The following is a 59,631-nucleotide window of genomic DNA, read 5'->3' as shown; positions in this document are numbered from 1 at the left end:
TGGAAAAAGACAATGTGGTTGTTTCAAGGAGCACAATACGAATATACTTGAACAAAAATGAGCTGCATGACAGAGTTACCAGAAAGAAGCTGTTATTAAGCCAATGCCACAAAAAAGCCTGGTTACAATATGCCTACTCCTTGATACGCCTAACAGCTTCTGGCACACTGTAATATGGTGTGACAAGAGCAAAAGAGAGCATTATGAGTTATGTTTGGAGAGGGATCAACAAGGCCTATGTCGACAAAAATACCATCCCCACTGTGCAGCATGGTGGTGGCCCACTGATGTTTTGGGGAGTGTGAGCTTTAATTGCACGGAGAATCTTGTGAACATTGATGGCAAGATTATTGCAGCATGTTATCATAATATAATGGCAGACAATTTTCCTTCTTTTGCATGAAAGCTTCGCATGGGACGCTCTTGGATTTTCCAGCAGGACAATGACCCTAAGCACAATGACAATGACCCTAAGCACAAGGCCAAGTTGATCCTCCAGTGGTTACAGCAGAAAAAGATGAAGGTTCTGGAATGGCCATCACAGTCTCCTGACCTTAACATCATCAAGTCACTCTGGGGAGATCTCAAACATGCTATTCATGCAAGATGATAAGTATCTTTGCATGGCCTGGAGGCATTTTGCCAGGATGAATGGGGAGCTATACTACCTGCAAGAATTCAGGGCCTCATAGACAACTATTACAAAGCACTGCAAAGGGAATTGATTCTAAAGGGGGCAATATACAGTATTAAGAACTAAGGATATGCAGACTTTTGAACAGGGGTCATTACATTTGTTTACTTGTTGCCATGTTTTGTTTTATGATTGTTTTAGGCACGTAAAATTCCCCCAAACAAAAATGTTGAGGCTCCCCCCACCTTCACATATACGCACGATCAAAAGTAAACGCATGTGTCAAGGGCCCCTACACGTGAAAACATTGACTGCAATACACGTTACATATCGTCATGCATGCCGGAGTAAGAGCAATAATTCTAGCACTAAACTTCCTCTGTAACACTAGAGCAATGACCTATAGGGGTCTTTTGGAGAGTCGCATAGTGAAAATATAGGGTACTGAAGTTTGTCACCATTTCATGGACGCACACAAATTTAAGGATTGACATGTTGGGTATCTATTTACTCGATCTTGTCTTTATTTTGTACCAGAAATGTAGGTAATTTATTTGGTTTGATTACTCTAAAATTTACTTTGGTGTTTTTTTGTTTTTTTTTTACCAAGACCTTTGATGTAATATCCTGTGACATACAAAATTGGAACTACCATTCTGTTATGACCTACAGTTGCATATGAATCCCTTAAGAAATAAATGTGTTTTGCCCGCTCACTCATGTTTTCTTTAAAAATGGTACATACTGTATACAATTCTCCAAGGGTATGCCAACATTTCAGCACACGTGTACATTGAACTGGAGTTTCCTCTGCCTTGATCTATTTTCCTGAAATGCAAAAACATGTTCCATATTACAAACACCTTTAGGGATATCAACCCTATTGCACATTTTTGAGTCATCAGCAAAAAGACATACCCTGCCCACCATGCCTTCAATTATATTACTTACAAATAGATTACATAGAACAGGACCTAGTACAGAGCCTTGTGGTACACCACAAGTGGCTGGTCTCTGTTCCTAATGGACCCCATTTACAACTACACTCTGGTGCACTCTTCTTTAGCCAACTTCATACCAAATTAACCACCCAATGACTAAGTCCTAGCTTGTATTTTTATTAGATCATTAAGTGGAATTGTATAAAAAAAAATAATTCAAAGATCATAATGGTCCAATTATACTCCAAAGATCTTTAAGAATAATGGGATGAATACCACCAGGGCCCATTGAATTATGAAGCTTTAGGTGAGCTCTATAATCATTAATATATTGTTACATTCATTTTTTGTTAGTACCTGAATTTGACTTGGTATCAGCCTCTTATAGTCCCTGTACAGCAGGGCTGCAATGTGAGAGGAAGAGGTAGTACATGGAGACTGAGATCATGTGCCAACAAGAGGCTAGTTGGTAGGAGGGGAGGAGAGTACAGAGCAAAAGAGAGATGAGCTCATTATTGTGCAGCTTCTCCTTTTACTGTCCATTCACAAGCTTGGGTGGGTCCAGGTTTACCTGAGATTAGAATAAGTGGGTTGAATGATGCTGAACCAAGGACATCTAGGAGCAGAAAAAAATACTGCAAGGAAAATCTCTAATTGATGGTGAATTTTGCAAAAGCTGCTGGTCTTGTTATTTTATCTTTTTATTGGGCTAATCATTTTTATTTTGTTATTTTCAGCTGGGGTTCTGCTTATGGTCTGGGACAGATATTCAATAATCAGGATAAACAAAACCTTTATCTTTCTTATTGTATAATCAAAATGGAAATGAAAGACAGAGGTAATACAATTTCAGATACATCCCAGCTGTAGCCTTACTCTATTTATAATCGGAGTCCCTAAGGTCTGCATGATACTTTCAAGGACCAACAGGATTATTTTTTGCATTCATGCATCTAAATGTATTTAAATATGAACACATATGAGATGATGTATATATCTTAGTATTACTAATTTATAAATGCAGCTACTTCAAGCTTGTCCAGTATTCAATAGAAATGACTTGGCTTAAACATGCATAAGGGTACTGCTTTGCAGAGAATTCATTCAGCCATATCATAACAAAGAATATTGAAGATCAGTCTTGCAGTCACCAATCTTCTTCTATATCTATTGTAGCATAAAATTACATATTCCATGGGTGGTATGTCATTATACAGGTCAGGAGCTTTGTCTCCCATAAAGTGCATCCTTTCTCAGGGCACTAGGGCAGAGGTGTGTCCACAATTACATCTTAAATATGTAATGTCTCACATGTCTTAGATGCTTGCAGGCTTCTTGGTTTGGAATACTATTTTTAAGAAATATTTAACACAAGCAACCATGTCACATGTTTTTGCTTTTTATCAAGCAATAGCAATGCAGTATGATGTACTTACAACTTAAACAGAACACAACTCAAACCTGCACTAGGTCTACCTGGACCAAGGACCAACTACCACCAAAGTGTCCAATTCAGCTGAAAAATGTGAGCTAGAGGTCCAACATCCATTACGGTAAAGTATTAAATCTAAATGTAACACTGGAACAATAAAACGTAACCAGTATATCCTGAAACATCACTGTATTACACTTTATCCTATGTGATATGAACAGAAAAAGATATAAAGCAATCCTAATGTTTGCTTATTCTGTCAGGGTCTCTATGGGAACAGGCAGCACAGCTTGGGAGTGAGCCCGCAGGTGTGCCACCATAGAAACTGACTTTCTATAGTGGCACACTGAGAAGAGGAGTGCTGCTTTGTTTGAAACCATACTCTACAGAGCAGGTAAGTATAACATATGTATTTTTTTAAATTACCCTTTACAATCACTTTAATGCATTCTCTCCCCCCCAAAAAAACCCCCCAAAACCTCACTTGATCCAATGCGGTTCTCTCTTCTCTCCCGGCATTCACAGGACACAGAATACAAGTTTTGTGTAACAACTACAGATATATTCTTCAGCCAGTAGATGGCAGTGTTTATAAGTTTGTAGCTGCATCTATGACTGTACCCAATGTCTTCTTCCTGAATAAAGTTCCTGTTTCCTGTTAGAGAAGCAGCATATAAACACATGGACTGTGCACTGTCTATTCTGTAGGGCTATATACAGAATCTCTAATAATTGTATATTATTGGATGGTTAGTGATTGCATAAAACATACCTCATAACCTTTACAGCTCCTGAAGAAGCAGACCTTTTCCAGAGTTACTGGATCCCATCATCTAGGTGTAACAACACTTACCTTTGGCTCAATGTATACAGAAATGGTTATAGCAGGTTTTCTCAACCAGGGTTTCATGGAACCCTAAGGTTCCTCCAGAGGTTGCTAGGGGATCCTTGAGCAATGAACAATTTCTGCCTTTCAGATAAGTTCCCACTGACACCATTGATATTTTTAGCTCTCTGTAAGCTGGTATATCTTCTCCAGGACTGCTGTTAGAAACCACAGGGCCCCATATAGCCAATGTGACAGCCCCCCCCCCCCAATAAACATAGTTTACTATGTTTCTGTTACGAATGAACACAATGAGTGATGGGTACCAATCACTCATGTTCATTCAGGAAAGGAAGGGGCTGGTAAATGTAACATACATACCGGATTTTCCCCCACTCTCCATCCTGAAGGATCCTATTGTGTGCTTGCAGCTGCTTGTGGGAAGGAGAGGAAGGAAGCCGCGGCCAGCACTAGGGGGCCTGGGCAGCAGGGAGAAACAATTGGTGCACAGGACAGTTAATAGGTGCAGTGGGGGGTCAATTACTGGAACCAATCCCCTGTATGGCTCTCTCTGCAGTAGCTAAAAGCCAGCAGGAGGGAGAGGAGAAGAAGCCAGTTATCAGAGAGAGCCATACAGGGTATTGGTTCCAGTAACTGCCACCCTTCCCCTCCTTCAGCTGTGATAATCACCCTCCCTGCCCATCAAACTCATTCAGCTGCTAGGGTACAGGAGGTCTGGTGGTACCCCCTTATCCACGGCCCTGATCTGTAAGGAGCATTCTTCCTGTAGATCATCACACTAATCTATCATGAGTTTTAGATATAGTCATTTTTAGCAGGGGCTCCCTGAGACTGGAAAGTTATTTGAAGGGTTCACCTGTGTTGGAAAGGTTGAGAAAGGCAGGGCTATAGTATGATTCATCATGTCTGATATTGTGAACATATGATGGGATCAATACTGTGATGGTATACACAGGTAGTGGGTTGAAATGCCGTACAACAAATTTCATCACCTAGATTATTAATAACATTTGAAATGTATTTATTAATGAATTGTACTCATGGACTGAGTGCTATTAAATGTACCATTAGATGCACTCTAATTTCCAGGCAATGTTAAAATGTATTTCAGTTTCTAATTTGGGATGGTGGTGTAGTAGTGAGACATTAGTTCCCACAATCATGATTGTCTATATATATATCCTGTGGAGAAGTGACAGTCTAGGGACAGTTTGTAGCTGGTGATGAGAAGTAAGAACCCATTGCACGTAATCAGCACACCAGTCTGGTGTGAACCTGCGCAGCAGTGGGAAAGAGGAGCAGTGGGAAAGTGGTTAAGGTGAACTGTAGTCAGAAAATTAAGTCCAGCTCGATCAGTTCAGGCTGGCCCCTTTTTCAGGTATAGCTATGTAGAACATTAAAGAAAGTGCCTATACTTTTTAAAATCCAGCAATACACTGTCTCACCCTGCTCTGCACATGCTCAGTTGATCTCTGTTTTTATGCACTGTACTTAAAATCAGAGCCACTAGAGGCTGACCTGCTGACAGCCTAAAGATTTACTGCTGCTTAGGGACTTGAGGCTTTTGAAAATTGGCAGTCTTCAGCAAGAAGAAACAGTAGCAACGCCGGATGCAATTTAAGCACACACTCATTTTGGTAGCATAATTATATGTGGAATGTATGTTCCTTGCTAAAGAACATAATTTTTTTATCAAGTTGGGTATGGGTACATTTCTGCTTTAAGGAAGCAAGCCCCAGGCAACCTATGGAATGTCAGCACTGTATGTCTACTGCACTACTGAAGCTGCCTTCTTTGATGTGACCAAGTGCTAAAGTGCTAAAGATGATTCTGGATGATTCATTACTTGGCAAATTAAAAGAAAGTTGTGATAAAGGAAAACTTGAGTTGTCTGATCCCTCTGCACCATAGCCACACGTAAGCCCTGCCCACAAGCTGTCTAGCTTTATTCCACCATGCCTCTCTCTTTTTTACCATCATAATCTAATCCTCTGCATTTTGTAGTCTGGGAAAATCATCCACCACCATAAATCTCAACTCATTCTCAGAGTAACCTTTATCAGTACATGTATAAGGCAGACAACACTGTCCCTGCCTGATTGTATGTCAGTGCCCTGCGAGACTTCATATGCTCTGCGCCCGCCGAAGACAAAGGCCGCACTCACGAGAGTGTGGCCCGAGTCAGGGGGCGTGCCTCGTTGCCCTGGCAACGCGACACTGGGCCAGATGTAGCCAGGGCAACCGGGAAGCGTCCTGCTCCGGCTTTAAGAAGGCCGGAGCGGGACCCAGCCTGTGTGTTCATCCCCCGCTCGGGACAGGGTGCTGTGTGAGGTCTGAGCTGAGGCCAGACCCCACAGCCAAGACCCTGCCGAGTCCCTGCAAGCTGTTGGTCCCCTGCTCGAGAAGAGGAGCACTGTGTGAGGTCTGAGCTGAGGCCAGACCCCACAGCCAAGACCCCGCTGAGTCCCTGTGAGCCTGCTGTTGTCCCCGGAAAGCTGAGCCCCGTGAGGATCCCAGTCTGCTGACCGCTTTGTCCCTGGAAAGCTGTCCCTGTCTGCTGACCGCTTTGTCCCTGGAAAGCTGAGCCCAGTGAGGATCCCTGTCTGCTGCCCCTTTGTCCCTGGAAAGCTGTCCCTGTCTGCTGACCGCTTTGTCCCTGGAAAGCTGAGCCCCATGAGGATCCCTGTCTGCTGACCGCTTTGTCCCTGGAAAGCTGCCCCTGTCTGCTGTCCGCTTTGTCCCTGGAAAACTGAGCCCTGTGAGGATCTCTGTCTGCTGACCGCTTTGTCCCTGGAGAGCTGTCCCTGTCTGCTGACCGCTTTGTCCCTGGGGAGCTGCCTGCTGCTGAGTGTCTGTAAGCCGCCTATCGTGAATGTCCCTGGAAGCCGCCTGCTGCTGAGTGTCTGCAAGCCGCCTACCGTGAGTGTCCCTGGAAGTCGCCTGCGGCTGAGTGTCTGCAAGCCGCCTGTCGTGAGTGTCCCTGGAAGCCACCTGCCATGAGTGTCCCTGTTGCAGAGTGCCCCGAACTACCCCTATTGTGTGCCCAGATTACCCTTGCCTATTGTGTGCCCAGATCGTAGCTACCTGGACTGCCCCCCTGAGTGCTCGGGCCATCGCTACCCGAATCGCCCTAGCGTGGGACGGATTATAACAGTTTGGACTCCTCCCCCCTCTTTCCCCCTTTTTTGGGTAACTGGATGCTACCTTCCTAACCCCTATTAAGTGCCTTCCATAGTTCAATAAAGCTTTGTGTGTTTACCATCTTCTTTGTGTGTTCTGTCCCGCCTATGCTTCCTTCACAGGTGGTTTAAGGAGGGTCTGGAAGACAAAAGAAGGGAGCAGCTCAAACTGCAAAGGACATAAGCAAATGTTAACAGAGTGTGAACCCTCCTACACTCAGACTGAAGATTGAGCGTGCGAATTATGGCAGAACAATTGAAGATTAACAGCAAAACCATGTGAGATTCTAACAGAGGATTTGGGAAAGAGAAAGATTCCTGTAAAGATGATACCTCAGTCCTTAAAAGAAGATAAAAAAGAATGTCGTCTTTAAATGTTATCCAATCTTTTGAAGAATGCAGAGGTGTTTTATAGGGTTAATAATGGTGATGAAACATGGCATTTCCGATATGATCTGGAAACAAAATGCCAGAGCATGCATTGGAAAACAAAGAATTCACCTCACCTGAAGAAAGCACACATCTTCTCAGTTCAAAACCATGCTGGTGTGTTTTTTTTTATCACAAGGGGATAGTTCACTACAAGTTCATAGAACATGGTACAACAGTTAACAGTTATGGGAATCTGGAGGAAAAGACTGGAACAGTGAGCTGACAAGTGGATTCTCCACCACAACACTTTACATCTGGAAGAAAAGAGATTTACCCTCCAAATACAGAAAGGGTTCTCCACAGTAAGAGCAGTGAAACTGTGGAATAGACTCCCCCAGGAGTCGGTTCTGGCCAGCTCAGTAGATTGATTTAAAAAGGCCTGGATTCTTTCCTAAATTCTCATACTATAACTGGATACTAATAATTATAGGTAAAGTTTTCCCAGGTAGTAACCAACTGCCTTGTGTGGAATCAGGAAGGAATTTTTTCCTCCACTGGAGCCAATTGCATCATGCTTTTTATGGGTTTTTTTGCCTTCCTCTAGATTAACTGTGGGTATAGGATTGGGTATATGGAGATTTTCTATTTGTGTGAGTGGTTTTTTTTATCTACAGTTGCAAGAAAAAGTATGTGAACCCCTTGGGATTACGTGGAGTTTTGCATGAATTGGGCATAAAATGTGCTCTGAACGTCATCTAAGTCACAACAATAGAAGAACACAGTCTGCTGAACATAATACTACACAAACATTAGATGTTGCCATGGTTTAATTGCACATAACATGTAAACATTCACAGTGCAGGGAGGAAAAAGTATGTGAACCTTTGGACTTAATAACTGGTTGACCCTCCTTTGGCAGCAATAACCTCAACCAAACGTTTCCTGTATTTGCAGATCAGACCTGTACAACGATCTGGAGTAATTTTGGACCACTCCTCTTCACAAAACTGTTTCAGTGTAGCAATATTCTTGGGATGTCTGGTGTGAATCTCTCTCTTAAGGTCATGCCACAGCATTTCAATCGGGTTGAGGTCAGGACTCTGACTGGGCCACTCCAGAAGGCGTATTCTGTGCTGTTGCAGCCATTGTTTTGTTGAATTACTTGTATGCTTTGGGTCATTGTCCTGTTGCATCACCCATCCACTGCGGAGCTTCAGTTGGCGGACAGATGGTCGTACGTTTTCCTGCAAAATGTCTTGATAAACTCTGAAATTCATTTTCCCATCAATGACAACAATCCATCCAGGCCCTGAGGCAGCAAAGCAGCCCCAAACCATGATGCTCCCTCCGCCATGTTTTACAGTGGGGATGAGGTTTTGATGTTGGTGTGCTGTGCCTTTTTTTCTCCACACATAGTGTTGTGTGTTCTTCCCAAACAACTCAATCTTGGTTTCATCTGTCCAAAGTATATTTTGCCAGTAGTGCTGTGGAACATCCAGGTGCTCTTTTGCAAACTTCAAACGTGCTGCAATATTCTTTTTGGACAGCAATGGCTTCCTCTGTGGTGTCCTCCCATGTACTCCATTCTTGTTTAATGTTTTCCTTATTGTAGATGTGTCAACAAAAATGTTAGCATGTGCCAGAGATATCTGTAGGTCTTTAGCTGACACTCTGGGATTCTTCTTTACCCCATGCAGCATTCTGCGCTGTGCTCTTGCAGTCATTTTTACAGGACGACCACGCCTAGGGAGAGTAGCAACAGTGCTAAACTTTCTCCATTTGTAGACAGTCTGTCTTACCGTGGACACATGAACATCAAGGCCTTTGGAGATACTTTTTTAACCCTTTCCAGCTTCATGCAAGTCAACAATTCTTGATCGTAGGTCTTCTGAGAGCTCTTTTATGCGAGGCATGGTTCACATCAGACAGTGCTTCTTGAAACCAGTAAACCCAAAACAGGTGTGTGTTTTTTAAGGGCAGGACAGCTGTCAGCAACACATGCAATATCATCACACTGATTGGAGTCAAGTTTGGCTCACTCCTGGCTCCAATTAGCTCTGGGAGAAGTCATTAAGCTAGGGCCTCACATACTTTTTCCTCCCTGCACTGTGAATGTTTACATCTTATGTGCAATTAAACCATGGCAACATCTAATGTTTGTGTAGTATTATGTTCAGCAGACTGTGTTCTTCTATTGTTGTGACTTAGATGACGTTCAGAGCACATTTTATGCCCAATTCATGCAAAACTCCACGTAATCCCAAGGGGTTCACATACTTTTTCTTGCAACTGTATAGCTTGAACTGTCTTTTTTCAACCATGTAACAATGTACAGGTGAAACTCGAAAAATTAGAATATGGTGCAAAAGTTCATTTATTTCAGTAATGCAACTTAAAAGGTGAAACTAATATATGAGATAGACTCATTACATGCAAAGCAAGATAGTTCAAGACGTGATTTGTCATAATTGTGATGATTATGGCTTACAGCTCATGAAAACCCCAAATCCACAATCTCAGAAAATTAGAATATTACATGCAATCAATAAAACAAGGATTGTACATAGAACAATATCGGACCTCTGAAAAGTATAAGCATGCATATGTACTCAGTACTTGGTTTGGGCCCCTTTTGCAGCAATTACTGCCTCAATGCGGCGTGGCATGGAAGCTATCAGCCTGTGGCACTGCTGAGGTGTTATGGAAGACCAGGATGCTTCAATAGCGGCCTTCAGCTCTTCTGCATTGTTCGGTCTCATGTCTCTCATCTTTCTCTTGGCAATGCCCCATAGATTCTCTATGGGGTTCAGGTCAGGCGGGTTTGCTGGCCAATCAAGCACAGTAATCCCATGGTCATTGAACCAGGTTTTGGTGCTTTTGGCAGTGTGGGCAGCTGCCAAGTCCTGCTGGAATATGAAGTCAGCATCCCCATAAAGCTCATCTGCAGAAGGAAGCATGAAGTGCTCCAAAATCTCCTGGTAGACGGCTGCGTTGACCCTGGACTTAATGAAGCACAATTGACCAAGACCAGCAGATGACATGGCTCCCCAAATCAACACAGACTGTGGAAACTTCACACTGGACTTCAAGCATCTTGCAGCGTGTGCCTCTCCATTCTTCCTCCATACTCTGGGTCCTTGGTTTCCAAATGAGATGCAAAAGTTGCTCTCATCAGAAAAGAGGACTTTGGACCACTGAGCAACAGACCAGGTCTGTTTTTCTTTAGACCAGGTAAGACGCTTCTGACGTTGTTTTTTGATCAGGAGCGGCTTGAGAAGAGGAATACGACATTTGAAGCCCATGTCCAGGATCCGTCTGTGTGTGGTGGCTCTTGATGCACTGACTCCAGCCTCGGTCCACTCCTTGTGAAAGTCCCCAACACTTTTGAATGGCCTTTTCCTGACAATCCTCTCCAGGCTGCGGTCATCCCTGCTGCTTGTGCACCTTTTTTTCTTCCACACTTTTCCCTTCCACATAACTTTCTATTAATGTGCTTTGATACAGCACTTTGGGAACATCCAACTTCTTTTGCAATTAGCTTTTGAGGCTTTCCCTCCTTATGGAGGGTGTCAATGATGGTTTTCTGCACAACTGTCAGGTCAGCAGTCTTTCCCATGATTGTGATTCCTACTGAACCAAACTGAGAGACCATTTAAAGGCTCAGGAACCCTTTGCAGGTGTTATGAATTAATTAGCTGATTAGAGTGGGACACTTTGAGCCTAGAATATTGCACCTTTTCACAATATTCTAATTTTCTGAGATTGTGGATTTGGGGTTTTCATGAGCTGTAAGCCATAATCATCACAATTATGACAAATCACGGCTTAAACTATCTTGCTTTGCATGTAATGAGTCTATCTCATATATTAGTTTCACCTTTTAAGTTGCATTACTGAAATAAATGAACTTTTGCACTATATTCTAATTTTTTGAGTTTCACCTGTATGACACTGCTCATTCACATGATGCCTTAAGTTCCATGAGTTCCTGGCCCAGAAATCCATTTTGAAAATTGACCAACCACTCTATTTTCCTGACTGAGCAGCCTGCGACATTTAGCTCTTTCCAAAACTTAAAAATGCCTTAAATGGACACAGATTTGATGGCAGTCTGGGCATCCAGCATGCCACGACAAAGACACTATGCAGCATTCCAGAAAACTAATTCCAGGAATGTTTACAACACTGGAACACTCTAGCCACTTGCCCTCCAGAGAATTTACCCCCTTCCTGACCAGGCCAATTTTTGCGTTACGGCAATGTGTTATTTTAACTGACAATTGCGCGGTCATGCAATGCTGTACCCAAATTAAATTTACGTTATTTTTTCCCACGAATTGAGTTTTCTTTTGGTAGTATTTGATCACCTGTGCATTTTTTAATTTTTTTTGCTATAAAAATAAAAAAAACAGACCGACAATTTTGAGAAACAAACAATATTTTAGACTTTTTGCTATTAAACATGTCCAGTAAAAAATTTTTAAAAATCAAATTTCATCATAAATTTTAACCAAAATGTATTCTGCTACATGTCTTTGCTAAAATAAATCCTAATACGTGTAAATTAATTGGTTTACGTGAAAGTTATAGCATTTACAAATGGTGGTATATATACTGGAATTATTTTTTTTTGTACTAGTAACGGCGGCGATCAGCGGGATAGCGGCAGGCATTCTGACACTGGGGGGAACTGACTTGGTGTCACTGACATCCCCAGTGACACCAATACAGTGATAAGTGCTAATAAAAAGCACTGACACTGTACTGATGGCACTGGGCAGGAAGGGGTATGTCCCGAGGACATGCTGTTGCACGAAACACATTGGCCTGGAGCCTTCATTGCTGACGTCATGCCACCGCCATCAAGGAAGGGAGCAGTGGGCATTTTGCTTCTCTGGCTCCTGTGGTTGAGCTATCTTCCCCAGATTAAGGATAATCGCACCACTGGTACTTAGAGGATGCTGGATGATTAACCCCTATGCTGCTTCTCTGTTCCTGCACCCAGATGTGACAGATTGTTACCAATGCTTGTATACATTTAAGTATTTTGAGTATTATTTTGCACAGATATTGTTATGAATTGATAATGTGTATATATATATATATATATATATATATATATATATCTGTGCACTTTATATATTTATATGCTTTTATTCGGACCGTTGCCTATGCCCTATAGTGCTAGCAGCTACCTTATCCATATGCTTCTTTGTACCTGCACTCACTCATTTACTTTTTGATCTATCAATAATAGACCTCTCCCTCAAGAATAGATCCCTCCCAGCAACAATTGACCCCCACCAGCAACATAAGACCCCTTCAGTAACAATAGATCACCCACCAGCAACACTAGACCTCCCCAGCAACAATAGATCCCTCACTAGCATCAATAGACCCTCCAGCACACCCCAGAATCCTTTGCCATTAACATATATTCAGTGCTGGAGGTGCCAGAACTGTGATCCCCCACGTTCCCACTTAAAAAAGGCCCTGGTTATACCAATACAAACAAATTAAATAAACATGAGAATGCCTAAATGTTTGTAATTGCAACCATTTTCTGAGTGAATTAGTGCATTATCTGACAGAAATGCAGGGGGGCCAATATTTTGGCCATGACTGTAGATTTATATATATATATATATATATATATATATATATATACACAGGGGGCGTTCAAGTCAAACCGGGACTTTTCATTTTACAGGTATAAAAACGGGATGCTAGTGTGGCGGTACTACGTGTAGTAGTAAGTGGCAAGTGTGTCTTATTACTGATAGGTAGCCCACATGGGCCTGTCCAGAGACCAGTAATCAAGATGGCAGTGTTAGTGCATACATTGAACAGCGTGTCGTGGTGAAGTTTCTTGTGAATGAAGGTGTAAAACCCGCAGATACCTACAGAGGACTTAAAGCACATTACAGTGATGAGGCGCTCAGCCGCAATATGACATTTGAATGGTGTAAACGTTTCAAAGTTGTATGTTCCCGGCCTTGGTGGTTCCCAGCCCACAACAGTCATTCCTGTGAACATTCAGCAAATGGAACGCCTGATCCTAGATAATTGACACATAACCTGCACAAGAGACAAATCTTTCTGTGGGAATGGTGGACACAATTATTCAGGAAAATTTGCATTTTCAAAACATTAGTGCACGTTGGGTACCAAGACAGCTTTCCACTTTTGACCAGCACAGAACAGTTGAAGTCTACACTGCGTTGAAGGAGCGTTTTGACAGGGAAGGCCAGGATTTTCTGCATCGCATAATTACTAGAGATGAGCGAATCGAACCAGGCGAAGTGGAATTCATTTCGAATTTCAGGAAAAATTAGATTCGCGGCGAATCCGAATATTAGCATACTTCGGGTGCGCGAATCGGATTTTTCCCGATCAGCCGGCAAAAGTGTCCCTGCAGAGAGCTCCGCTATTTCTGACAGTTCTCTGACAGTTCCTTCACATGTACATCAGGTGAAACATTGTATCTATTTGTTTCCATTTAGGATACAGATGTTTTTATTCGGAAATAGATACAATGTTTCAACCGCTGTAAATGTGAAGGAACTGTCAGAGAACTGTCAGAAATAGCGGAGCTCTCTGCAGATACACTTTTTGCTGTACTGGAATACTTCTTCTTTTCATTCTTCTTTTCATTCTTCTCATTCTACTTTTCATTCTTCTTCTCATTCTTCTTTTCATTCTTCTTCTTCTTTTCATTCTTCTTTTCATTCTTCTCATTCTTCTTTTCTTCTTCATGAACAGAAGAATGAAAAGAAGAATGAGAAGAATGAAAAGAAGAAGAAGAATGAAAAGAAGAATGAGAAGAAGAATGAAAAGAAGAATGAGAAGAAGAATGAGAAGAATGAAAAGAAGAATGAGAAGAATGAAAAGAAGAATGAAAAGAAGAAGAAGAAGAATGAAAAGAAGAAGAAGAAGAAGAATGAAAAGAAGAATGAAAAGAAGAAGAAGAAGAATGAAAAGAAGAATGAGAAGAAGAATGAAAAGAAGAATGAAAAGAAGAATGAAAAGAAGAAGAAGAATGAAAAGAAGAATGAGAAGAAGAATGAAAAGAAGAATGAAAAGAAGAATGAGAAGAATGAAAAGAAGAATGAAAAGAAGAAGAAGAATGAAAAGAAGAATGAGAAGAAGAATGAAAAGAAGAATGAGAAGAAGAATGAGAAGAATGAAAAGAAGAATGAGAAGAATGAAAAGAAGAATGAAAAGAAGAAGAAGAAGAAGAATGAAAAGAAGAAGAAGAAGAATGAAAATTCTTCTCATTCTTCTTCTTTTCATTCTTCTTCTTCTTTTCATTCTTATTTTCATTCTTCTTCTTCTTCTTTTCATTCTTCTTCTTCTTCTTTTCATTCTTCTTTTCATTCTTCTTCTTCTTTTCATTCTTCTTCTTCTTCTTTTCATTATTCTTTTCATTCTTCTCATTCTTCTTTTCATTCTTCTTTTCATTCTTCTTTTCATTCTTCTTCTCATTCTTCTTTTCATTCTTCTTCTTCTTCTTTTCATTCTTCTTTTCATTCTTCTAATTCTTCTTTTCTTCTTCATGAAAAGAAGAATGAGAAGAAGAATGAAAAGAAGAATCTTTTCATTCTTCTCATTCTTCTTTTCATTCTTCTTCTTCTTCTTTTCATTCTTCTTCTTCTTTTCATTCTTCTTTTCATTCTTCTTCTTCTTTTCATTCTTCTTCTTCTTTTCATTCTTCTTCTTCTTCTTTTCATTCTTCTTCTTTTCATTCTTTTTCTTCTTTTCATTCTTCTTTTCATTCTTCTTCTTTTTCTTTTCATTCTTCTTCTTTTCATTCTTCTTCTTCTTTTCATTCTTCTTTTCATTCTTCTTCTTCTTCTTTTCATTCTTCTTCTTCTTCTGAGGATGAGGATGAGGATGAAGAAGAAGAAGAAGAAGAAGTAGGATGAAAATAAGAAGAATTCCAAGCCGGCAAAAAGTGTATCTGCAGAGCTCCTCTATTTCTGACAGTTCTCTGACATTCACATTTACAGCGGTTGAAACATTGTATCTATTTGTTTCCATAAATGGAAACAAATAGATACAATGTTTCAACCGCTGTATGGAGTGAATGTCAGAGAACTGTCAGAAATAGCGGAGCTCTGCAGATACACTTAGCGGAGCTCTGCAGATACACTTTTTGCCGGCTTGGAATTCTTCTTATTTTCATCCTACTTCTTCTTCTTCATCCTCATCCTCATCCTCAGAAGAAGAAGAAGAGGATGAGGATGAGAAGAAGGTGAAGAAGAAGAAGAAGTAGGATGAAAATAAGAAGAATTCCAAGCCGGCAAAAAGTGTATCTGCAGAGCTCCGCTAAGTGTATCTGCAGAGCTCCGCTATTTCTGACAGTTTCTCTGACATTCACTCCATACAGCGGTTGAAACATTGTATCTATTTGTTTCCATTTATGGAAACAAATAGATACAATGTTTCAACCGCTGTATGGAGTGAATGTCAGAGAACTGTCAGAAATAGCGGAGCTCTGCAGATACACTTAGCGGAGCTCTGAAGATAGATACAGCGGTTTAAACATTGTATCTATTTGTTTCCATTTATGGAAACAAATAGATACAATGTTTTCAACCGCTGTATGGAGTGAATGTCAGAGAACTGTCAGAAATAGCGGAGCTCTGCAGATACACTTAGCGGAGCTCTGCAGATACACTTTTTGCCGGCTTGGAATTTTTCTTATTTTCATCCTACTTCTTCTTCTTCATCCTCATCCTCAGAAGAAGAAGAAGAGGATGAGGATGAAGAAGAAGAAGAAGAAGAAGAAGTAGGATGAAAATAAGAAGAATTCCAAGCCGGCAAAAAGTGTATCTGCAGAGCTCCGCTAAGTGTATCTGCAGAGCTCCGCTAAGAAATAGCGGAGCTCTGCAGATACACTTTTTGCCGGCTTGGAATTCTCCTTCTTCTCATCCTTCTTCTTCTTCTCATCCTTCTTCTTCTTCTCATCCTTCTCCTTCTTCTCATCCTTCTTCTTCTTCTCATCCTTCTTCTTCTTCTCATCCTTCTCCTTCTTCTCATCCTTCTTCTTCTTCTCATCCTTCTTCTTCTTCTCATCCTTCTCCTTCTTCTCATCCTTCCTCTGCTTCTCATCCTTCTTCTTCTCATCCTTCTCCTTCTTCTCATCCTTCTCCTTCTTCTCATCCTTCTTCTCATCCTTCTCCTTCTTCTCATCCTTCTCCTTCTTCTCATCCTTCTCCTTCTCCTCATCCTTCTCCTTCTTCTCATCCTTCTCCTTCTCCTTCTTCTCATCCTTCTCCTTCTTCTCATCCTTCTCCTTCTCCTTCTTCTCATCCTTCTCCTTCTTCTCATCCTTCTCCTTCTTCTCATCCTTCTCCTTCTCCTTCTTCTCATCCTTCTCCTTCTTCTCATCCTTCTCCTTCTTCTCATCCTTCTCCTTCTCCTTCTTTTCATCCTTCTCCTTCTTCTCATCCTTCTCCTTCTCCTTCCTCATCTCCAAGGGCATTTAAATTAAAGGTACAGTGTTCTGCACTAATATAAAGGCTCTCTGAAGCCTAGAAACCCTTTTTATAAGTTAAATTCGCAGCGAATAAATTCGCATCGAATCAAATTTCTTCCTCAAATTCGGCGAATCAGCCGAATCGAATTTTTGAATAATTCGCTCATCTCTAATAATTACATGTGAGAAAACCTTGGCACATCATTTCACTCCAGAATCAAGACAGGTATCAAAGCAGTGGAAGCCTGCGGACTCACCAACACCAAAAAAAGTTTGAACAATGGCATCTGCAGGTAAAGTGATGGCAAGTGTTTTCTAGGACAATCGTGGTATTATTCACATGGATTTTCTACCCCGTGGTGCCACAATAACAGTGAATATTACTGTCGTGTTCTGAGTGATGTGCATACATGTCTGTGGAAAAAACAGCCTGGTTTGATCACTGAGGGTGTCCTGTTTTTCCAGGGCAACACATGTGCTCATACTGCTCACCGCACTACATGTGCATTACAGCAACTTGGCTGGGAGGTATTGCCACAGACCTACAGCCAGGACCTCGCTCCGAGTGGTTTCCACCTGTTTGGACCCCTAAGCCTGGGTTCACATATGTGCGGCTCCATATATCGCATGTGATTCACACAGGAACCACACCACATTCCTGTGCAAATCACATGCGATTTGTGTGTGGTGCGATCGGAGGCTTATTCTCACCGCACCCGCACCAAAAACGTGCAGGACCCTTTTTTGGGTCCCCACTAGAATCGATTTGTATAGGTGTTCACACCTATGCGTTCCGATTCTTCACATCGCACCACGTTTTGTGGACTGCTTTTGGGGTGTTGTTAACTTAACCGTTTCAATACCGTGCAATTTTACACCTTCCTGCCCAGGCCATTTTTCAGGTTTCAGCGCTCTCACACTTTGAATGACAATTGCGCAGTCATACAACACTGTACCCAAACTAAAATTTTATCATTTTCTTCACACAACTAGAGCTTTCTTTTGGTGGTATTTAATCACTGCTGGGGTTTTTATTTTTTGCTAAATTAACAAAAAAAGACCAAAAATTTTGAAAAAAAAAACACATTTTTCTTTGTTTCTGTTATAAACGTTTACAAATAAATAATTGTTCTTCATAAATTTAGGCCGAGATGTATTCTGCTACATATCTTTGGTGAAAATAACCCAAATTAGGATGTATTTTTTAGTTTGTAGGAAAGTTATAGAGTTCACAAACTATGGTATATATCTGAATATTGATCAATCCTGAAGTACTGACGGCCAATCTAATTTCTTGAGGTCCAAGAATGTCAGAATAGTACAGATATCCCCCAAATGACCCCTTTTTGCAGAGTAGACAGTCCGACGTACTTCATAAGAGGCATGGCGAGTTTTTTGAAGTTGTATTTTTATGTCATAATTTTTCGGAAAATTAAAAAATTAAAAAAATTATTTTCACTATTTTTTTTTTACATACTGTCACCAGTGCAGTACAGCGTCATCATATAACTGGCATGACGGTTAACAGGGACACTGACTGGTGACAGTATGAAAAAAAAAAAAATATATATATATTTTTTATTTTTTTTTATTTTTTTATTATATTTAATTTTTTATTACATTTTTTTTTATTTTTTTTAAGATTTTTTTTTCATATTTTACTATGACCAAAGTAGTACAATGTTACCATAGTAACACTGTACTACTTTGGGGAAGTGATCAGTATGTTTTTTTTTTTTTTTTTTTACACAATTTGCTTATAGCAAAGAATTACTTTGCTATAAGCAAGCATTTACTGTACCTGAATGAAATCGATTCATTCAGTTTTTTTTTTTTTTTTTGTGCTTAGCTGTGATTTGGTCACAGCTAATCACATGACATGTGCATGTGATTAGCTGTGACCATTCACAGCTAGGCACTAGTATACAATGGATGGCATCATGAATGAAGCCATCCATTGTATACAACTGTCATGTGACCTGCTGTGATTGGTCACAGCAGGTCACATGGTACCAGCAACGGGAGCCGGTACTCGGATCTGTCATCGGCCGTGTCCGAGGTGCACGGCCCGTGACAGATCCCGCTGCTGCGCCGCTCTGCATTACCGCAAACGGCGCATGTGCGGGAGCACGCCAAATGGCGTGCACCCGGAATGAAGAGGCACATCTGAAGCCACCAAACGGCCATTGGCCGGGCGGCTAATGGTTAACATACACACCCGCAGCGGTTCGCATGAACAGGGTGCGATTCTGATGCGGTGCGGAATTTGCACTGAAAATGCTGTGAATTCCACACTGCATCAGTGTGAACCAGGGCTTAAAGATTTCCTCTGAGGTCAGCATTTTAGCACTGATGATGAAGTCAAGCAGGCTGTCCTGGGATGGTTCAGGCGTACTAACAAATCTTCCAATGCCAAAGCTTTCCAGGCAGGGGTGGACTGACAACTCATGGGGCCCCCGGGCAATAGGGGATCATGAGGCCCCTGTGTTCTTGCCCAAACTCAAAAAAAGCCTATGAAAAAGGTACCAGGGGCATCTCATGGGGCCCCCTACTGACCCCGGGCCCTCGGGCAGTGCCCGAGTTTCCAAATGGTCAGTACGCCCCTGTTTCCAGGCATTAGTTAAACGCTGGGATAAGTGTATAAATGTAGCAGGGGAGTATGTCGGAAAATAAATGCAGCTTCCACACCTTAAATTTAGTTCTTTTATTATATAAACTCAAAAGTCTCTGTTTGACTATAACACTCCTCATATATATATATATAATGCATAAAAAAACAGGTATAGAAGCACTCATGGGTCCTGCAGTGGAGATAAATCAAAAACAACAGTGTGTAACTAGACATCTTGAGAAAGATGGACTGAGCTTTATCAACTATTTTCAGTGTTGTTTTTTATTTCTCTCTGCTGCAAGACCCATGAGTGCTTTTATACCAGTTTTGCACTTGCATGGCTTTCTTTCACCCTGAGTTCACATACATGCGGTGTGGTATATTGCATTTGTTTTGCACAGGAACCGCACCGCATTCCTGTGCAAATCACATGCGATTTGTGTGCGGTGCGATTGGAGCCATACATTTTGTATGGTTCAAATTGCACCTCATCCACACCAAAAAGGTGCAGGACCCCTATTTTTTTGGTCCGCACTAAAATCAGATCGCATAGGTATTCACTAGAGATGAGCAAATTATTCAAAAATTCGATTCGGCTGATTCGGCGAATGCACGGAATAAATTCGATTCGAGTCGAATATATTCGCTGCGAATTTAACTTATAAAAAGGGTGTTTCTAGGCTTCAGAGAGCCTTTATATTAGTGCAGAACACTGTACCTTTAATTTAAATGCCCTTGGAGTCTGCTGGGGAAGAGAAATAATACTGTCAGTCAGTATGACATGCAGATGAGTGCCGTCGATCTTAGAATCACCGCACACTTCACTCATTTGGGCAGTCACGGGGCCAAAACCAGAGTGTGGAGCCACAGTGTGGCGGTGGAGGCAGCAGCAATGGGAGGCCATACAGCACCCTATGAAAAAATGGAACCCACCAGCAGTGTGAGGAGACCTGAAAGTGGCACATGGCAGAGTGTGGCGATGGAGACAGCAGCAATGGGAGGCCGTACAGGGACCCATGACACACTCTGGACCTGGCAGCAGCATGAGGAGGCGGTACAGGGGCCCATGACAGATTACGGGCCTGGCAGCAGCATGAGGAGTCGGTACGGGGGCCCATGGCAGATTACGGGCCTGGCAGCAGCAATGGGAGGCCATACAGCACCCTATGACAAAATGGAACCCACCAGCAGTGTGAGGAGACCTGAAAGTGGCACATGGCAGAGTGTGGCGATGGAGACAGCAGCAATGGGAGGCCGTACAGGGACCCATGACACACTCTGGACCTGGCAGCAGCATGAGGAGCCGGTACAGGGGCCCATGACAGATTACGGGCCTGGCAGCAGCATGAGGAGTCGGTACGGGGGCCCATGGCAGATTACGGGCCTGGCAGCAGCAATGGGAGGCCGTACAGGGACCCATGACACACTCTGGACCTGGCAGCAGCATGAGGAGGCGGTACAGGGGCCCATGACAGATTACGGGCCTGGCAGCAGCATGAGGAGTCGGTACGGGGGCCCATGGCAGATTACGGGCCTGGCAGCAGCAATGGGAGGCCCGTAATCTGCCAGCACCCTATGAAAAAATGGAACCCACCAGCAGTGTGAGGAGACCTGAAAGTGGCACATGGCAGAGTGTGGCGATGGAGACAGCAGCAATGGGAGGCCGTACAGGGACCCATGACACACTCTGGACCTGGCAGCAGCATGAGGAGCCGGTACAGGGGCCCATGACAGATTACGGGCCTGGCAGCAGCATGAGGAGTCGGTACGGGGGCCCATGGCAGATTACGGGCCTGGCAGCAGCAATGGGAGGCCGTAATCTGCCAGCACCCTATGACAAAATGGAACCCACTAGCAGTGTGAGGAGACCTGAAAGTGGCACATGGCAGAGTGTGGCGATGGAGACAGCAGCAATGGGAGGCCGTACAGGGACCCATGACACACTCTGGACCTGGCAGCAGCATGAGGAGGCGGTACAGGGGCCCATGACAGATTACGGGCCTGGCAGCAGCATGAGGAGTCGGTACGGGGGCCCATGGCAGATTACGGGCCTGGCAGCAGCAATGGGAGGCCGTACAGGGACCCATGACACACTCTGGACCTGGCAGCAGCATGAGGAGGCGGTACAGGGGCCCATGACAGATTACGGGCCTGGCAGCAGCATGAGGAGTCGGTACGGGGGCCCATGGCAGATTACGGGCCTGGCAGCAGCAATGGGAGGCCCATAATCTGCCAGCACCCTATGACAAAATGGAACCCACCAGCAGTGTGAGGAGACCTGAAAGTGGCACATGGCAGAGTGTGGCGATGGAGACAGCAGCAATGGGAGGCCGTACAGGGACCCATGACACACTCTGGACCTGGCAGCAGCATGAGGAGGCGGTACAGGGGCCCATGACAGATTACGGGCCTGGCAGCAGCATGAGGAGTCGGTACGGGGGCCCATGGCAGATTACGGGCCTGGCAGCAGCAATGGGAGGCCCGTAATCTGCCAGCACCCTATGACAAAATGGAACCCACCAGCAGTGTGAGGAGACCTGAAAGTGACACATGGCAGAGTGTGGCGATGGAGACAGCAGCAATGGGAGGCCGTACAGGGACCCATGACACACTCTGGACCTGGCAGCAGCATGAGGAGGCGGTACAGGGGCCCATGACAGATTACGGGCCTGGCAGCAGCATGAGGAGTCGGTACGGGGGCCCATGGCAGATTACGGGCCTGGCAGCAGCAATGGGAGGCCGTACAGGGACCCATGACACACTCTGGACCTTGCAGCAGCATGAGGAGGCGGTACAGGGGCCCATGACAGATTACGGGCCTGGCAGCAGCATGAGGAGTCGGTACGGGGGCCCATGGCAGATTACGGGCCTGGCAGCAGCAATGGGAGGCCCGTAATCTGCCAGCACCCTATGACAAAATGGAACCCACCAGCAGTGTGAGGAGACCTGAAAGTGGCACATGGCAGAGTGTGGCGTTTGAGACAGCAGCAATGGGAGGCCGTACAGGGACCCATGACACACTCTGGACCTGGCAGCAGCATGAGGAGGCGGTACAGGGGCCCATGACAGATTACGGGCCTGGCAGCAGCATGAGGAGTCGGTACGGGGGCCCATGGCAGATTACGGGCCTGGCAGCAGCAATGGGAGGCCCGTAATCTGCCAGCACCCTATGAAAAAATGGAACCCACCAGCAGTGTGAGGAGACCTGAAAGTGGCACATGGCAGAGTGTGGCGATGGAGACAGCAGCAATGGGAGGCCGTACAGGGACCCATGACACACTCTGGACCTGGCAGCAGCATGAGGAGGCGGTACAGGGGCCCATGACAGATTACGGGCCTGGCAGCAGCATGAGGAGTCGGTACGGGGGCCCATGGCAGATTACGGGCCTGGCAGCAGCAATGGGAGGCCCGTAATCTGCCAGCACCCTATGACAAAATGGAACCCACCAGCAGTGTGAGGAGACCTGAAAGTGGCACATGGCAGAGTGTGGTGATGGAGACAGCAGCAATGGGAGGCCGTACAGGGACCCATGACACACTCTGGACCTGGCAGCAGCATGAGGAGGCGGTACAGGGGCCCATGACAGATTACGGGCCTGGCAGCAGCATGAGGAGTCGGTACGGGGGCCCATGGCAGATTACGGGCCTGGCAGATGACGACGAGGCTGCCAAGTGCGATCAGCCTCATCATCATCAATTAGGGTCTCCGCCTCACTACTAGCCCCCTCGGCTGCGTGTGGGTCAGGAGACAGACCTGTCTCTAGACCGGCTACCGAGCCACTCTCCTCGCCACTACTTCTTCGCCTGGCTGCTGAAGAGGCGGATGTCTCCCCCCGTTCCTGACCGCCCTCTGTTAGCTCTTCCTCACTTTTACAGTGGGGCTGAGCCCACAGCATGCGATACTTCGCTTGGTGAGGGAACACCAAAGGACAGGGGCAGGTAGAGGACACGTGATTTCAGTGGGCTTGCTCCCGGGCCATGCCAACTAACGGTTGTGTCTGACGTACCCACCGACCATTAGCTGTAGGTGTCAGAGGTGACCTGGGAAGAGGAAGACGACCGAGCCAACCAATCGATGACGGCAGGGTTGTCGGTGGAGACACGACCGCTGGATGACACCGGGAGCACTGGCCTCTGGCTGCGACTAGTGCTGCCTCGACCCCTTCCTCTGCTGCTACATCTGCTTGCTCCTGAAACATTGCCTCCTCTGCCACTCCTCTGCGTGTTGTCTGACATACTCTTTAATTCAACGATTCTGTGTCCCTGACTAACGATTCTGTGTCCCTGAGTAACGATTCTGTGTCCCTCAGTAACGATTCTGTGTCCCTCAGTAACAATTCTGTGTCCCTGAGTAACAATTCTGTGTCCCTGAGTAACAATTCTGTGTCCCTGAGTAACAATTCTGTGTCCCTGAGTAACGATTCTGTGTCCCTGAGTAACGATTCTGTGTCCCTGAGTAACGATTCTGTGTCCCTCAGTAACGATTCTGTGTCCCTGAGTAACGATTCTGTGTCCCTGAGTAACAATTCTGTGTCCCTGAGTAACGATTCTGTGTCCCGGAGTAACGATTCTGTGTCCCTCAGTAACAATTCTGTGTCCCTGAGTAACGATTCTGTGTCCCTGAGTAACGATTCTGTGTCCCTCAGTAACAATTCTGTGTCCCTGAGTAACAATTCTGTGTCCCTGAGTAACGATTCTGTGTCCCTGAGTAACGATTCTGTGTCCCTGAGTAACAATTCTGTGTCCCTGAGTAACGATTCTGTGTCCCTGAGTAACGATTCTGTGTCCCTGAGTAACGATTCTGTGTCCCTCAGTAACAATTCTGTGTCCCTGAGTAACAATTCTGTGTCTGTCCTTGAGTAACGAATCTGTGTCCCTGAGTAAAAATTCTGTGTCCCTGAGTAACAATTCTGTGTCCCTGAGTAACAATTCTGTGTCCCTGAGTAACGATTCTGTATCCCTGAGTAACAATTCTGTGTCCCTGAGTAACGATTCTGTGTCCCTCAGTAACAATTCTGTGTCCCTGAGTAACAATTCTGTGCCTGTCCCTGAGTAACGAATCTGTGTCCCTGAGTAACAATTCTGTGTCCCTGAGTAACAATTCTGTGTCCCTGAGTAACGATTCTGTGTCCCTGAGTAACGATTCTGTGTCCCTAAGTAACGATTCTGTGGCCCTAAAGTCTCTCTGGCCCTAACTCTGTCCCTAATACAGACAGGTCTGTCTCTCTTGAATGACCGGAGGCTAATGGAGAATTGTAAGATGGCCGCAATTTATAGCTCCACCATTACACAGTGCTGGCTGGCTGGCTTCTGATTGGCTAATGCGATCACATGTCATGAATGAATGCATTATGGGTCAGCGCGCCTTGTCTGCGCGCCTTCCCAGAGATCCCCGCTCCGTCGCCACACATGTCGCCGCCATTTTTGGGAAAATTCGATTCGTGCATCCAAAGTTTGCTAATTTTTGGATTCGGCGCGAATCGAATTTTTCCTGATCTTCGAAACGAATTCCACTTCGCCATGTTCGATTCGCTCATCTCTAGTATTCACACCTATGCGATCCGATTCTGCACATCACACATTTTGCGGACCGATTTTGGGGTGTTGTTAACATACACACCCAGGGGTGGACTGACAACTCATGGGGCCCCTGGGCAATAGGGGATCATGGGGCCCCTGTGTCCTTGCCCAAACTTAAAAAAGCCTATGAAAAAGGTACCAAGGGCATCTCATGGGGCCCCATACTGACCCTGGGCCCTCGGGCAGTGCCCGAGTTTCCAAATGGTCAGTCCACCCCTGTACACACCCACAGCGGTTTGCATGAACGGGGTGCAATTCTGATGCGGTGCGGAATTTGCACAGAAAACACTGCAAATTCCACACCGCATCAATGTGAACCCAAGCTGAGGGTGAGCACCTAGTCATTTACCTCACACATAGAGTGTGGTGGCTTCCCTTGGGATACCCAGTCCTGTGCAAAGGATACAAAGGTATGCAAATCAAACATCATTAGGTAACTAAAAATCCACAGATACAATATATTGTCAAATAGGGACAGGAACCAGAGGTAGAATGAGTTAAATCTGATCTTTAGGGAATATTGTTTGCACTAGTAGTTTGTGACTCTGGTTTTTGCAGTCTGCGCGTAATCATATATTCCAAATAGCGAGAACCTTTTATAGGCTAAAAGCTTTCCACAGATTTATCATTAACATCTAAATGCTAATGGTTCTAAATAATTCAGCATGTCACTTAGCCCATGTCCTTGCTGCCTCTGACCTTTATTGCTCTTCTCTGAAGAATACTTCGTTGTTTACATCTGCGGTTCACATGCTAGAAATCGTGGAGGGAAAAAAAAGCAGATTTTTATTGTTTTGTTTTGCGTTGGGCGATTTTAAAGGGTTTCTTATAGTACATAATCTAAATTTAGAAGGTTATCTCTTCAGAATCAGACCATGTGCTGGCAAATTCTCCTTTAATAATCCTAATGCAGAAAACCGTCCAATCATAGCTCTGCCCTTTCCTGATACCTGATGCCAGCTCTCTGGTAATGTAGGCCACCGTAACAAATCCAGAGAGATTGAGTTGGGCTGATAGTGTAGCCTAACCGTGGGGTTTTTTTTTTCACTGTTGTTAATAACACAAGAGAACTTATACCAATGATCATTAGCTCTCAGGCCTCCAGCTGTGTCAAGGCAGGCGCAGAGGGGGATTGTGGGAAAGTCGGCACCTTGTGAATTGGAATTTAGGCAACAGAAACATCAGTTGATAGAATGCGGTGGCTCTTGGACAGCAGCTGGAGTAAATTTGGACATGCAGGCAGGGGCAGCTATGAGTGGATGACAAGTGAACCTGGACTACCATTTGAAGAAACCAAGCTGCAGGTAGGTAAATACGTGACATATTTAGAACAAATAGTAAACAACAATAGGATTGTAAATAAACATGCGTATGTGCAGATTTAAATACTAAATAATACAATGATTTTAAAGAAATTCCTCTGTGCAGATTTAAATACTTACCAATAAAGTGATTGTAAAAAAAAAATTCTTCTGTGCAGATCTAACTGCTAAATTTATAAACAACTTAAAAATAAATTGTAAAAAACTGTATATATTGTTTTTTAGCTGTGACACAGTTAACTACTCATAAACAATTGAGATATTTGTGGATTATATGGAATATCCCTATTGCTTATGATTTAAAAACTTTTCAGATAAATACATTTACTGCATAGCTGCTAAGATGTTTTGTGCTACAAAGGGTAAAGTATACTTTTATTACAGAATATGTACATTTAAAATGAAAATCAAATAAAATTATAAGAATGTTTATAAATGAAAATGCATAATTAAATGTAAGTATATTCCACCGTTATCATCATAAACAAAAAAATTGTTAACAGTTTCATATTTTATTTAATTTGGAATAAATAGTATATGTTAGTGCTGCTTATTTTATATTTAAGTTGCACACTGTTTCATATAAAAAACATGTTTTAAGGATCATTGAAAAAGTTGCTGTTTGTGAGAAAACAAACATTTTTAACATGTTAAAGAAAAAAGTAAATACTGTAAAAGATTAGCATTTCAGATACATATAAAAGTCAACTTGGTAAATGTACATGTAAAATGGGTTATTGAAGGATATGTTAGTTTATTCTCTGAGACAAGCTGGATAGTGGATATATAGGATTAAGCATTGCAGACAGTCATTAACATCTGATTTTTTTTAATGCTTTACTATATCCAGTAGTATGGATGCATAGGATTTTGTTAATAATGTTGAGTGGTTTGGGTGAATTATTTGATTGAAAAAAAAAAAAAGGTAGAAAAGCCAAGGATCTCTTTCATTATCTGAACTCTGAAGAATTCTTGAGTTTCAATGTGCAGCATAATGAACTAATTGGTAGGACTACAGACTGTTAGCTGGTCTGTAGTAAGTTAAGCAGCTGGGTGAATGATAAAGCAACTTATAGGCTCTGAAACAACCAAACAGTACCTTGCTCTGCAAATAATAAGTGCAGTGAAGAACAAATGAATATTAATAAAATATGTCTGTGAAAATGGTATTTACAGTTGTAAGCAGAAGACATTTACTGTAGAAGATACATTCTGTAAAAAAAAAACAGAATTAAATAAATGTATCACATTCTATCTGATCTATTACATAATACTGCCAAATGAATGCATAACATGTTAAAAAGCATTTATTGCATTGACATAAAAGTACCAAAATATTAATTTAAAATTAGTGATTGAAAACACTGTCACTCATTTCTTTTCTATAGACCTGTATGACTAGAGTCTTAAAAAAAAGGAAATTATTATTGGTATGTACAATAATATATTTGTGAACAGGGGCGGACTGCCCATTTGGAAACTGCCTGAGGGCCCAGGGTCAGTAGGGGGCCCCATGAGGTGCCCCTGGTACCTTTTTAATAGGCTTTTTTGAGTTTAGGCAAGGACACAGGGGCCCCGTGATCCCCTATCGCCCGGGGGCCCCATGAGTTGTCAGTCCGCCCCTGTTTGTGAAGTATGCATTAGAAACTTAAAAAAATAAATAAATATGTATATTCACACACACAATGTCAAAAGGTTTATCAATTCGTAAATTTAGTTAGCTTTGTTATTTAAATATCAAAGAATTTACAGTGATACTGTATTTCACAGTCATTGCTTCGAGCTGTATGGTCATACAGAGATCTTGAAACAGTACAGTACATACAACCAATTGTATACTACTGTAGAATATAAATGTACTAATATAAAAACTAATGTATGTGTAGCAACTTTCTTACCAAATTACTGCATTATATAACTAGCATATATTGTCCAAAGTACCTAAAAAAAATGCAGATGGAATTAAACGTTTTTTTTTTAGAAAAAAAACAAACAAATAGCAGATATAGTAAATAGGATAACTGGCCATATTTTATCTTCACTCAGTGCCTCAAAGAATGACAGGAATAACAATCAATACTGTGTGTGTGCCTGTCAGGGTGAAAATCTAAAGCAGAACAATCTGATAGCTGAAGGGAGATATAATGCTAAAATGGACAAACTACAATGGAAAAAAAGCTATAAGGAAACCAGGAAAAGAATCATCAATAAATGAATAATCACCCAACAAGACTATTTGAGGACTATGATAACAAAGGGGTTAAACCCATCTGTTGTATTATCTTCCCTTTTTCAGAAGTCTGATGTAAAATTGTTTTTTGCCGAAAAATATGCATTTCACATGTATAATCCTCTCTTATTTATAAACTGAAAAATTATTCTGCAGAGTAATACAATCTGGTAGGACTACAAAATGAACACAGAAATAGTAATATAGTATAAAATAATAAACAAAGTGAGCAAATATTATCATTCTATAATATTTCATAGTACGTTTTGTTCAACCATACAAAATAAGGTTGATTTACTAAAATTGGGGAGGGCAAAATCTGGTGAAGTTGTGCATAGAAACCAATCAGCTTCCAGGTTTTATTGTCAAAGCTTAATTGAACAAGATGAAATTAGAAGCTGATTGGTTACCATGCACAGCTGCACCAGATCTTGCACCCTCCAGTTTTAGTAAATCAACCCCAATATGTATATTACTGTGGTAGACAAGAAACAATCCATAGGCTTTCCTAGGTTTAAGTCAAACAGGTGCTCAACAGACTCTTGGGATACCCCCACTATATCTAAAATGGAGTCCTCAGACAGTGCACAATGGGTGTTCTTCCTCTTTCTTCCCATAGGCGGTACCAGGGGCGGACTGACAACTCATGGGGCCCCCGGGCAATAGGGGATCATGGGGCCCCTGTGTCCTTGCCCAAACTCAAAAAAGCCTATGAAAAAGGTACCAGGGGCATCTTATGGGGCCGTTAGTAAAAGATAGATTTAGAGGTTCAAATATAAGTTACTGTATCACCCAATATATGGCTTCCATCCAGTAGCCAAAAAATATGCAGACCAAAGAAAAGATTTGTGAAAAGAGATTCACAAGAAAGCGGCTACATTATGGACAGAATGCGATACTCAGAAAAATTTCCAAAAATTATGCTTTATTACACATTAATGATTGACACTCGGGCAATTATGTGCTTATATGCATACCATGTGATATTATATACCCATGGTATAATTTTTTGAAAATACCTCCTACTGGGAGTGTAACCAGTGTGCGGTGCTGCAAATGCTTTAGACTATGGTGGTCATAGCCTTTGCAGCACATATGTATCCAGACCGGTCTTGGTGTGATTTTAATGGTTTTAGGTCTGTGTGTATTGTCTCATACTGAGGTGATGGTAAACCAGGGCGATTGCCCGAGTGTCAATCATTAATGTGTAATAAAGCATAATTTTGGGAAATTTTTCTGAGTATCGCATTCTGTCCATAATGTAGCCGCTTTCTTGTGAATCTCTTTTCACAAATCTTTTCTTTGGTCTGCATCTTATGGGGCCTTGCTAGACTAGACTAACTTTAAAAAGGGTATATTCCTTCCACTGACACCAATGATGAGGCACTATTCCTCCTACTAATACCAATGATGGAGTACTGTTACTCCCCTAATACCAAAGATGGGGCACTCTTTACTACTTGTGACCCCAGGAAATTTTCTACTCCCACAGTCCAGCCCCCCTAAAGTCTGAAGGACAGTAAAGTGGCCCTTTGTTTAGAATGTTTGGAGACCCCCGTTCTACAGCATTGCTGAAAGCTATCTGGAAAATTACGTTTACTTTTCCGGTTGTATTATACAGGTGCATCGCAATAAATTAGAATATCATCAAAAGTTAATGTATTTCAGTAATTCAATTCAAAAAGTGAAACTCATATATAATATAGATTCAGTACACACAGAGTGATATATTTCAAGCATTTCTTTCTTTTATTTTGATGATTATGGCTTACAGCTAGTGAAAACCCAGAATTCAGTATCTCAGAAATTAGAATATTGTGAAAAAGTTGAATATTGTAGACTCATGTTTTGCACTCTAATTGGCTAACTCGAAACACCTATAAAGGTTTCCTGAACCTTTAAATGGTCTCTCAGTCTGGTTCAGTAGGTTACACAATCATGGGGAAGACTGCTGACTTGACAGTTGTCCAGAAGACAGTCATTGACACCCTTCACAAGGAGGGTAAGTCACAAAAGGTAATTGCTAAAGAAGTTTGCTGTTCATAGAGTGCTGTATCCAAGCATATTAATGGACAGTTGAATGGAAGGGAAAAATGTGGTAGAAGAAAGGTGCACAAGCAAAAGGGATAAACACAGCCTTGAGAGGATTGTGAAGTAAAGGCTATTCAAGAATTTGGGGGACATTCACAAGGAGTGGACTATGGCTGTCAATGCTTCAAAAGCCACCACACACAGACGTATCCAGGACATGGGCTACAACCGTCACATTGCTTGTGTCAAGCTACTCCTGAACCAGAGACAACATCAGAAGCATATTACCTGGGCTAAGGAGAAAAAGGACTGGCCTATTGGTCAGTAGTCCAAAGTAAATTTTGCATTTTATTTAGAAATCAAGGTCCCAGAGTCTGGAGGAAGAGTGGAGAGGCACAGAATCCAAATTGCATGAGGTCCAGTGTGAAGTTTCCCACAGTCAGTGATGATTTGGGGAGCCATGCCATCTGCTGGTGTTGGTCCACTGTGTTTGATCAAGTCCAAAGTCAGTGCAGCCCTCTACCAGGAAATTCTAGAGCACTTCATGCTTCCCTCGGCTGACCAGCTTTATGGAGATTCTGGTTTCATTTTCTAGCAGGACTTGGCACCTGCCCGCACTGCCAAAAGTACCAAAACCTGGTTTAATGATCTGGGTATCAGTGTGCTTGATTAGCCAGCAAACTTGCCTGACCTAAACCCCATAGAGAATCTGTAGGGTATTGTCAAGAGGAAGATGAGAGTCACCAGACCCACAATGCAGAAGAGCAAAGCAACCTGGGCTTCCATAACACCTCAGCAGTGCCACAGGCTGATTGCCTCCATGAGATGTGGCACTGATGCAGTAATTCATGCAAAAAAAGCCTCAATCAAATATTGAGTGCATACTATACTGTACATGGACATACTTTTTAGTAAGCCAACATTTCTGTATTAAAAATCCTTTTTCCTATTGGTCTTATGTATTATTCTAATTTCTGAGATACTGAGTTTTGGGTTTTCACTAGCTGTAAACCATAATCATCAAAATTAAATTAAATAAATGCTTGAAATATATCACTCTATGTGTAATGAATCTATATAATATATGAGTTTCACTTTTTGAATTGAATTACTGAAATAAATTAACTTTTGATGATATTCTAATTTATGAGATGCACCTGTAAATGACCTGCCTGCATTGCCAGCAGGTCTGGTTCCTAATTATTAAAGTGATTCTAAAGGCTTGTTTTTTTTAGGACAAAATAACAAACACGTTATACTTACCTGCTGTGTGCAGTGGTTTTGCACAGAGCAGCCTGGATCCTCCTCTTCTCAGGTCCCCTAAAGGCTCTCCTGGCCCCTCCCTCCTGTTGGGTGCCCCCACAGCAAGCAGCTTGCTATGGGGGCACCCGCAGCTCCATGTGTCCATTCAGACACGGAGCCGTGGCTTGGCCCCACCCCCTCTCTCTTCTCATTGGCTTACTGGCTGTGACTGACAGCAGTGGGAGCCAATAGCATGAATGCATGAAAGTAAAAAAACCTTCAGCCTTTACAACATTTACAACCACTTTAAAGTACAGGTAAAACCTACCTTAAATTACATTACTTTGTTCAGGCATTTCCTGTCATGAGGTGTCTCCCAGTTATACTCCTGCTTTGTCACCCTATCACATGTGACCCTGATGGAGACACCAATTGGCCATGCCTACACACATTACACAGGCATGATCAATTGTTGTCACTATCAGGAAGCTGGTCAAGAGCAATGACGTGCAACCCATGCTGTAGTGAATGCATGAAGACAGCAAATGGCTAAAGAGGCTGGAGAGGAAAAGCAGCACTGAGATGCGAATAAGAATGGTTAGGATTTAGATCTACATTAAAATGTATCTATACCTAAATTTCTCTTTTTCTTTTCTCTTCTTGGATAGAATGGAGAAAGAATAGAACCCCCATCAGATTTTACTGATATTTGGGGCTCTGTGAGAAATATTTTCTCCCACTTTTTTTTTTTGTCTGAAAACCAACTTTTTTTTATTATCAAGCAGGTAAAATGAAGGAAAATCTTCTTATTTAAAAAGAAAAACACTGACTCTGACCTTTGACCCTGACATTTGACACTGATCTTGACCTTTAACCCTAAGCTTGGCCCTAACCCTGACACTGACCTAGATCAAACCCTGGCTATTTTATTGCTTATTTTTTACATACTTTTTTACATGCTTCTCCTATAGCAAAGAGAAAATGTTACAATGTATCTTTTTTCCATTCAAAAGGAGAAAGAACACAGGGACAGGTTGTGTAGCTACTGATCACTGTGATAACCTCTTGCAGTGATCATGTGATCAAGAGCCTGTTCTCCCAGCCCCCAATGTTTCGTATGAGACCTAGAGTTATCAGTGACCTGGGCACTTTTTTCTATACAGGACGCCAATTAATCTTTTCAGAGGAGCCTCAGATGGTAGTAAAACCTGACAGGAGTTTGAATCCTTCCCTTCTCTACCAAACACTATAAGTATATGGGTATAGATACACTTGAAGCTATTATGTCATTTCATCTAAACCTAATATATTATGTAATTGCAGATCAAATTTCTGAAGTTGAAGTCAATTTTTACTCAGATTTTTCACAGCTGCTGTCTAAAGATTGATTGAAAGCTGTGACATGAGAGAGGGAATTTTTCAACAGCTTCTATGTACAGGTACTCTTAGTAGGTATAGGATAAGGAAAGGCATGGGTCACTTTAACTGGGTTTAATCAGTATTTGTAATTAAAGTAACTTTGTTGGTAAAATAATTCTGTAAAGTAAAGTGGCCCCAGAAATGTAGACATTGATTACCCACCTCTCTTGTTGTGCTCACTGCTGGAACTGTTGGCTGAAGATTCTGTAGAACTTCTGGGAATGTCAATTTCCTGGTCTACTACTACATATTGTGGTTCTCCCCTCCGGCAACTGCATAACTATAGGACACAGTCGTTTGGTAAGAGCTGGTGGATGGTGTGACATGGGCAGCAGGAGAGATTAGTATTTTATGTCCTATTTGTGAATGCCACCTTATTGTAGAGTATTATTTTAGGGCAGTAACAGGCAACATGTACGATTAATCAATTAATGACTTTAGCTACTTAGAAACCACTGTCAGTCCACTGATTTGACCAAAAATAGAGTTGCTCAGTACAATTTGTTTTTCGGAAACTTTTCACAAGTGGGGTGTTGTTTTCCTCTGCTGTGCAACTTCCTCACTACTTGATATATCACCAGATTCACCACCATGGATGTCATGGACATTAGTGAATGAGCAATTATATATGCATGATCCTACCATTTCACAACGTCTATAGACCAGTTTTCCCCTAAACAGGAATACTCTAGTTTCACAAGTGTTACTGCTTAGGGCAATGAAACAAAGCATCCACAAAAAGACAGTCCTGCTAATGGCTTATCAAAGATTTGGGCTTGAACAAGGTTTTCTAACATGTTTTATCCTTCAAGAGCACATCTTTGGGCAGTCACTCTCTGGCCCACAGACATCAACTTGTCTGCAATTTTAGCAGATAAGGACCATCTTAGTAAGCTGTCATCTAATGCCTATAGGCACCTCAACTTTAAAGGAAGATTTGAATGTGATCACTGCCTTTGGTTACTGTCATTTCAGGCTTTCTAAATTGAGCAACATTAATTAACCTGCAGTGGTATGGTTAGGAATATCTGGCCTCCATCACACACATGGTTTTAGACCAAGCTGATTAGTGACAAAGAGAACTGGTGTACTAAAGCAATATCTATATCACAAACCAACATGCTAAACTTACTGTGTACTCTCATTGTACTACTAGACTAAATTTTCAGAGTAGTGCACCCTTAAAAGAATCAAGGAAGCTTTCAAAATTCAGGGCTGATGCTAAGCAGTGTAAGTGCATTGTGTTTTTTATTTGTTATTCCGCTGCATATTGCTGTGTTTTTTTGCCAGCACTCTAAAAGAGCATTTTATTTATTTTAAAGCTAGAGCAAGTTTATCCACCATTTATTGCCTATTGCTAACTTTACCATGGTCTGCCTGCCCTGTCCTTTTAATAGGATTGTCTGACAAAAAATATCTATGACCCAAAATGCAAGTTTATAGACAGCTCAGCAGAAGATTGTTTTAGCTGTTGGATTGTGCCTCTACATTCCATTGTACCTTAATGGGCCAGCTGCTGATCGTTAATCAGACCTCAGCCCTAAAATTGTCTCGTGGACTTCATATAAATTCCAAATATGCACTTTTGGGATAAAGAAATGTACTGTATATGAACTCCACAAAGACAATTTTAGGGCTTGAGGTCTGATTAAGGTATTTATCCATATACAGTATGACCTAATTATTACAGACCTATTTAAATCCATGTAGCTGAGTTGTACATTGTTAACAAGTGCATTGCAGGAATAATAAATGTTGGTTTGCATCACAGTTTTAATTGGCTAATATAATAAACATTGGTGAAAAAGGCTTCTCCTACTTTCTTTATGCAGAGCAAGCACCCCAATGAAATCAATTCCACCAAAGAAGACTTACAGCCATTCCTGTGCATCATACTCCCTACAACTGCATTACTAGTGATAGGGTTCTTCGTGCTGTTCCTTTATCGGAGGTGTCGACGTAAGATCCCACAAGGTCAAATCTTTGCCATAAGTCTCCAGGAGAACCTTCCAGACAGAGAAAATGACTTCTTTTCCACCTTACCTTGGAGCTCAGAACCTTTTCAGTACTGTACACTGGTGCCGGATGCCTCTTTTCTTACCATATGTTTGCCTCCTCCATATGAAGAAGCAATCCTGAAGACATCAAGTGACTCCTGTATCAGTATCTATCAGGACCCAGTGCCTCCATATGAGGAAAGACCACGCAGGTCAAGCAAATAATGTTACGACTTTGGAATGTAAAGTAGACTTCACAAGAGGACTTCAGCTGGACCTGGAAGTCCAAGAACTTTATTTAGCAGCTTGCAATGTAAGGGCTTTTTATAATATATAACAAGGTTGCACAAAATGGGAAAGTGCTTTTTTACAAATGAATATAAGCACACCAACATAAGGTGGCAGTTTAGATGACTGCAATGTCTATCTTTGCCTGCTGCAAATATTCAGGTTCTATTTATCTGAGGGCTTCCTTTACATTTATGTAATAACACAGCAAAGATATGTGTAATATAAGATTCAGTTATTTTTAAATATTATATCACATTTAAAATAATAAAATGTGACCAATGGCAGATTGCATAACTAGTAAGCTCAAAACGTCAGGCACTTTTTGACTTTGCTTGCCCTAGAGCCTCCTAGTGGCTTCATGGAATGCTATGTCAGTATTTTTGCTACTAATATGGACTTGAATAGTTCTCAAGTACATACTATTGGGGTCATCATACTTCAACCATAGACCACTAAAATTGCTGCATGACCCAGCCTATAACATCAACTTCCCTACTACCGCAACTGGAATTATTCAACTTTGTAGGCTGCTCAGCTTTAACCAAATACATATTACTTAAATGTAAAGACAAATGGACTTCATTTTTGTATTAGTTTGGATATTTTAGAAAACCACAATTATCTAATATAATACAGGTATGACATTTGGTATGTTTATTTCCTGAATTATTTATCTTCTCTTTTAAAAGAGCACTTAATGATGCTCAAAAAGCTATTTTGTACTATGTAATTTGGACAGATGGACATAATAAAGGTATTATGAGTAACCATAGAATATATAGTCTTGTTTTTTTAATGTTTATAGAACTTTATCTAAAAAGTTTTATCTTTCTACCAGAGTTATAAAAGCATATTATTATTCATTTCAAAGTTTATGCACATTTTGAAATATAAATCAATTAGGATGCTGCGCTGCCACTCCTAAAACTGTGAAAAAATAGTTAGAGTGATAAGTGAGTGTATGAACCCCACTTTAAAAGGTACATGATTAAATAGGTATAACGTGCTACAATACACCTCCCTCCTCAATAAATAAATGTGTAGTCACAACTCTGAAAAATGAACATAAATAACAATAATATGTGTATCGTGCTACAATGCATCTCACTCCTCAATGAGGATACCCATATAACACTCTTTGATAAATTAAATGCTTTGTGATGCAAAACATAAATCAAATGATGAAAACACCTGTTAAACAAACGTGTAAATATTTAAGAGACTACAATACACCTTCCCCTAATGCAACACACTGAAATTTTAAGCAATAAAATGGCCTTGCTAAAGGTCAATATATATCAATCCAATATATGTGTCAGTTCATCTTTATAAAGTCCCAATACTACAAAACACCTTCCACATCTTAAATACAATGGTGACTTGGTGATATAGCTGGTGACCGTAGCAGGTAATTTGTGATTAATGCTATCATTTAAATATTTACATGTTTATTTAATAGGTGTTTTCATTAATTGATTTATGTTTTTCATCACAAAGTATTTTATTTATCAAAGAGTGTTGTATGGGTATCCTCATTGAGGGGCGAGGTGTATTGTAGCACGATAGACATATTATTCTTATTTATGTTCATTTTTCAGAGAACTACACATTTTATTCATTGAGGAGGGAGGTGTATTGTAGCATGTTGCACCTATTTATTCACGTACCTTTTTAAAGTGGGGTTCACTCACTTATCACTCTAACTCTTTTTTCACAGTTTTAGGAGTGGCAGCACAGCATCCTAATTGATTTATCGTCACACTCACTTGTGTTAGTTGCTAGCAGCAGCCTATAGACTCTAATCTCACCGTTGTGCAGAGTTTCTGAAATATTATATTTTGAAATATACAATGGGTCCTTTTTGGTTAGCAAGAAATTATGTAGAGCCTTCAAAAATATGGCATAACTTAAAAAAAGGATCCTTCCTTCCCACCACTTTCAACAGAAACATCACAAATAGGACTTCCATGATCCTTACTTTTCAGTGAACTCCACATACAGATTTATTTACAGACTAATGCCAAAACTACACTACAATGCTTCATGCCTTTTTTATATCACAGTAGTGGTACTCTAAACCATAGTGCACTAATAATAAATATATTTGAAATATATTTTAAAAAATATTCTTACCAAATATATTGACATATATTTGAAATACTATTTTGGCCATATTCAATATATATATATATATATATATATATATATATATATTATCATGTTAAAATGCATTATTTATGTTTTTATATATTTTAAATATATTCTTCAGCTATCTTTTTAACACATAGAAAAGTAATTTTAGCATATATTTTTACATTCCAAAAATGTAGATTAAATGTATTTTTAAAGACATACAGTACATTTGAAAATGTATTTTTAAAAATATTTTTCATATATTTTGTAATAAAAACGCATTTCAGCATACAGTATGTGTGTATGTGTGTGTGTATATATATATATATTGAATATGGCCAAAATTGTAGTATTTTAAATATATGTCAATATATTTGGGAAGAGTATTTTAAAAATATATTTCAAATATATTTTTCTTCCATGTGGGATGTGACAAAATATAGTTTAACAGGGACATTTACACCTATATGGTCCACTGTGGTGAATCGATGCATGCATCTTAAGGCGTGTTTCGACACACGTTAATGTTGATTGCAGTAAGGCAACAAATTAACCAATTAAAGTGTATGTTACTCCAACATTTCATGTTCCTAATATGTGTCTGTTGTAACCATATTAAATTACAACATACTCCATAATTTGACATCAAGAAAGCAGGCTGGAATCTGACAACTGATACGACAAGAACTGTGTGATGTTCATACAAACTGACAATATGTATGAGACGTATTCATATCTGTTTGTGTGAAAGAAGCTTACAATCTAATTTCTCAACCATGCTCATGCACACTCTAGCAAGTCAGGCAAGTCTGATGAGTTACCAACTAGCCTGCCAGTATTTCAGGCATTCGAAATCCATGCAAACATGGGAAGAAAGTACAGACTCCATGCAAATAGTGTGGTTGATGGGATTTAAACTCAGGACCCAAACCTGGAGTCTCAATTAACTCCTTATCCAAAAATGCACATTAGCATTTTTTTCCAGTATATAGTATAGAAAAAAACAATATAATAATGTTTATGGTGTATATGCAAAATGGCATTAGGTACTGTACAGTTGTGAGGAAAGGTTTGCATACCATTGGAGAATCACTAATATACAGTACCACTTTTAAAAGAAAACATGAGTGAGCAGGCAAAATACATTTCTTTTATTTCTTAGCCCTGGTTCACACTGGCTCCAGCTTTGAAATCGTGCTACTTCACTTGAAGTTGATCAATTTTAAAAGCACAATTTTAGCACAATCATAAAACAAAACATGGCAACAAGTAAACTAATGAAATGACCCCTGTTCAAAAGTTTGCATATCCTTGGTTTTTAATACTGTGCATTGCCTCATTTAGCATCAATGAAAGTGTGCAGTGTTTTGTAATAGTTGTCTATGAGGCCCAGAATTCTTGTAGGTGGTATAGCTGCCTATTCGTCTTGGCAAAATGCCTCCAGGTCATGTCAGTGTTGCATGAATCACTAGATTGAGATCACCTCAGAATGGCTTGATGATATTAAGGTCATGAGACTGTGATTGCCACTTCGGAACCTTCACCTTTTTCTGCTGTAACCACTGGTGGGTCATCTTGGCCTTGTCTTAGGGTGTCTGTCTTGCTGGAAAGTCCAAGAGCATCCCATGTGCAGCTTTTGTTTAGAAGACTGCTAATTGTCTGCCAGTATTTTCTAATAACATGCTGCATTTATTTTACCATACATTTTCACAAGATTACCTGTGTTTTTTACAGCTCACATGCCCCCAAAACATCAGTGAGACACCACCATGCTTCACAGTGGGGATGGTATTCTTGTCACTATAGGCCTCGTTGACCCCTCTCCAAGCATAGCGTTTATGGTTTTGACCATAGAGCTCTATATTGGTCTCATCACTCCAGATTAGTGTGCCAGAAGCTGTGAGGCATGTCAAGGTGTTGTGAGGCATATTGTAACCAAGCTTTTTTGTGGCATTGGTGCAGTAAAGGCTTCTTTCTGGCAATTCAACCATGCAGCTCATTTTTGTTCAAGTATTGTTGTATTGTGCTCCTGTAAAACAACCACACCGTCTTTTTCCAGAGCAGTCTGTATTTCTCCTGAGGTTACCTGTTTTCTTAGTATCCCAAGCAATTCTTCTGGCAGGTGCAGCTGCAATATTTCTTGGTCTACCTGTCCTTGGACTGGTATCAATAGATCCCCAAATTTTCCACTTCCTAATAAGTCATTAAACAGTACTGACCGGCATATTCAAGGCTTTGGATATCCTTTTATATCCTTTTTCCATCCTTATAATGTTTGATTACCTTTTTATGCAGGTCCTTTGACAGTTCTTTTCTGCTCCCCATGGCTCAGTGTCTAGTCTGCTTAGTGCATTCATATGAGAACTAACAAACTAATTGACCATTTATACACAGACACTAATTGCAATTTAAAAAGTCAAAGATGTGGGAAATAAACGTTTAATTGCCATTTTAACCTGCATGTGTTACTTTGTGTGTCTGTACCAAGGCCCAACATTCCAGGGTATGTAAACTTTTGATCAGGGCCATTTTGTTTTTTTTATCTGTTATTATGATTTTAAAAAGAGCCAAACAACAATGTGATAATAAATGGCTTCATATGATCGCTATCCTTAAAAGGCATGATCAGTCATATTTTCAATATCAATGCAAAAATGTCATGATTTCTGCCAGGGTATGCAAACTTTTGACCACAACTGTATATGTGGAACACATATGGTACCACTGTCCTAAAACACTAAGGCCCCATACACACTGGGTGTTAGAAACATCACTTTTAAGAGCTTTTTTTCTGCCAATAAATGCCCCTCAATGTTATGCATACATAGGCATTTACAGGCATGTAGAGGCAGAAAAAAATACCCCACTGTCAGCGCCTTCAATAGCAGCAGTGTTTTGGCAGAAAAACTCTTGATAAACCTAAACACATGTAAACGCATCTAAATGCACGTTAATTCTAGGTGTGTTTAGCGCTTGAGAGTTAATTTGTTTCAATGGCCATAATAAATGATTGCTTTGGCCAATGAAATGAATTAATGCCCAAGTGCTTGGCACACCTGAACATGTCTAAATGTGTTTATAAAAATGGGCTTTAAATGCGTTTTTGATGCTGTTTTTCTCCTGCTAGGAGAAAGGCATTTAGGAGAGTGTACATCACACTGGGATTACAAGATGCATTAGAATACAATGCCCCTTAATGTGCATTCTGTGGCCCTCCTGCCAACTTCAGAGTTACTACTTTGCCTGCTGTCATCCAGATGCCACTCTGAGTTGAGGATAAGTTAAGGTTTGAACTACCCTCCATCATCAATACCTGTTTGACATCTACTGTACCGTCCTACCTCCCGTGATGTATGGGTCTGGCTGCAAATGACGCTGCCATTGCATACAATGCACCTAATGTGTTCTCACATTCTCAGTATCCCGCCGTCGCATCACCTGGTGTAAAAATAGTGGGATCTGTATTTTTTTTTATGTCCCCTTGTGTTACTTTTGGTAACATATGTTCATATTTTACACTGGTCTACATAACTCTTTTGATTTTCACTTCTTGGTGATCGTTGTTCTTATACTGTTATAGTTTTGTGAGACTTTGAAGGTCTCTGTCAAGTGTCACTTAGAGGGAGCAGCACAGACTGTCAGCATGTTGAGCTGTATGTGAACCAGTCACTGTCACTGTCAGGCACCAGTGGTTATCTGTATAAAATGTTTGTAGCTAGTGGATATTAACAAAGGCTTTTTTGTCACCAGCATAGAGAAGGACTCCCTTGTTACTTTTGCCACGTTGGTCCGATTTTTAAATTCTCTCATAAAAGGGGTAATTTAAATATCAATGTAAGGCCTTTCTTACTCTGCATTATATTGTGCTTCCAGTTATATTGCTATATATCATTGGAGAGACTGGTTCAGGGAACTAAAGTGACTTCTTGTGAAGGGGTCAGGATAAACTGGAAGGTGTGTCATTGGAGCTTTATTTTGTCGTCTTCTTGATAAATGTGTATTATCCTCTAGTGTGCTATTAGGGTAGTGTAGGTAAATTTATTGTGTATGACTCATAGTAACTGTGTGAGTCTGTAATTAGGTTGGGTTACTGCAGGTCAGGCAGGATGGGTTAACAGGTTATCGCCAGCACCTGGTTCTGGAGGACCATTGAACCTTCCAGAAGCAAGCTGGTGGAAGGCGTGGAGACCTAATCTGCATGTTTATGGGAGTCTAACCAATCCCAGGTTTTGAGGCCCTGGTAGAATGGTGAGACAAACCCATACATATGGAGTCTGGCTGGCAAGGGAGTCAGGTGGAAGATGGAGTGCTGAGGAAACTGTCGGTGGCCTGGGAAGAGTCCTGTAGGTCTAGGGGGCTGGCCTCCAAGATGGGCTCCGGCTGGCTCAGGAGGGCACATTCAGCATCATGGTATAAACAGGATCAAGGCCTGGGAGCAGTGGGAGCAAGGTAGACAGAGTGAATACATCACTATACACAGGGAACTACTAGGGGAGAGACTGCCACATGTAGCAAGCTTTCAAAGGACAGAGCTGGGCTTAATCCTTTCTCCTTGTCCTGGGAGATGTTCAGAGCAGCCAGGAGGGCTGGTAGTGTCTGTGGGCTGTGGGGCTGAGAGCAGTTTTACAGGGGAGAGGAGAGTTATCTGCATGTAGTTTGCAACAAGCTAAGCTAGCTTTCAGAGGGCTGTGAGTCCCTAGCCTGTTACGGGCAGTTGATACTGATCCCTAATAACTGACCACTTTCAAGGAAAAGAACAGTCCAGGATCTGTTTCTATAAATAGGAAGGGAGTTGTCCCCGTGTATTGTTTCAGTCAAGTTGGGCATCCCATATTTTCTGTTACCCTAGTTATATCCCCTAAAAAAACAAAACAAAAACCAAGCTCATGGACTGTTCATTGACTGTGGCTGCAGAAGTGCACGTTTCTTTTCTGTGTGGAGCTTAGAGGGTTATAGTTACCTGCACTGTGCAATGATTTTGCACAGAGCAACCCCAATCCTCTTCTTCTCAGGTCCTCCGCCACTGCTCCTGGCCCCTCCCACTTGACCAGTGCCCTTAACAGCAAGCTGCTTGCTATGGGGCACTTGTGCATGCTTGCTCCAGAGCCCGCGCTATGTGTCCATAAGACACATAGAGCCGCGGCTCGGCCCCACCCCATGCTCTCTCCCAATGGCCCCTGCTGCTATCTCAGCCAATGAGGAGAAAGAGACCGGGACAGCTGAGGCTCCTGTGCACATCGCTGGATTGGTGAGTATTGGGGGGGGGGGGCTGTGGGGAGCAGCACACAAGATTTTTAGATTTTTTACCTTCATGCATTCTAAAAACCTTCAGCCTTTACAACCACTTAAACTTCATAAATTATAGTCTTTGGGAAACTCTCACTCACTTCCAGTTATGTCACTGAAAGGCAAATCTCCCTGGTGGGGACACTGATGGCAATAGCTATGGTCGGAGCACAACAGAAGCCAATCTCAGTGCTGCTCCCCGTCCACCCCAAGTCTTCAACAAGATGGACACTGCTCCTCCTGCATTGAGGACACTTTCTGGTACTGATGGGTGGGTTGGAAAAAGGGGCGGACTGACCATTTGGAAACTCAGGCACTGTCCGAGGGCCCGGGGTCAGTAGGGGGCCCCATGAGATGCCCCTGGTACCTTTTTCATAGGCTTTTTTTGAGTTTGGGCAAGAACACAGGGGCCTCATGATCCCCTATTGCCCGGGGGCCCCATGAGTTGTCAGTCCGCCCCTGGTTGGAAAGTCCAAGGCAGCAGACCTGGCCCTGGCTAGAAATGCATTTAATGCTGCAGGGGGCACTGTCAGGGATCTTTGTTTTCCAGGGACAGACTTCTCAAAAAGGGGACTGTTACCAAGAAATAGGGACTAATGGAAACCTGAAAGATTGCATAACCCTGCACCATTCTGTCCAAAATGAACATCTTTGGCTGAATTTTCTTTAGTTTAACCATTAAATTTACAAATTCCTATATAGAACACTTTTAAATGGACTGTATGATATAAACCGTTTTAAGATCCCTCATAAACATATTTGGATGATAATTACCATATGTATTGTATTCACATTCATTCTAGAGGACAGCATTTATAGCCATACAAAGAAATATGAAAAGTGTGAAATATGAGCACAGTGGAGGACAGTAAAAAATGCTGGAGTGATGAAAATATTGCAATATGTACAGATCTCTCTAAAGCAGAACTTAATTATTAAACATGTCTGTGGTCTCATATTACACTCTGGCTATGGAATCTGATTTCCACTGAGATGTGTATACAAAGAATACACTGTGCTGCTGCCTAATACATTGCTGGCAGATTTACAATTTGCCTATCTAAGCACTGGAGCTGGTGAAGCAATGGGCCATAAAGGGAAACCTGAGAAATGTTAGTGAATGCATAAAGCCCCTGTTACAGCTGAGACAGCTCTTGTGTTGTAAGAGCTCCCTGATTATACTCTTGGCAAATGAGATTTTTCAAAGTCATATCCTATAGAAAAGCAGAAGACTACCAATGGTCTAATGTCACTTTATGTGGTCTCCATATACTGTTCGCAGATGATGTACCCCATTTGTTGAGGCCTTTCCATTGTCAGTTTCTATTTGATGGAAATGTTAGGACCCTTTTACAGCTGAAAAGGTGACCTAATCAGAAGCACAATACAGCTCTATGGACAAACTGATGTAAACGGACTTGTGTCTGTTTACAGCTACCTACCTCTGAATCCATCCAGGTCCAAAGAAAAAAACGGAAAAGGAATGCGTCTTCTTCCGTTTTCCTAGACCTAAATGTGACAGGTCAGGGGTAGTATGATGTAAAAGGACACTGGAGTCCGTTTACATTCAGCCACCCAAAAAGCTAGCACGGGTTCGCCCGTGTCCACCAGACATAAAATGAACAGGCACAGATGTAGAAAACTGATATCTGTCCCAGTGAGGTCCCATTCACACTACGGCATTGTGAACTGTAGACAGAATCACCGCTTTACTAGAAATGACAGATCACAGATCCACGTGGTTAGGTGACATGCATTTTAATGGCACCTTAAAATGTAGTGCGGTTTTCAGGAAATTCTTTTGGGTGACATGCTTTGTGCAACAATTGTGGCAGAACTGCACCTTGTTTTCAGGTGTCAATATTATTATTATTATACAGGATTTATTATTATACATTATTAAAATGAATGGCACCTGAACATGCGGTTCCGTGATTTATCACTTTAGCAGAGTGTTTCGAAATTGCGGGCAGAATCGCGGCAATTCTGCCCGCAATTCAAAATATCCTAGTGTGAATGGGACCCTAGGCTTAAACATTTTAAAATAAATAATGATTGTGCGCTGCAACCAGGGGCGGACTGACCATTTGAGCACTCAGGCACCACCCGAGGGCCTGGAATCAGGAGGGGGCCCCATGAAATGCCCCTGGTACCTTTTTATAGGCTTTTTTGGGTGTGCTTTGAGTGTGGGCAAGGACACAGTGGCCACATGATTCCCTATTGCCCGGGGGCCCCATGAGTTGTCAGTCCACCCCTGGCTGCAACTAATTATGTCCTGTGTAAAACATGTATTTGTGTAAAGTGCTAAGCACCTGCAATCACCAATAATGTGTGTTCATGGCATATAAACAGTAAAATAACAAAATATCACGTGCTGCACTGCTAAAATGTCAAAGAACATGCATTACCAACTCTAGAAATGTAAAATCAGACCAAAGTTATACCATTCCATCAATAACATGAATCATTCAACAAATGGTGTATATAGTCTCTTATAAGTGCAAGACAAACCGTTCCATAAATTTTCTTCCATTCCAATATCAATTATCAAAATTTCCTCCAGCTGGTAGGTGAGTCTGATGGATGGAGCACTGGCTCCATCCCCAGGACAGAATTAGATTTACTTGAATTTGTCCAAGGATAGTTAGACTGCACTGGAGAATTGTGTGTCCAAACTGCCAAAACCAGGACTGTTCCGGTCAAACCTGGACAGGTGGCAATCCTAGGGTCCCCTGCTGGTAGCTGAGCCCACTATCCCGCTGCCGTAAACCCTTCAAATAATGACCACAAATGTGATTCTAGGTGGACCCTCACCTTCATATATTATAAGCTCCCTGACAGGGGCTCCTAAAAAAACTTGTAAAAAGTAATAAAAAAAATTGTTAAAAAAATGGTAAAAAATATAAAAAATAAAGAAACAAAAATAAAAAAAACTACTGACACCAGTGGCAGAACTACCAGGGTGTTAGGAATGGACTGGCCAGCAATGGTGGGACTCACCTGCCTTTTGATCTGCAGTACCAGGGCTGGCCAGCGGGTGCTCCCAGCAATCAGAGACTCAACCTTTCAGCCAGCTAACACCTGGAACTGATGATACTGGTGTATTTAAGGGATGGCCAGACTTGCAGACTCTGCCTTGGTGTTGTGTTTGTCCTGGGCCCTGTATCTGTCCTGCATCCTGTTTCTGTTCCTTTGCTGACTTCTCCTGCTCTGATCCTGGCTTGTGACCCTGACCATCCCTCTGTCTGACCCTCTGTACTACGCTGCTTGCTACCTGTTCTGATCCCTGGCTTGTGACCTGGACCATCCCTCTGCCTGACCCTCTGTACTATGCTGCTTGCTACCTGCTGAACCTGGCCTGTGACCCCGACCATTCTCCGCTTGCTCCCCCTGTACCTACCTGCCCAATTGATATTGACCCGGCCTGCCTGACGACGCTTGCTTGTATGTACTGTTATCTGTGGGTGGTTTGGTTTGGTTGCACTGTATTATGTTTTAGTATTTCACTGCGTTTATGTTTGTACTGTTAGTGTTAATAAATTATATTGTTTATAACATATCTGAGGTCTGCGTTTCCCTGCTTCAGTCACACACCTCTGGTCATACCTGGGAGCCCTGACATTGGGTCACAAAGGTGCACTTATAGGTTTTTATAGGTTGACCTTTTATGGTTATAATTAGAGATGAGCGAAGAAATGAAAAATTCGATTCGACTGATTCGGCGAATTCGTGGACAATATTCGATTCGAGTCGAATAAATTCGCTGTGAATTTAACTTAAAAAAGGGTGTTTCTAGGCTTCAGAGAGACTTAATATTAGTGCAGAACACTGTACCTTTAATTTAAATGCCCTTGGAGTCTGCTGGGGAAGAGAAATAATACTGTCAGTCAGTATGACATGCAGATGAGTGCCGTCGATCTTAGAATCACCGCACACTTCACTCATTTGGGCAGTCACGGGGCCAAAACCAGAGTGTGGAGCCACAGTGTGGCGGTGGAGGCAGCAGCAATGGGAGGCCATACAGCACCCTATGACAAAAATGGAAACCACCAGCAGTGTGAGGAGACCTGAAAGTGGCACATGGCAGAGTGTGGCGATAGAGACAGCAGCAATGGGAGGCCGTACAGGGACCCATGACACACTCTGGACCTGGCAGCAGCATGAGGAGGCGGTACAGGGGCCCATGACAGATTACGGGCCTGGCAGCAGCATGAGGAGTCGGTACAGGGGCCCATGGCAGATTACGGGCCTGGCAGCAGCAATGGGAGGCCGTACAGGGACCCATGACACACTCTGGACCTGGCAGCAGCATGGGGAGGCGGTACAGGGGCCCATGACAGATTACGGGCCTGGCAGCAGCATGAGGAGTCGGTACGGGGGCCCATGACACACTCTGGACCTGGCAGCAGCATGAGGAGGCGGTACAGGGGCGCATGACAGATTACGAGCCTGGCAGCAGCAACTTGGACAGGAGGACGTTCAGCTTCTGCACCGTCGGGTGCGTGCTCGCAAACTGTTGTCTCTTGGAAACGGATTCCAAGAAAGACTGCTGACGGAATCCGTGAAGAGGAGTAGCAGGAGAAGGAGCATCTGAACGAGCGGAATATGCCAACAAGCGACAACAGTGGCCCATGACAGATTACGGGCCTGGCAGCAGCATGAGGAGTCGGTACGGGGGCCCATGGCAGATTACGGGCCTGGCAGCAGCTATGGGAGGCCCGTAATCTGCCAGCACCCTATGACAAAAAATGGAACCCACCAGCAGTGTGAGGAGACCTGAAAGTGGCACATGGCAGAGTGTGGCGATGGAGACAGCAGCAATGGGAGGCCGTACAGGGACCCATGAGAGACTCTGGACCTGGCAGCAGCATGAGGAGGCGGTATAGGGGCCCATGGCAGATTAGGGGCCTGGCAGCAGCTATGGGAGGCCCGTAATCTGCCAGCACCCTATGACAAAAAATGGAACACACCAGCAGTGTGAGGAGACCTGAAAGTGGCACATGGCAGAGTGTGGCGATGGAGGCAGCAGCAATGGGAGGCCGTACAGGGACCCATGAGAGACTCTGGACTTGGCAGCAGCATGAGGAGGCGGTATAGGGGCCCATGGCAGATTAGGGGCCTGGCAGCAGCTATGGGAGGCCCGTAATCTGCCAGCACCCTATGACAAAAAATGGAACACACCAGCAGTGTGAGGAGACCTGAAAGTGGCACATGTTTGGGGCATGATTCATGGCGGATTTAGTCAGTTGTGTCAGGAACTGGTGGTTTGAAATCCAGACTAATCCACGCCTGATTCATTTTCACAAACGCGAGTCTCTCCACACTTTGGGTGGACAGTCGTGTCCTCCGCGGAGTTGCAATACCTCCTGCCGCACTAAACACGCGCTCCGATGCCACGCTACTGGCCGGGCATGACAGCCTTTCAAGGGCAAATTCAGCTAGTTGGGGCCAAAGGTCAAGTTTCGTTGCCCAGTAGTCAAGGGGATTGTCTACCTCGGTTGGCAGGGTGCTGTCCAAGTAGGCCTAAGCCTGTTGTTTGAGGTCCTGCTCCAGGTCCACCTGATGCTGCTGCTGCTGCTGCGGCTGGTTAGTAGTTTCCTCACTGCGCTGGTGAAGAAAGCTACTCATCATCGACTGCAGACTGAGGCAGCCGCTGCTGGTGGAGCTGCCACTGCTCCTACCACCCCACCCCTCCCCTGCTGCCATGGCAGCGGAACACGAGCGCACAGGGCCCACAGTGTCTGAGGATGGACGTTGGCGCAGACAGGCAGAGACCAGCTGACTACATAGGTGTTTTTTATAGTACGTTATTTTGGCCTCCCTCTCAGCAGGTGTGAAAAAGGCCACCATTTTTGAACGGTAGCGAGGGTCCAACAAGGTGGACAGCCAAAAGTCATCCCTCTGTCTGATGGTTATTATTCGGCTGTCGCTACGCAAGCAACCGAGCATGCTATGGGCCATTTGTGCCAAGGAATGCGAGGGACTCCCTGCCTCCATCTCCACAGCATACTGCCACGGTGCGTCTAGGTCCTCTGTCTCCTCTTCCTCCTCCTCTACCAGATGCTCCTGCTCCTCCACTCCTGTCCGCTGAGTGGAAAAACCACCCATTTCACTCAATAATTCCTGAGCACCAATGTCCTCCTCTACCTCCTCCTCTTCTTCCAGTCCTGCCCCCACAGGGGCCATGTGGCGTTGAGATCTGTGCGCCACGTCTACCGCACCCTGACCAGCCATTGTTAACAGCATTTGTTCCAGGACGTGCAACAGAGGAATGACGTCGTTCATCCCATAGTCCTGCCGACTCACGAATAGCGTGGCCTCCTCAAAGGGCCTGAGCAAGCGCAGGTGTCACGCATGAGCTGCCAATGGCTGACATCTAAGTTACACAGGGAGTACCTTTATCTGCTTTTAACATCAGGAAATCTGTGATGGCCTTTTGCTGTTCGTAAAGGCGGTCTAACATATGTAGGGTTGAATTCCACCTTGTTGCAACGTCACAGCATGAGGAGTCGGTATAGGGGCCCATGGCAGATTAGGGGCCTGGCAGCAGTTATGGGAGGCCCATAATCTGCCAGCACCCTATGACAAAAAATGGAACACACCAGCAGTGTGAGGAGACCTGAAAGTGGCACATGGCAGAGTGTGGCGATGGAGACAGCAGCAATGGGAGGCCGTACAGGGACCCATGAGAGACTCTGGACCTGGCAGCAGCATGAGGAGGCGGTATATAGGGGCCTACGGCAGATTAGGGGCCTGGCAGCAGCTATAGGAGGCCCGTAATCTGCCAGCACCCTATGTCAAAAAATTCAACACACCAGCAGTGTGTGAGGAGACCTGAAAGTGGCACATGGCAGAGTGTGGCGATGGAGACAGCAGCAATGGGAGGCCGTACAGGGACCCATGACAGACTCTGGACTTGGCAGCAGCATGAGGAGGCGGTATATAGGGGCTTATGGCAGATTAGGGGCCTGGCAGCAGCTATAGGAGGCCCGTAATCTGCCAGCACCCTATGTCAAAAAATTCAACACACCAGCAGTGTGAGGAGACCTGAAAGTGGCACATGGCAGAGTGTGGCGATGGAGACAGCAGCAATGGGAGGCCGTACAGGGACCCATGACAGACTCTGAACTTGGCAGCAGCATGAGGAGGCGGTATATAGGGGCCCATGGCAGATTAGGGGCCTGGCAGCAGCTATAGGAGGCCCGTAATCTGCCAGCACCCTATGTCAAAAAATTCAACACACCAGCAGTGTGAGGAGACCTGAAAGTGGCACATGGCAGCAGAGTGTGGCGATGGAGACAGCAGCAATGGGAGGCCGTACAGGGACCCATGAGAGACTCTGGACCTGGCAGCAGCAGGAGGAGGTGGTATATAGGGGCCCATGGCAGATTAGGGGCCTGGCAGCAGCTATGTGAGGCCCGTAATCTGCCTGCACCCTATGTCAAAAAATTAAACACACCAGCAGTGTGAAGAGACCTGAAAGTGGCACATGGCAGCAGAGTGTGGCGATGGAGACAGCAGCAATGGGAGGCCGTACAGGGACCATGACAGACTCTGGACTTGGCAGCAGCATGAGGAGGCGGTATATAGGGGCCCATGGCAGATTAGGGGCCTGGCAGCAGCTATGTGAGGCCCGTAATCTGCCTGCACCCTATGTCAAAAAATTTAACACACCAGCAGTGTGAAGAGACCTGAAAGTGGCACATGGCAGCAGAGTGTGGCGATGGAGACAGCAGCAATGGGAGGCCGTACAGGGACCCATGAGAGACTCTGGACCTGGCAGCAGCAGGAGGAGGTGGTATATAGGGGCCCATGGCAGATTAGGGGCCTGGCAGCAGCTATGTGAGGCCCGTAATCTGCCTGCACCCTATGTCAAAAAATTTAACACACCAGCAGTGTGAAGAGACCTGAAAGTGGCACATGGCAGCAGAGTGTGGCGATGGAGACAGCAGCAATGGGAGGCCGTACAGGGACCATGACAGACTCTGGACTTGGCAGCAGCATGAGGAGGCGGTATATAGGGGCCTATGGCAGATTAGGGGCCTGGCAGCAGCTATGTGAGGCCCGTAATCTGCCTGCACCCTATGTCAAAAAATTTAACACACCAGCAGTGTGAAGAGACCTGAAAGTGGCACATGGCAGCAGAGTGTGGCGATGGAGACAGCAGCAATGGGAGGCCGTACAGGGACCATGACAGACTCTGGACTTGGCAGCAGCATGAGGAGGCGGTATATAGGGGCCCATGGCAGATTAGGGGCCTGGCAGCAGCTATGTGAGGCCCGTAATCTGCCTGCACCCTATGTCAAAAAATTTAACACACCAGCAGTGTGAAGAGACCTGAAAGTGGCACATGGCAGCAGAGTGTGGCGATGGAGACAGCAGCAATGGGAGGCCGTACAGGGACCCATGAGAGACTCTGGACCTGGCAGCAGCATGAGGAGGCGGTATATAGGGGCCTATGGCAGATTAGGGGCCTGGCAGCAGCTATGTGAGGCCCGTAATCTGCCTGCACCCTATGTCAAAAAATTAAACACACCAGCAGTGTGAAGAGACCTGAAAGTGGCACATGGCAGAGTGTGGCGATGGAGACAGCAGCAATGGGAGGCCGTACAGGGACCATGACAGACTCTGGACTTGGCAGCAGCATGAGGAGGCGGTATATAGGGGCCCATGGCAGATTAGGGGCCTGGCAGCAGCTATGTGAGGCCCGTAATCTGCCTGCACCCTATGTCAAAAAATTTAACACACCAGCAGTGTGAAGAGACCTGAAAGTGGCACATGGCAGCAGAGTGTGGCGATGGAGACAGCAGCAATGGGAGGCCGTACAGGGACCCATGAGAGACTCTGGACCTGGCAGCAGCATGAGGAGGCGGTATATAGGGGCCTATGGCAGATTAGGGGCCTGGCAGCAGCTATGTGAGGCCCGTAATCTGCCTGCACCCTATGTCAAAAAATTAAACACACCAGCAGTGTGAAGAGACCTGAAAGTGGCACATGGCATGAGAGACTCTGGACCTGGCAGCAGCAGGAGGAGGCGGTATAGGGGCCCATGGCTGATTAGGGGCCTGGCAGCAGCTATGTGAGGCCCGTTATCTTGCAGCACCCTATGTCAAAAAATTTAACACACCAGCAGTGTGAAGAGACCTGAAAGTGGCACATGGCAGCAGAGTGTGGCGATGGAGACAGCAGCAATGGGAGGCCGTACAGGGACCCATGAGAGACTCTGGACCTGGCAGCAGCAGGAGGAGGTGGTATATAGGGGCCCATGGCAGATTAGGGGCCTGGCAGCAGCTATGTGAGGCCCGTAATCTGCCTGCACCCTATGTCAAAAAATTAAACACACCAGCAGTGTGAAGAGACCTGAAAGTGGCACATGGCAGCAGAGTGTGGCGATGGAGACAGCAGCAATGGGAGGCCGTACAGGGACCCATGAGAGACTCTGGACCTGGCAGCAGCATGAGGAGGCGGTATATAGGGGCCTATGGCAGATTAGGGGCCTGGCAGCAGCTATGTGAGGCCCGTAATCTGCCTGCACCCTATGTCAAAAAATTTAACACACCAGCAGTGTGAAGAGACCTGAAAGTGGCACATGGCAGCAGAGTGTGGCGATGGAGACAGCAGCAATGGGAGGCCGTACAGGGACCATGACAGACTCTGGACTTGGCAGCAGCATGAGGAGGCGGTATATAGGGGCCTATGGCAGATTAGGGGCCTGGCAGCAGCTATGTGAGGCCCGTAATCTGCCTGCACCCTATGTCAAAAAATTTAACACACCAGCAGTGTGAAGAGACCTGAAAGTGGCACATGGCAGCAGAGTGTGGCGATGGAGACAGCAGCAATGGGAGGCCGTACAGGGACCATGACAGACTCTGGACTTGGCAGCAGCATGAGGAGGCGGTATATAGGGGCCCATGGCAGATTAGGGGCCTGGCAGCAGCTATGTGAGGCCCGTAATCTGCCTGCACCCTATGTCAAAAAATTTAACACACCAGCAGTGTGAAGAGACCTGAAAGTGGCACATGGCAGCAGAGTGTGGCGATGGAGACAGCAGCAATGGGAGGCCGTACAGGGACCCATGAGAGACTCTGGACCTGGCAGCAGCAGGAGGAGGTGGTATATAGGGGCCCATGGCAGATTAGGGGCCTGGCAGCAGCTATGTGAGGCCCGTAATCTGCCTGCACCCTATGTCAAAAAATTAAACACACCAGCAGTGTGAAGAGACCTGAAAGTGGCACATGGCAGCAGAGTGTGGCGATGGAGACAGCAGCAATGGGAGGCCGTACAGGGACCCATGAGAGACTCTGGACCTGGCAGCAGCATGAGGAGGCGGTATATAGGGGCCTATGGCAGATTAGGGGCCTGGCAGCAGCTATGTGAGGCCCGTAATCTGCCTGCACCCTATGTCAAAAAATTTAACACACCAGCAGTGTGAAGAGACCTGAAAGTGGCACATGGCATGAGAGACTCTGGACCTGGCAGCAGCAGGAGGAGGCGGTATAGGGGCCCATGGCTGATTAGGGGCCTGGCAGCAGCTATGTGAGGCCCGTTATCTTGCAGCACCCTATGTCAAAAAATTAAACACACCAGCAGTGTGAAGAGACCTGAAAGTGGCACATGGCAGCAGAGTGTGGCGATGGAGACAGCAGCAATGGGAGGCCGTACAGGGACCCATGAGAGACTCTGGACCTGGCAGCAGCAGGAGGAGGTGGTATATAGGGGCCCATGGCAGATTAGGGGCCTGGCAGCAGCTATGTGAGGCCCGTAATCTGCCTGCACCCTATGTCAAAAAATTAAACACACCAGCAGTGTGAAGAGACCTGAAAGTGGCACATGGCAGCAGAGTGTGGCGATGGAGACAGCAGCAATGGGAGGCCGTACAGGGACCCATGAGAGACTCTGGACCTGGCAGCAGCAGGAGGAGGTGGTATATAGGGGCCTATGGCAGATTAGGGGCCTGGCAGCAGCTATAGGAGGCCCGTAATCTGCCAGCACCCTATGTCAAAAAATTCAACACACCAGCAGTGTGAGGAGACCTGAAAGTGGCACATGTTTGAGGCATGATTCATGGCGGATTTAGTCAGTTGTGTCAGGAACTGGTGGTTTGAAATCCAGACTAATCCACGCCTGATTCATTTTCACAAACGTGAGTCTCTCCACACTTTGGGTGGACAGTCGTGTCCTCCGCGGAGTTACAATACCTCCTGCCGCACTAAACACGCGCTCCGATGCCACGCTACTGGCCGGGCATGACAGCCTTTCAAGGGCAAATTCAGCTAGTTGGGGCCAAAGGTCAAGTTTCGTTGCCCAGTAGTCAAGGGGATTGTCTACCTCGGTTGGCAGGGTGCTGTCCAAGTAGGCCCAAGCCTGTTGTTTGAGCTCCTGCTCCAGGTCCACCTGATGCTGCTGCTGCTGCTGCGGCTGGTTAGTAGTTTCCTCACTGCGCTGGTGAAGAAAGCTACTCATCATCGACTGCAGACTGAGGCAGCCGCTGCTGGTGGAGCTGCCACTGCTCCTACCACCCCACCCCTCCCCTGCTGCCATGCCAGCGGAACGCGAGCGCACAGGGCCCACAGTGTCTGAGGATGGACGATGGCGCACAAAGGCAGAGACCAACTGACTACATAGGTGGTTTTTATAGTACGTAATTTTGGCCTCCCTCTCAGCAGGTGTGAAAAAGGCCACCATTTTGGACCGGTAGCGAGGGTCCAACAAGGTGGACAGCCAAAAGTCATCCCTCTGTCTGATGGTTATTATTCGGCTGTCGCTACGCAAGCAACCGAGCATGCTATGGGCCATTTGTGCCAAGGAATGCGAGGGACTCCCTGCCTCCATCTCCACAGCATACTGCCACGGTGCGTCTGGGTCCTCTGTCTCCTCCTCCTCCTCCTCTACCAGATGCTCCTGCTCCTCCACTCCTGTCCGCTGAGTGGAAAAACCACCCATTTCACTCAATAATTCCTGAGCACAAATGTCCTCCTCTACCTCCTCCTCTTCTTCCTGTCCTGCCCCCACAGGGGTCATGTGGCGTTGAGATCTGTGCGCCACGTCTACCGCACCCTGACCAGCCATTGTTAACAGCATTTGTTCCAGGACGTGCAACAGAGGAATGACGTCGTTCATCCCATAGTCCTGCCGACTCACGAATAGCGTGGCCTCCTCAAAGGGCCTGAGCAAGCGGCAGGTGTCACGCATGAGCTGCCAATGGCTGACATCTAAGTTACACAGGGGAGTACCTTTATCCGCTTGTAACATCAGGAAATCGGTGATGGCCTTTCGCTGCTCGTAAAGGCGGTCTAACATGTGTAGGGTTGAATTCCACCTTGTTGCAACGTCGCAGATCAGGCGATGCTGTGGAATTCCGTTCTGCCGCTGCAGCTCAATGAGGGTGTTCTTTGCGGTGTAGGAATGGCTGAAATGCATGCACAGTTTACGTGACATTTTAAGGATGTCTTGCAGTGGGATGGTGGATTTTAGGAACCGCTTGACAACCAGATTGAACACGTGAGCCATGCATGGCGCATGGCACAACCTTCCTTGACGCAGAGCAGACACCATGTTCTTTCCGTTGTCAGTCAACATGGTTCCGATTTTTAGTTTGCGCGGAGACAGCCATCTGTCGATTTCTCTGTTCATTACACTCAGCAGTTCCTCCCCTGTGTGACTACGTTCGCCAAGGCATACCAGGTGCAGCACAGCGTGACACCGTTGCGCCCTGCACATGTGATATGCCGGTCGGGTAATGGGACTTGGCACGGGGGTGGCGGCTGAGGACACGGCGGAAAAAGAGGTGGTAGAGGCGGACATGCTTGCTGGACCAAGGACGTGCAAACGTGGAGGCAAAAGCGTCGTGACCTGTCCAAGTTGCTGGTGCGGCTGTGCCGGCACCACGTTCACCCAGTGGGCCGTAAATGACATGTACTGTCCCTGACCGTAGTTACAGCTCCACACGTCGGCGCTGCCGTGCACTTTGGCAGAGACCGACATGCTCAAAGACTGGCCCACCATCTCTTCTACATGTGAATGCAGGGCTGGCACTGCCTTTTGGGCAAAGAAATGACGGCTTGGCACTCTCCACCGCGGCGCGGCACAAGCCATCATTTCTCGGAAAGGTGCTGAGTCCACCAGTTGGAAAGGGAGGGACTGCAGCACCAGCAACTTGGACAGGAGGACGTTCAGCTTTTGCACCGTCGGGTGCGTGCTCGCAAACTGTTGTCTCTTGGATACGGATTCCAAGAAAGACTGTTGACGGAATCCGAGAAGAGGAGTAGCAGGAGAAGGAGCATCTGAACGAGCGGAAGATGCCAATGAGCGACAACTCCCCTCAGCAGAGGTGTTGGAGCCTTGACTGGCTGATAGAGGGCGATTGACGACGTCGGGTGACGGAGCAAGTAACGGAGCGGGTGATGGAGCGGGGGCTGGGGCAGGCAGAACCGCCGTATGTTTATCACGGTTTTCCCAGGCCACCGAATGGTGACGCTGCATATGCTGACGCAACGCTGTAGTCCCAACATGGGCCCCCTGGCCACGCTTGCATTTCTGGCCACATAGTCGACATACGGCTACATTTACTTCCTCGGGCGGCTTGAGGAAAAATTGCCACACCACCGAGTAGGAAACTTTGCCCCCGCTACTCTTCACTGGCTGACTGCTACTTCCTCCGTGCGCACCGGCACCACTACTGGCCGTGGTGGTAGGCTGCAGTGGAGCTGGTGCTCTACTCCGTGGACGTTTGGCTCCACTGACACTGATGCGACCCTGCTGCTGTCTCCTGGGCAACCCACCGACTGTTTTGCTCGCTGCCAAGCTGCCACCCTCTTCTCCTGATGATGCGGAAGAAATTGCCTGATGACGACGAGGCTGCCAAGTGCGATCAACCTCCTCATCATCAAGTAGGGTCTCCGCCTCACTACTAGCCCCCTCGGCTGCGTCTGGGTCAGGAGACAGACCTGTCTCTAGACCGGCTACCGAGCCACTCTCCTCGCCAGTACTTGTTCGCTTGGCTGCTGAAAAGGCCGATGTCTCCCCCCGTTCCTGACCGCCCTCTGTTAGCTCTTCCTCACTGTACAGTGGGGCTGAGCCCACAGCATGCGATACTTCGCTTGGTGAGGGAACAGCAAAGGACAGGGGCAGGTAGAGGACACGTGATTTCAGTGGGCTTGGTCCCGGGCCATGCCAACTAACGGTTGTGTCTGACGTACCCACCGACCGTTGGCTGTAGGTGTCAGAGGTGACCTGGGAAGAGGAAGACGACCGAGCCAACCAATCAATGACGGCAGGGTTGTCGGTGGAGACACGACCGCTGGATGACACCGGGAGCACTGGCCTCTGGCTGCGAATACTGCTGCCTCGACCCCTTCCTCTGCTGCCACGTCTGCTCGCTCCTAAAACATTGCCTCCTCTGCCACTCCTCTGCATGTTGTCTGACATACTATTTAATTCAACGATTAGGTGTCCCTGAGTAACAATTCTCTGGCACTCAGTAACAATTCTGTCTGTCCCTGAGTATGAATTCTGTGGCCCTGAGTAACAATTCTGTGTCTGTGCGAGTAACAATTCTGTGTCTGTGCGAGTAACAATTCTGTGTCTGTGCAAGTAACAATTTTGTGTCTGTGCGAGTAACAATTCTCTGGCACTCAGTAACAATTCTGTCTGTCCCTGAGTAACAATTCTCTGGCACTCAGTAACAATTCTGTCTGTCCCTGAGTAACAATTCTCTGGCACTCAGTAACAATTCTGTCTGTCCCTGAGTAACAATTCTCTGGCACTCAGTAACAATTCTGTCTGTCCCTGAGTATGAATTCTGTGGCCCTGAGTAACAATTCTGTGTCTGCGCGAGTAACAATTCTGTGTCTGTGCAAGTAACAATTTTGTGTCTGTGCAAGTAACAATTTTGTGTCTGTGCGAGTAACAATTCTCTGGCACTCAGTAACAATTCTGTCTGTCCCTGAGTAACAATTCTCTGGCACTCAGTAACAATTCTGTCTGTCCCTGAGTAACAATTCTCTGGCACTCAGTAACAATTCTGTCTGTCCCTGAGTAACAATTCTCTGGCACTCAGTAACAATTGTGTGTCTGTGCAAGTAACAATTCTGTGTCTGTGCAAGTAACAATTTTGTGTCTGTGAGAGTAACAATTCTCTGGCACTCAGTAACAATTCTGTCTGTCCCTGAGTAACAATTCTCTGGCACTCAGTAACAATTCTGTCTGTCCCTGAGTATGAATTCTGTGGCCCTGAGTAACAATTCTGTCTCTGTGCGAGTAACAATTCTGTGTCTGTGCAAGTAACAATTTTGTGTCTGTGAGAGTAACAATTCTCTGGCACTCAGTAACAATTCTGTCTGTCCCTGAGTAACAATTCTCTGGCACTCAGTAACAATTCTGTCTTCCCTGAGTAACAATTCTCTGGCACTCAGTAACAATTCTGTCTGTCCCTGAGTATGAATTCTGTGGCCCTGAGTAACAATTCTGTCTCTGTGCGAGTAACAATTCTGTGTCTGTGCAAGTAACAATTTTGTGTCTGTGAGAGTAACAATTCTCTGGCACTCAGTAACAATTCTGTCTGTCCCTGAGTAACAATTCTCTGGCACTCAGTAACAATTCTGTCTGTCCCTGAGTATGAATTCTGTGGCCCTGAGTAACAATTGTGTGTCTGTGCAAGTAACAATTCTGTGTCTGTGCAAGTAACAATTTTGTGTCTGTGAGAGTAACAATTCTCTGGCACTCAGTAACAATTCTGTCTGTCCCTGAGTAACAATTCTCTGGCACTCAGTAACAATTCTGTCTGTCCCTGAGTAACAATTCTGTCTGTCCCTGAGTATGAATTCTGTGGCCCTGAGTAAGAATTCTCTGGCACTCAGTAACAATTCTGTCTGTCCCTGAGTATGAATTCTGTGGCCCTGAGTAACAATTGTGTGTCTGTGCAAGTAACAATTCTGTGTCTGTGCAAGTAACAATTTTGTGTCTGTGAGAGTAACAATTCTCTGGCACTCAGTAACAATTCTGTCTGTCCCTGAGTAACAATTCTCTGGCACTCAGTAACAATTCTGTCTGTCCCTGAGTATGAATTCTGTGGCCCTGAGTAACAATTCTGTCTCTGTGCGAGTAACAATTCTGTGTCTGTGCAAGTAACAATTTTGTGTCTGTGAGAGTAACAATTCTCTGGCACTCAGTAACAATTCTGTCTGTCCCTGAGTAAGAATTCTCTGGCACTCAGTAACAATTCTGTCTGTCCCTGAGTAACAATTCTCTGGCACTCAGTAACAATTCTGTCTGTCCCTGAGTAACAATTCTGTCTGTCCCTGAGTATGAATTCTGTGGCCCTGAGTAAGAATTCTCTGGCACTCAGTAACAATTCTGTCTGTCCCTGAGTATGAATTCTGTGGCCCTGAGTAACAATTGTGTGTCTGTGCAAGTAACAATTCTGTGTCTGTGCAAGTAACAATTTTGTGTCTGTGAGAGTAACAATTCTCTGGCACTCAGTAACAATTCTGTCTGTCCCTGAGTAACAATTCTCTGGCACTCAGTAACAATTCTGTCTGTCCCTGAGTAACAATTCTCTGGCACTCAGTAACAATTCTGTCTGTCCCTGAGTAACAATTCTCTG

The 59,631-nt window shown here is 44.3% G+C and overlaps 1 protein-coding gene across 1 annotated transcript; it reads left to right on the top strand.

Moving 5' to 3' along the window:
• The first annotated feature begins 26,132 nt into the window (after nucleotides 1-26,132).
• SMIM28 (small integral membrane protein 28) lies at nucleotides 26,133-36,384 on the top strand. Its single transcript, XM_089676310.1, has 2 exons — nucleotides 26,133-26,381; nucleotides 35,154-36,384. The coding sequence occupies exons 1-2, from the start codon at nucleotides 26,271-26,273 to the stop codon at nucleotides 35,541-35,543; spliced, it is 501 nt and encodes a 166-aa protein (XP_089532436.1). The 5' UTR covers nucleotides 26,133-26,270; the 3' UTR covers nucleotides 35,544-36,384.
• The last annotated feature ends 23,247 nt before the right edge of the window (nucleotides 36,385-59,631 follow it).

Source organism: Staurois parvus, unplaced genomic scaffold (genome assembly GCF_062004578.1).
Source record: "Staurois parvus isolate SC_StPar_1 unplaced genomic scaffold, SC_StPar_1.0 ptg000165l, whole genome shotgun sequence".
Lineage (NCBI taxonomy): Eukaryota > Metazoa > Chordata > Amphibia > Anura > Ranidae > Staurois > Staurois parvus.
Note: the sequence above shows the minus strand (reverse complement) of the source record. Positions and strands in the feature narration are given on the sequence as shown.

What these genes read in the sequence shown, in the direction of transcription:
- SMIM28 (XM_089676310.1), top strand. Translation starts at nt 26,271, where the DNA reads ATGCGGTGGCTCTTGGACAGCAGCTGGAGTAAATTTGGACATGCAGGC. An exon ending in TTGAAGAAACCAAGCTGCAG is followed by an intron (nt 26,382 to 35,153) that starts GTAGGTAAATAC and finishes TTCTTTATGCAG; the next exon opens with AGCAAGCACCCCAATGAAAT.